The following is a 71,250-nucleotide window of genomic DNA, read 5'->3' on the forward strand; positions in this document are numbered from 1 at the left end:
ATGCAATTTATATTATCTTGCTAACCCTAGTCTTTGAATCGCTGTCATGAATTGTTAGTCTAGGCGCAAGTACTTACATCTTTGTCCCTCACCACAAGGACGCAACGACTATGTAACCTTACGACATGTGGATTAGTTTGACATATAGTAGACGGAACTATGTATGCAATGATGTATTTAAAAGATAAAATCACAATAAAAATTCAAATCATAAATGCAAAACAAAATATAAACAAACAAATATGGGTTATTGAAAATATTTGGGACAAACAAATATGGGTTATTGAAAGTATTTGAACAGCTAGAATGAAGAAAAGCAAGAACATGTTTTCCTGAGAGAAGAGCAGCAAATTAATTTGGTTCCTCAATCTAAATTAATTAAAAGATCGAATTCACTTGATGATGTTTTATTAGGAGGCTTTGTAATTTGGATCTAATAGACATGATCATTTACAGATTGAAGAGGCTGACACACACACACACACATATATATAGTTAAGTTTTATGCCATGAAAGAGAAACGAACAGATGCTGTGACTGGGTAAATCATCTCCTGGTTACTGCCTCTTCCAGAATCATAATTAATGGAGAAACATCATCCTACTTCAACCACAAAAGAGGACTTCGTCAGGGTGACCCTTTGGAGGAAAGGCAAAGCCACCAATGGTGTTAGCGGGTTTAATTTTAGAAGAATTTAAGTTGTGGGTACTATATTGTAATGGAGCGGGTAACAGGGAAGGTATTGGTTAGAAGGAGTACAATAGGTGAGGTACAATGAGAAAAGGAACTTGTGGTGCTGTAAACATTGGTAGCCACTACCAATTATTTCAAAAAAAGAAAAGAAAGAGAAACGAACAGTAATAAACACACAAAACTTGAGTTGACTCAATTATATTTTTCCAATAGAGTTAGGCTGGGGTGCTATGGATAGCATAGTGGCCTCTATGCTACGGCTCAATATTCAAGTTTTCAAAATCCAAACGGTTGATCCGAACCGTTCATCTTATTCTCCATATTAATATCTGCTTGGAGATCAAATTTTACATTTTTCTGAATTTTTTTACTATTTATTAAGTATTTTACAAAATTGTTGATCCAACGGTGGCTGCACAAAACAGTAAAACCGTTGGATTAGCGATTTTCAAAGTGGCTTAATAAATAGTAAAAAAATTCAGAAAATTATAAAATTTGGTTTCCAAGCAGATATTAATATGGATAATAAGATGAACGGTTCGGATCGACCGTTTGGATTTTGAAAACTTGAATATTGAGCCGTAGCACGGGAGGCCACTATGCTATCCATAGCACCCCAGCCTAACTCTTTCCAATATATTTTTGGCCTGGATGGCATATGATGTATATGAGGTTAGTCAGCGTTTTTCTTTTTATTCGGAGACAAATAGCTGCGTATATCTATATCTTAATTAAATAGTGCTGTTTGGTCCAAAGAGGGGAGCAACTTTTGACAAATGTCATTGCTAGCTTCTGGATTTTTGCTTTTTAAAAAGAAAGAAAGAAAAAGGAGATCAGGAAGCCGAGGAATTAATATAGAGTTAGTGTATGCAAATTAACCTTCTTGTTCCCAAATTATTGTGTTCTAGAAACCTTATCTCTTACATTTATGTGAATTTGGATGCCATCTCCTCTCAATTTAAGAGGGGCTGCTAATGGCCGTGCAAAATAAATCCAACATCCTACGGGCTTGTTTGCAAAAAAAAAAAAAAAAAAAAAAAAAATCCAACATTAAAGCAAGGATATTTTCAATTTTAAACAAGACAAAAAAAAATTCAGTATTGAAAAAGAAAAAGTATGGCATATCAAAGTCAAACAGGAGTGAGGCTATATATATATATATGGTAATTCGATGTAAATATAGGGGTCCGTTTAAAAAAACGGTCCAGAGTTAGAAATTCTATCCTCAGATAACCCCAACGAATACAGATTCTATGTATCTAGATTGTAGAGTGTGTGTGTGTATGTTAGATGAATCTGGATAGATTAAATTGATTTTAAACGGTAAATCTAAACCGTTCAAACTGATCTACTTTATTAGTTTTACGTTTACATCAAAATTTATAATTTTTCGAATTTATTGAGTATCAAGTCAAGTGGTATAATGTGTGAGTTTTTAAGTTAATTTTAATACATTAATTTTTCAACATTTTTACCGCTTGATTTGATATTCAATAAAGTAAATCGATTTGAACAGTTTAAATTAGTCGTTTGAAGTCTATTCAATCGATTTTGAAGTTGGTATCATATATATATAATACCGATATTATACTAGCTAGATTCCTCTTAGATGACATAATAAATTACGTCACTACAAGCTGTTCAGTTCACCGTTGGATTCCAATTTAGTATTTGCCTTGTTACATTTTCTTTTGCATTTAGTTGATTAAATGAGACTAAACGCGGTCATTTCTAATTATATAAATATAAATATAAATATAAATATTAGAAGCATTTGATGACGGTAAACCAGATCAGATCAGATCTGACATCTTTCTCATGCCAGCTAGCCATTACCAGTATCCAAGCGGCAACGAAGAAAAAAGGAAAAATGAAAAATGAAAAATGAAAAATGAAAAATAAAAAAGAAAGAAAAGTAAGTCACAAGACAAGACAGGAAAGAAAGAAAGAAAGAAAGAAAGAAAGAAAGAATTCAAAGGGATAAAGTCAAGAGGTCTTCTCTTTCTTCATTGGTTACCATAAAATTCCTTAATTAAGGTGCGCTTATTTTCTATACAAGTCTCTCTCCTTTCTTTCTCCTTGGGTTTGATTGGGGGGTGGGGGCTGTCTATTCCGCGTTGGCTTTCTTCAGTTGCATTGCTTGACTTGAACTCCTCCAGCTCTAGCCTCTAGGCACCTCCCTTTTCTTTTGACTCTATCACAGCCGACATCAGATAAATACTACTTCTTACAACTATTATCTCCATTTCTTCAAACTGGACTTCTCCATTCATTTTTTACTAATGATATTCTGTATTGCAAGTGAGATCAGGAACGGTGGTGGTTATTATTTGATATCAACAATATATATATATTATTTTATTAATTTATGTCATAAAAATATTATATTATGTTCCATAAAATTAGTATTTATTGTTTTAATAATTATCAATTTGGATATACCTATCACCAATAAAGAAAACACAATAATGAGAAAAACTTTTAATTTTCTGAGGCATATGAATTGTTGCACAATGTATTGACAAAATTATGTTTTAGCATTTTATGTAAAGTTCTAGTATGCAATCGCTGTATAACTTTATAATTTCAATATTTAAAGAGATTGACTAGCAAATAGAAAAGAATGACTAGTCCTCTCATATTCTTTCAAAAGTTTCCAATGGTTGAAATAATCAAATATTTCTTTGTCAAGCAACCCGTTAATAAAATATGGAAAATTATATCAGAAAACAAAACCATAACCCTACTAATAAAAAAAAGACACCAAATTGTAGTTTATTATTTAAAAACAAAACATACATTGCACGAAATATTGTTAGATGTACCGTTTTTGCACACATGGTTCACAATGAAAACATTGTGAATGGCTCTATTCTATGCCACCAGAGCTGTGAAACTGGAGATATTATATGATATATGATTGATAATATTAATATGACACTCACAATTCGGCGCGTGCGTATGGCGAACTTTCTTCTTTCCTTCTTTTTTTTTTTTTTTTCTTTTTTTTTTTTAATTTCTATGCCTTAATACGACAATTTGGGGCCCACGTGCCTCCTTACCCTGTGTGTGACTCTGTCCGTCTCTCTAGAAAAGAAAGGACGAGCACTACTAATCTTCTCTCTTCAATAGGGTCGGATCTATTTATTCACTCTATATATACCCCTTCCAAGGAATCGCCTCCTTCATTCACTTCTTGCTTCTCTCCTCTCTCTTCTCTCTTCTCTCTTCTATTGAGTTTGAGCTCTCTTAAGAGAAAAAAAAAAAACAACCAAACAAAGAAAGAAAGCACATATATCTCTCTCCTTGTCTCAATTTTAAATGATGGAGTCGGCATGGATGAACTGCTCTCTTGATCTCAACCTCAATATGGGACCCCCACGCAACTCCACCGATCCACAGGTAATTTATTAATTTCTAATTATGTATCAATCAATTATTACTTGATCTTAATTTGTATCAACATCTTGATTAATATTCTCTCTTAATTTCCTTTAAATAGAAAATTGTTCTCGCAAGACCCATGCAAGTAGTAGAACAGAACTTCTTAATGCGAAAGCAAGAGGTAACTAATACTTTCCAAGTTCCTTTCAATCAAAAGAAAAAAAAAAAAAATCCACTAAATAGAGTTCTGATTAAAAATTCGTACAATCCAGACTGCAAATCTCGAGGCTGAATTCAACAGGATAAACCAAGAGAACCAGTATTTGCGCGAGTCGCTGAATACCATGATTGAGAAATATAAGGCATTACAGAGTCAAATGAGCGAGCTGGTTAACACCTCCTCGTCAGAGGGCGGCTCAGTATCGCCTTCCAGAAAGAGAAAGAGTGCTGAGAGCTTTGACACTGCCGGCCAAAACGAAGTGATACCACCTACTGTGAATCCTGTAAAGGGAACAGCAATTGTTTCCGTGGACCAGATGGAATGCACCTCAGGCGAGAATCCGGAACCCTTTAAGAGGATAAGGGAAGATTGCAAACCGAAAATGTCGAAAAGTTACGTCCGTGCCGATCCATCTGATGTGAGCTTGGTAAGGGTTCGGTCAATAATGGTATTTTTGTGAGGGGACATACACATGTAATATGTTCCTTTCTTTTGAGAATTGATGATTTGATGCTAATTGGATTGTTTTGGTTTAATTTTGAATTCAGGTAGTTAAAGATGGATATCAATGGAGGAAGTATGGCCAGAAAGTGACCAAGGATAATCCTTGCCCAAGAGCCTATTTTAGATGCTCTTTCGCCCCGGTTTGCCCAGTAAAGAAGAAGGTAATAACAAATGATAGTTATTTTATTTTGCTTGAATGTTTTTCTAGTCCCTACACATTGAATTTTGTAAGATAACTATTATTTTCCTGAATCTGTCAAAATCACACAAACTAGAATTGCTGAATTTGTAGTCCCTACCAATTATTGTGCCAGTTCTTTTAATAATTCATCCATGGAAATCATGTTTCTCATCTAATATTTTTTATTTGTTGGCATCTCAGGTCCAAAGAAGTGCTGAAGACCCGTCAATTCTAGTCGCAACATATGAAGGAGAGCACAACCACGACCAGCCAGCTCAGCACGAAGGCGTGTCAAATGGGTCAAATTCAAACAATGGCACCAGCAAGACAATTTCAAAACCTCCAATTTTAAATACCAACAATGTTTCTCTCGAGCTAGTCAAACCCGAGCAAACAAAACAAGAAATTGAGCCACAGGCCGATCATCTACGACGCAGTTTGGTGGAGCAGATGGCGCTGTCACTGACAAAGGACCCAAGTTTTAAGAACGCTCTAGCGGCCGCTATATCGGGGCAGATACTTCAATTGTCGCCACCAAAGTAGAAGAAGAAATTTGATTTTAGGCGGACTTTTATAATTTGGAATTTTTATTAGAAGTCGATCGAGTTGCCTATGCTCCAATATTTAAGTTCATGTGGAGACATGGGCTTGATTTGGTGTATATAGGTTTTAGATAGGATAATAGAGATTGGATTATTGAGAAGAAACAGGAAGCATGCACTTTAATTTTACCAGTAAAAATTTGGTAGGATTTGAGTCATTTACTGAAATGAGGCAGTTGCTGTGCCAGAAAAATCTGAAATCAGATTTGGAATCAAATTTGCTGGGACTGAAAATCCATTGCAGAGGAAGGGCAAAATTAGATGTCAATCTGACAATTGAAACAGAACATAACATTGAATCCTCAAAGCTTCTTAACAAGTGTATAAGTATCTCACCAATCAATATTCATCTTTTGCTTTTGCTAATTGTGAGTACTACTTTTCAAATCAATGTAGTCATTTAGTAACTAATCAGATGTGTCGTTGCTGAAACCAAATATTTTAAATTTTTTGTCAATATATATATCAATTGGGAATATCCCCTGCTTATTTTGAATTGAACATTTCTTCATACATGATATAACTAACCCACCTAAAACGTCTGATTGTCTAATTAGTGTATATATTATTTGACTTGGCTTCTTATCAATTCTACAAGACTATTTCTCTTTCTCGAAATACTGGACAACATTTCTTTTGTATTTTAATTCTCCTTGCAGCCATGCCTACATTGTTCCACAATAATTTGTACTTGTATCTTTTACATGTAACATGCTGTTTACATATTAACAATCTTCCTCGTTAAGTGGGGTGGGGTTTTATCCAAAGCACAAGCTGCTAGAAATATATTAGGCTTAGGTAATTTTTCTCATGCAGATAGGATACTTAATCTGCATTTTGCGGATGATACTCTGCTTTTTTTAGAAGCTAGTTCTTTTATGGTTGAGCAATTAAAATTTCTATTTTGGCAGCCTCTTTAGGCTAAAGATGTAAACTTTCTTCCTTACCTATAACCTATTTGGGAGTACCTTCGCACTGAAAAAAACTTGCACTCTCTGATTGGTCACCCCTAGTGGAAAAATTAACCAAGAGATTATTATCTTGGAAAGGTTCCTTGTTATTTTTAGGTCGTAGAGTTACTCTTTTGAATTATGTTTATCCTCTACCCCTTTGTATTGGTTGTCCATTAATTTATAGGTTACCTGTTACAACTAGGCACAAAATTGATCAAATTAGAAAGAACTTTCTATGGTCTGGTACCTCTTCTGATAGGAAAAAATATCATCTTATTGCTTGGGAAAATGTATGTTTAAGTAAATCCCAAGGTGGTTTAGGTATTTTAGATTTGAATATAATGAATGTGTCCTTATTGGCTAAATGGTGGTTTCAATTTAAAGATCCTACAATACATGGTAAATGGAAATCTATTCTTATTAATAAGTACAATAATTTAGGATTAGCTATAAATAGATGTTCTCATTTTTGGGCAGGTATTGTTCATTTTTCTGATATGGTTAGGTATTAATTGGTCTCTTGGCAATGGTTCCAATATTTTATTTTGGCTTGATAGATGGTGTAATGCAAGTTCTTTGTATTGTATATATCCTAATCTCTTTAGAATTGCTTCCAACTAACATATTATTGTTTCATAGGTTTTTTCTTCACCCTTTTTAAATCTTAGTTTTTCTAGGCATTTAACTGGTATTCTCCCGCAGGAATGGTTGCATATGCAACAATCCTTAGCCTTGACTAACCCTGTAGCTACTGAGTTAGATTTAATTCATTGGAGATGGTCTTCTAATAATATACCTGGTTAGATTAGTGTTAATTCCTTATATACCTGGTTAGACTGTGGTGGTAGACTTATCAGACCATTTGAGCCTCTAATTTTCCTCTTAAAATTAAGGTTTTTTCTTTGGTTAGTCGTGTTGGGTTTCGGAGGTGCCAAAATCCGTTTAGGCTTAAGCTATGAAAAGGCTGTAGAATAATTTTTTTTTACTTCTAACTCAAGCCGTTGATTAAAGGGATATGCCGAAAAGACCACCGAGAGTGTCCCTCTCCAGTCTCTCATTGCAAGGACCCTTTAATCATTTACAGATCTACTCCATTATTGATTTCCAAAAATTAAATCTATTTAACAATTAAATAAATTAATATAACATTTATACCTCGTTTCCAAAGTCAGATTGGAATGCAGACCGAGCGAGAAGAGCGACTCAGGAAATGACTCGTCTCGGAGCACCAGACGTATGATGCCTCTATCGGTTATCCACCAGGACTAAATGGAGAGCGGTTTATTTTTTTTTGCTAGAAATACCATAAACCGCGGGATTGTGCAAAAATACTATTCACCGAGAAAAGATGAAAATGTTAGTTTGTAATAATCTAGAAGTCAATAATACGATAATTTATCATAAAGCTTTGTTCATGAATTAGATGTTTAATTATATATCATTTTGTTGCCTTGAGTATTATTGAATTATGGATTATTTCGAGTTCATAACTGGAATTGTGAAACTCCATAATAAAGATGATATATATTCTTAAGAAGTCACTAACCGAGATAATTAGCAGGAACACTAATTAACCGTTACTAGGTTAGTATGTGGATTAAAAGATAGTTAAGTTTTACAAACCATTGACACGAGATGTCATTTTAATCACATAGATACATGTTCTAGGAACATGGTATTTGACAGACCCCGAATGAAACATTAAATAGAAATGTGTTTGTGTCATTAATGTTTTCATTCATTGTCAAGTTCTACAGTACGAGGTATTCATCGTTCGTACTAAGAGATGTGTATGTGTGAGTGTTATCTAACACTGTCCGTAAAAAACAGTCATAACGGTAGCACTTCCGTATGTGTAGCTTAGCTGAGGAAGTGATGGTTTACCAAAAGTACTATTGTCCCTCGTATTTTGTACGAGCTATAGCATCACTGGGCCCCTTGGTAGAGTTAGATTATTTGCATGCGGTATAATTACAAGAGTAATTATATTTGATAATCTGCTCAAGATCAAAAAAAAATTAAGTTAGCAAGGATGACACACACCTACCTTGAAACTGATCTGATAGCTATAAGACAAATAATTGACACGAGTAAATAGTTTACTGGATCGTGGTATTGTACAGTACAGCATCATCTGTGTAATTGGATGGTCATAGTGCAGATGTCAGATGCCTTATATGATTATAGAAGTTAAAACGGTTTTAATTCTATTTACCAACATAACACAGATCCTATTGGGTCACACCATATAGGAGTTACTCGGAGAATCTTGTTGATTAATTATAAATTGATTATGATTAATAATAAGATGGTTATAATTAATTATACGTGTTATAATTAAATTATAAATGTCATATAAGATGACAAGCAAAAATAAATGTTAATTTATAAACGTACACGTTATGTTGTATAAAAGTTACCGAAATAACAACCGCAAGAAATATAATTGTTCAGAATAATTATATGGATATTATCTGAATTTATGCCGAGGGCATTTTGGTCTTTTCACATGTCATCCTTATCTACATGACACGTCATCGATCTTATCCATTCAATGACATACCTTGTAAATAGGCATAAGTTGAGGGGTATTTTGGTCTTTTGCGAACCTCCTCAAAAGCCTATAAATAAAGGGGTACATGGAGAGAGAAACTTACTAATTCACTCGTATCGTTTCGTGTCGAATCGAATCGGTATTTTCTCTCTTTCTCATTTTCTCTCCCAAATAGTGTTTCGGTTGAGAAAAGAAAGTTATACGTAGTTGACATATAATCTTGCGAGTTGTTGATTAGTAGATTTATGAGATTAGTGAATAGTGTTTTTTTCCGAATTTTGTGGTATTTCAGTTTTGCTTATTTATGAAATTGAGTAACCGAAAATTCGTATTTACAGGTTTTCGTCTTTTTCCCGTGAATAGTGTTTTTGCAGAATTTCGTGGTTTACAGTATTTCTGGCAAAAGAAATAAACCGCTCTCCGGTTAGTCCTGGTGGATAACTGATAGAGGCATCAGACGTCTGGTACTCCGAGACGATTCATTCTCGATGTCGCTCTTCTCGCTCGGTCTGCTTTCCTATTTGAATTTGGAAACGAGGTATAAACATGTTATATTAATCTATTTAATTGGTAAATAGATTTAATGTTTTAGAAAATCAATTATGGAGTAGATCTGTAAATGAATTAAAAGGGCTTTTGATGCCAAAGGAATACGAAAAGTGGACAGCCTTGGAATGTTTCCTGACATACCCCGTTTAATTCTTAGCTTAACTTAAACGTAAAATTTTGTTTTACACACTTTCCGCAATTAAGCTAAATCAATTGGTTTGAACTGTCAAAACCCAACAGAAAACACGTAAATAACAATCGATTCGATTCGACACGAAACAATATGAGTGAATTAGTGGTTTCTCTCTCTACCCCTCCACCCTTATTTATAGGCATTTGTGGCAGTTGCCAAGTTACCAAAATACCCTCATGAATAGTAAAGAGGTTCCAACGTGAAAAGACCAAAATACCCTTGGTGGATAAGAATAATGACATGTCATGTAGATAAGGATGATGACATGTCACGTGGATAAGGTTGACATGTGAAAAGACCAAAATTCCATTGGTTCGAATTCAATTAACATCCATATAATTATTCTGAACAATTATATTTCTTGCGGTTGTTGTTTCGGTAACTTTTATACAACGTACCGAGTACATTTATAAATTAACCTTTTTTAGTTTTGCTTTGTCATTTTTACATGACATTTATAATTTAATTATATCTCGTATAATTAATTATAACCATCTTATTATTAATCATAATCAATTTATAATTAATCAATAAGATTCTCCGAGTAGCTCCTATACGACGTGACCCAATATGATCTATGTTATGTTGGTAAATAGAATTAAAAATGTTCTAACTTCTAGAATCATAGGAGGCACCTATCATAATGGACTATGACTATCCAATTACACAGATGATGCTGTACTTTACAATACCACGATCCAGTAAACTATTTTACTCGTGTTAATTCTTTGTCTCATAGCTATCAGATCAGTTTCAAGGTAGATGTGTGTCATCCTTGCAAACTTAATCTTTTATTGATCTTGAGTAGATTATCAAATATGATTACTCTTGTAATCATACCGCTAGCAGATAATCCTTACTCTATCAAGGGACCCAGTGATACTATAACTCGTATAGAGATACGAGAGACAATAGTACTTTTGGCAAACCATCACTTCCTCAGCATAAGTTATGTATACCGAAGAGCTACCGTTATAACTGCTTTTTACAGACAGCGTTAGATAACAATCACACATACACATCTCTTAGTAGGAAAGATGAATACCTCATACTTTAGAACTTAACACTGAATGAATACCTCATACCTCAATATATTTCAGCAATTTGGTCTTAGATAGCTAACCATAATAGTTTCACTTTTAATTATACTTCTATCCTTGATTTGTGGGATTTAGATAGAGGTATACCTCTTAGAGATACATTATTTTTAGAACTAATTAGAGCTGCCATACTTTGGACCTTATAGTTAATTAGAAATAAAATTTGCTTTAACAATTCTCCTATTCCACATGTAGTTTCTACAGCCTCTTCTATTATTTCTTTGGCTTTTTTTGGTGCAAAAGTAAGAATGATAACTCCTTTTTTTTTTTTTTGAAAACCTGGCAGTAGCTGCCATGTAATTTATTGATATGGAGAGTTACACATACAAAGTTCTGAGATCTATATATTTTACCAAGGAGCTTTCAACAGACCACGATATTGAAATGGTATAAACATTATTAGCAGTATATTAACCATAGCTTCATGTCTTGGATGGCTCTGTTAGCGATCGCATCTGGTCTTGAAATCTCACCTCTGAAGATGAGGTGATTTCTGTTCTTCCAAATATTCCAAGCTGTGCAAATGAATCTCACCATCCATTCTTTGAACCGCATGCCCCCCTGAGACCGTACCAGTTCCCAAGATCTATTCCAAACCCCCTGTACCGACTCAGCATGTCTGAAGATTTGCCTTCCCAAAAGGGATCCCACCTTGAACCAAACATGGACTGTCAACGGGCACAAGAAAATTAGATGCAGCTGTGATTCAACCAGACAATTGGCACAAACCGCACAGTGTCTATCTATTCTCATACCCCGATACGTCAACACATCTCTAGTGAGTAGCTTACCTTGCAACAACAAAAATGCAAATATTCTAACTGTAGGGGGCAGTTTGCATTTCCAAATAGGATAGAATTGCCATCTGATCAGTCCACCTCCATTTAGGATCTCACTAATTGAACTTGCTGTATACGACCCATCTCTGCTCCAATTCCACCTGATTCGATCCTCTTCTTCCAAATTGAAATCTATTTGGATTGAAGGGTCTAAAGCATGATCTATCTGGTTACGGCATGGCCAAGCTTGTTGCAGTGATAATAGAGGTTGATTGATTTCCTGTACATACGTCTCCATTCTTGGCAAGCCTCCCCAAGAATCGAACCAATATGAAATTGTCGACCCATCTCCTATCTCCCATGATGTGCTCCAAATGAATAGGGATTTCAGATTATGCAATTGGCGCCAGAAGAAGGAGCCCCCTTTTAACCAAAATTTTGCAGTTGTATCTCTAACCGACTTTCGATGAATCCGGTTAATCACTGTTGTCCACAATCCAAGCGGGTCAGCATACAATTTCCACCACCACCTTAGTAGTAGGGATATGTTAGTGATGTTGAGATTGGTGATTCCAAGCCCTCCCCATTTCTTAGGCCGACATGCCGATGTCCAGTTAATTAGGGATATTCCTCTCTTACTGTTATCAGCCGCCCCCCATAGAAATGATCTTCTGACCTTGTCAATTCGCTGTATGACCCACTGAGGGATACGAAAGCACATCATGTGATATACCGGTATTGACGAGAGGACCGATTGTACCAGTTGCAATCTTCCCCCCTTGAGATAAGTTTTCCTTTCCATCCACTCAACTTTCTTTCAACCTTCTCAATTAGAGGTAGGAACAAATCCCTAGTCGGTTTGTTGATGGTTAGAGGTAGACCTAGATACAGAATCGGAAAGTCAGATTCCGTGCAACCCATTATTGATCGAATCCAAGTTAGGTCCTGTTGTTGTATATTTAGTGGAATAAAGGTGCTCTTATTAAAATTCACCTTAAGACCCGACACTGCACCAAATATCCAAATGATAAGCTTTAGCGAAATGAGAGAAGTGATGTCTGCTGATGATATAACCGCGGTGTCATCAGCGTATTGGAAAGCAAGAATAGAGTCAGGTATCTTTCGGGATAAGGTGTTGTGTATAATAACAACAGTTTCTCTCCTTTAATGACTTTATCTGACAAAGGGGTTGAATTTAGTGGTGTCGGGTCTGGTCATGGATTGGATTATGATCCTTGGTCCTCTTCTTCTCAGGCTGATGTGCCTCCTCCTCCTCCTCCCCCTCCACCTCATCCCATTGACTCTAAGGATCCTTTGGGGAATGCTATTCGTTCTGAGAAGGAGAAAAAACGCAAGGGTAAACACTTGGCTGCTACCACCTCTACGGAAGAAACCAGAAATAGTCTCCGGGTGAAACTCAATCAATTGGTGGGGGCGAAAGAGGGTCCAGCTGGCAGGTCTGATTTGGGTCAGCCTTCGGTTAAGGCACAAACAGGTATGCAATTTTTGATTGAACAATTTCCTTATTCTTCTTTATCCGATTTGGATTTGGTTAAATTATATGATGTTAGTGGTTTTAAATTAGGGGACACTTTAGAAGATAGTATTAGGATAGTTCAATCTATTCGGTCTCTTTCTAAGAATAACCTTGAGTCTGTGATCCATAATAAATTAGGTACAGGTCAGATTTCTAGTGTAGACATTAGTGACATAGCCCAATGTGGTACTGATTTAAGGGGTTCTGATAGTTTCCATGGTTAAATTCTTAAATTGGAATGCAAGAGGCTTAGGAAGGTTGGTTAAAAGACGATACTTGAGTGATCTGCTTAGAGATAATAAAATTGATATGGTATGTATTCAGGAAACCAAGAAAGACCATTTTCATGATAGGACTTTGAGAGCTTTGAGCACCTCTATAAATAAATGGGAATTTAAGCCATCTGAGGGAGCATCGGGGGGTTTATTTTTTGGATATAATGATAATTTATTCTTTTTGATTGCCTCTCATGTTAGACAATTTTCTATTACTTTGCATGTTAAGAATAAACTCGATAATTTTGAGTGGTGTTTTACTACAGTTTATGGTCCTCTAAATTCTGCATCTCGAAGAGATTTTTTGTTGGAATTGCAAGACATAGGTAATTTAGGTATTGATGCTTGGCTTATTATGGGTGACTTTAATATGGTTAGAAGAAGGTCTGAAAGGACTGGTTCCACTTTTAATCATATAATTAGTAGTAGATTTAATTCTTTTATTAGACATAATCAATTAATGGAGTTGTATTTACCAGATAGAAAATTTACTTGGGCCAGGTCTTTAAATTCAACATCCCAAGCCTTATTAGATAGAGTATTGTGTTCTACTTCTTGGAATTCTCATTTTAATTCAGCTAGCCTTTCTTCTTTACCTAGAGCATATTCCGATCATACTCCTATCATTTTAGATACTCAAGCTATAGTGTTTCCTCCTTCAAAAGTAATTAGATTTGATAAGTCTTGGTTAGACTATGAGGGTTTTTATGAATTACTCTCTTCTTGGTGGTTAGATAGCCCTTTGACAACTGATCTTGGTTTAAGTTGGAAATTAAAAATACAATTTTTAAGGAGAAAATTAAGAGGTTGGAGTTCAAATATTAGAGGTGAAAAACGGCGACTTAAGGCTAGTTTACTTCATAAAATAGATAATTATGAACGTAGAGTAGATGATCATACCATTTCAGATTTTGATCTTGATGATTGGCGTTTCTGTCAATCTGAGTTACATAAAATTTATTTGGAAGAAGAGCAATATTGGCAACAGTGATCTCGGTTAAAATGGTTTCTTGAAGGAGATCTCAATACTAAATTTTTTCATGTCACTGCTTCTTCTAGAAAGAAGAAAAATATTATTAGTTGTTTAGAAATTAATGGTGTTATGATATATGAACAATCTATACTTTTACGACATATTTCAGATTATTATAAAAGCCTTATGGGCTCCTCTTCCACTAGGTTAGTTTCTTTACAAGCGGATTTATGGCCAGTTTCTGATAATTTAACATTGGAACAATGTATCTCTTTAGAAACTCCATTTACATTAGAAGAGATTAAACATGTAGTTTATGAATGTAATCCCTCTACAACACCTGGTCCGGATGGCATATCTTTTCAATTTTATCAATCTTTTTGGGAAGTCATTAAAGAGGATTTACTTAGCATCTTCACTGCTTTCTATAATCATGAGTTAGATGTATCTAAATTTAATCTAGCTACTATTTGTTTAATTCCAAAAAAGGATGCTGCAATTACTATACGGAATTATAGGCCTATTAGTTTAATTAATTGTAGTTATAAGATCATTACTAAATTACTAGCTAATAGATTAGCCTTAGTTATGGATTCTATTATTGATCCATCTCAGACTGCATACATTAAAGGAAGGTTCATCCTTGATAATGTAGTTAGTGCACATGAAGTTTTGCATCAAGTTAAGATTAAAAAACAGATGTGTGTTTTGTTTAAATTAGATTTTGAAAAGGCTTTTGATCATGTTAATTGGGATTTTCTTTTAGAAGTAATGCATGCTAGGGGCTTTGGACAAAGATTTATTACATGGATTCGATTAACTTTAGAAGGCAGTAGAACATGTGTTAATTTAAATGGTACTTTAGGTCAATATTTTTCTTGTAAGAGGGGGGTTCGACAAGGTGACCCACTCTCTCCTTTTCTTTTTATTTTAGTTACGGATGTACTTAATAAAATTTTACAGCGAGCTAGATTAGGAGGATATGTTGATGGATTAGGGGATTTCCGTAATATAGGCAATATTATGAATCTGCATTTTGCAGATGATACTTTATTATTTCTTAAAGCTGATAAGGATATCCTATTTCATATTAAATGACTTCTTCTTGCCTTTGAAAATGTTTCCGGACTCAAAATAAATTATGACAAAAGTGAAATGTTCCCTCACAATTTGTCTGATCTTCAATGTGAGGAATTGGCTACTATTTTAGGATGTAAAGTAGCTTCTTTACCACTTACTTATTTAGGGGTACCCATTAATAATAAAGCATTAACTGATATAGATTGACAAATTTTAATCGATAAAATTGAAAAAAAACTTCAAAGTTGGAAGGGCTCATTACTCTCTTTAGGAGGTAGAGTCACCCTCCTAAACTCCGTGTTATCTGCAATCCCTTTATATTGGATGTCCATGTATAGATTACCTGCTAAAATTAGGAATAGGATAGACAAAATTAGACGCAAATTTCTTTGGCATGGTGGAAATTCCACAAGGAAAAAATATCATTTGGTAGCTTGGCGAGAAGTTTGCAAAAGTAAAGATCAAGGGGGTTTAGGAGTTTTGGATTTAAAGTTAATGAATCAGTCTCTTTTAGCTAAATGGTGGATTAGATTTCTAGATAATTCTATTCATGGTACATGGAAATCAATTCTTTTAAGTAAGTATGGATGTAGAACCAACCCTTCAGTGTGCTCTCCATTCTGGAGATCAATTTTAAAAGACCATGTGATGATTAATTTAGGTTTAAATAAAGAAATAGGTAATGGTAAGTCTACGGCTTTCTGGTTAGATAGATGGTGCAATGAACATGCTCTACAGCATCAGTATCCAAATTTGTTTTCCATTGTTACCAATAGATTTGTGTCTGTGGCTGAGGTTTTTGTTGCTTCTTATTTGCAACTTAGTTTTAGAAGACAATTAACTGGTATATATATGACTGAATGGCTAGTTTTACAAAATAGATTATTTCACTTTACTCTATCTGACCAATTAGGAGATAGGTTCATATGGAGATGGTCCACCGATGATAACTTCACTGTTCATTCCTTTATAAATGGTTAGAATATGGGGACATGCCAAATTCTGAATATAACACTATATGGAAATCTCATATTCCATTAAAAATTAAAATATTTTTGTGGCTTGTGCGAAAAGACAAGATTTTGACTAAGACTAACTTAGTAAATAAAGGTTGGCAAGGAGATACGAAATGTATGTTTTGTGATCAAATAGAGAGTACAGAGCATCTTTTCGTTCAATGCTCTTTCATTAGCTTAATCTGGAACTGGATAGCAGATTATAATAACTTTAGTTATGATTGTCACACTTTGGAGGATTTATGGATGATTGATGCTTCTATTCCTTTAAAAGATAGATTATTAATTGAATTATTACGAGGTGCTGTTTTATGGACTATTTGGTTAGAACGCAATAGATTATGTTTTAATGTTAGTTCCCCTTATTCTATTAAGGTTATTGGTACTAAGATTATAGCTTTGACTCAATTTTGGTGTAAATCTAGAGATGATGATTCATTCTTTAAATTAAATCTTATATTGCCTTTTGATGTTAAGAATCTTCCAGATCTCCTTCTGCTGGAAGAGGAAAGAAGCTCAGACACGACCCAAACTTTGGACCTCCTGATGCAGGATTATGGGGTTGGCAACCCCCCATTTCCAATGTTTGGCGTCGAGGAAGAGGATGAAGACTTATTAGATTTGTAGTACTTGGTTTTATGCATGTTATGATGTTTTTGTGTTTTCCTAGGATTGTTGTCTTCTTGTGTTGTGGACATGTTAAGATGTTTTGGTTTTTTCTATTGTTTTTGCTTATGTTTTGAACAGCTGTACAGACTTGACATATTTGATTTTGGTACCAATTTTAGGTACTAAGTCAAATATGCTATGATTCTTGATTTCAATGAAATCGGTGGTAAAATACCACTATTTTTCAAAAAAAAAAAAGGACCCATTGATCGCCAAGATCATTTGCTGAAATACATCAGCTACCAGGTTGAATAGGAGAGGTGATAGAGGGTCGCCCTGTCGGAGGCCCCGTTTGTGTATGAAGAAATCTGATGCTTCTCCATTTACTACCACCCTTGAGGAAGAAGATTGCAATAACTGTTGCATCCATAGCATCCATTTGCTTGGGAAGCCCCTAGCTTGCAATACTTTGAACAAAAAGCTCCACTCTATTGAATCGAATGCCTTGGCGAAATCGATCTTAAGGAAGATCGCTGAATTTTTTGTACTTGAGATGTGCTGCAATAGTTCTCTCGTCACTACAAAATTATCCGTTATTTGCCTACCTTGGATGAATGCTGTTTGATGACCTGAAATTAGCTCGGGCATCTTTTCTTTAAGCCGATTGGCAAGGATCTTGGATAGCAATTTAGGTATCACGTTGATTACACTAATTGGTCTGAAATCCCCAACCAATATCAGAGAGTCTTTCTTGGGAATGAGTACCACATTGGCTTTATTCACCTCGGCTAGACGAATAGTGTTGTGATAAAATCCTTGTACTATTGTCATAATTTCCCCTTTCAACTCTGGCCAATATGTTTGTAAGAATTCGTTCGGGATTCCATCAGGACCCGACGCTTTATTCTTTGCCAAACTGTTAACCGCCATTTCAACTTCCTGAAGAGTAAATTGGTCATCCAGATTAATTAAATCTGTGATAGGGTTGTAGAGAGTTTGAGGATCGAAATTTAAGGTATCACGTGAGGTGCCCAGCAATTGTTTCATCTGCTGTAGAAAAGCTTCATTTATCTGCATTGGATCAGTGAGCATTCTATCCCATTGTTGGATATAATGCACTTTATTTCTGCTCAGTCTTGATGATGCCTTGGCATGAAAGAACCGGGTGTTCTTATCGCCCTGTTTTAGCCAATTACAGCGAGCCCGTTGCCTCCATCGCTCTTCAATGTTATTTGCCATATTGTATGCATTCTCTTTGATCTTACATCTCATCAAAAATTCGTGCCGTGACAAAGGCCTTCTTTCTTCAATCCTGTCAAAAAAGATGATAACACTCTTTCAAAAAGTGAGTGTTTTTTCCATGTCACCAAAAGTTTCTTTATGCCAAGCTGAGAGAGCTCGATGCAATATTTGGATATTTGCATGAAATTTTTCAACACAGAACTGTGGTAAATCAGAAACATTTTCCCACAAAATTTGTATCATATGACGAGGCATGTCATATTTCAACCAAAAAGTTTCAAATTTAAAGGACTTTTGTTGAGGGGCATTTTTTTTTAACGTCAAAAGCAATGGTGCATGGTCTGACACTAGCATATCAAGGGCTTGAAGGGTTATAATTGGAAAATGGAGTTGCCAATCAGATGTAGTTAACACTCGATCAATCCTTGAAAAGGTTGGAATAGGTCTCTTACTAGACCAAGTAAAAGATCTGTTCTTTAGAGGAATATCAACAAGGGCTGCTTTCTGAATAAAATCATTGAATAAATCCATTAGAGGAACAACCCTTGTACCTCCCGATCTATCTATCATCCACCGTACCAAATTGAAGTCCCCTGCCACTATCCATGGTGAGTGAATTAGATCTAAGAGTTTGACCAATTCATCTATGAATTGTGGTTTCTCGCAATCACGGCTGGGGCCAAACACTACTGTACAACAGAATTCCCGGTTGGATTTCACATCTAACAATAAGACAGTTAAAGTGTGGGGTGTAGACCAGCTATTTATTAGTTTAAATTTTTTTTTCCAAGCGATAAGAATACCCCCAGAAGAGTGATCAGCCAAGTTGGAAACGCAAAAAGGATCAAAATAGGAAGGTAAGAAATACGAAACATAGCTCAAAGAAATTTCATTCAACTTAGTTTCTTGCAACATACAGATATCACATCTAGAGGACCGGATTGTCTCTCTAACAACATTACACTTGTCTATTAGGCCAAGACCTCTACAATTCCAAGATAGAATCTTTGATTTTGTAAATAACATTAAAAACAAGTTGACACAATCAAGTTAAAAACTGAAACAAAAAGGACTGAATCAGACCTGTCCATCGAGCATTTGCTCCTCAAAGTTGTCCAGATCGGCCAAATCATCCGATTGTATATCATCAAGAGCCAATTCATCTTCTGGGTCAAGCTGAAATCGTTCATCCCATGCTTCTTCTTCTTCTAGTTCCTTGTTTTTCTCCTGGTCTCTTTGCGATTTCCTTTCCTCATTGTCAATGTGTAACACCTTAAGAACCTCAGATGTCTGGACTCCGCATCCCTGACTTATTGCTTCCAATTGAAGATGATTAACTTGTACTTCGAAAAAACCAGTTGGGTCTAGGTTGATTGTTGCGGCTGGTATGTGCTTATTACTTTGAGCAGGCTTCTTTACTGAACCAGGTGCTTCTGACCCTTGTTGGAATAGTTTCCTTTTGGCTGGTGTAACCGGCCTATTTCTATTTCCTTCTTCCTGATTCGCTATTGGGCTTTGAATTGGGCCCTTGACCAACTTGATTGGGACTGTTATTAGCCCACTTGCACCTTCACGTGCCTTTGCACTTTTGTATTTTCTTTTGGGCACCTCCCCAGTCTTCTGTGACCTTGCTGTGTGTTGCACTCCATGTGTCTTATCCATTCTTACTATTCGCCGACCCGCCCCATCTTTAGTTCCTCTTTCTACGACACTCTCTCCACGTGGCTTGTTCTTTCCTTTATCTAGAATTCCTCTGAACCGCATATTGCGTGAGAACGCGTGAGACAAAAGGTGATTCGTTTGTGGACCCGCTTCCCTGCCTCGAGCAGGGATCCTTTGAGACCTCTCGCCCGTGGGTTCTCTAAACACAATACCTTTCTGATTCACAAGATGACCCGCCTCAGGAATTTGAGGAGGCATAAAGGACTGACCCTTTTCAAAGGTGGCGGTTTTTTGTTTTTACCCTTATCTGGAAGTTGTCCTCTCCCTGATTGAGTTGCAGTGTCCTGCGGCTGAATTTCAGTGTCCTGTGACTGTGGAATAGATGCCACCTGGCAGCGAGGCTCGCGCGCTTCCAAATGTTGATCTTCGGAGAATAAAGAAGAAAGGTTAGGTGTCACAGATTCTATGTTGCCTTTCCGTGTGACCATTGGAGAATTGGGTTGAACATGAGTCTGAAAATGACCCGCTTCACTAATGGAATTTCCTTGCCACCGCTGATGAATTAGGGTTCCTTGATTTTCTGATGCTTCCACCATGTCTCTGAGAGTCTGTATTGGAACTTGGTCGCACCCCTTTTTTTCGAGAAGGATTTGCCGTATCTCCGGCGGTATGACAGCAAGATCAAGGCTCATGCAAATTTCTTGGAGAGCTCCTCTCGAACAATAGATTATATCTTCAGGGTCTCCATCGGATGCTTGACCAGATTCGTGAGAGTCGTCAGAGGACATCGGATGGCTACTCGGTAGTGGTTGGGGGTATTTTATTGGGTGGTCCGGGAAGTCCGAGGGGGAGTATATCGGGCCCACCTCCCAGTTGAATAACTTGACCCCCGAAATATGCTCAATCCCTCCAATGACAATGCCGACCTTGTCAGGAACTCTTCTTAGGTCGGTGGTGGCTATGGCCACTCGCCAATGCGAGTAGTCCGATCTGTCAACAGATGGTACCGACCCCAAGTAGACACCAATGCTCGAGACAGCCATCTTTACTGCATTCTCCTTCCACATATGTACCGGGAAGTCAATTAGGTCTATGATTATTTTGAACCTAGGTAGCATCACCTCGGCATCCCTGATCTCCGACCAAGGCTGTGCATCATACCCTTTTTCCCAGAAGTCCAATGGTAGTGCTCTGATTAGTGTATCTACTTGCAATCCCTATGGCAGATGCAACATAGTCCGACCATTTGACAATCTTGCAACCCTAAGCTCCTCTTCTCTCACCAAACCAGTATCTACTACCATTTGAACAAGGTCAGTAGGGTTCTTTGGATCTCCTCTGAATATAACGGCTTTTTTTAGGCGATCAATCTCAACAAAGAAATCGTCATCCCTGTCTATGAAGCACAGCAGCTTTTCCGGGCGACCATCCGGTAATGTGAGCGACTGGTTGGGTTGCTTGGTCAGTAGTTCATGAAAAGGAGGCTCAGGCATGTGCTTTGGCAGTATCAAGTTTGCCTGGTTTGGTGGTACCTGGTTGGCCTGCTGATGCAAAGGTGGTTGAGCCTTTGCGGTTGCTTGCAATGGTTGGCGCTGTCTAGGCCGGGTAGGAGATGTCTTTTTAGCCGGGGCTGCCATGTTTGGGGAAAATGGTTTGGCGGCAGGGTTGAGTTGGGTTCTGCATTTGTTGAGGCTGTGTCCATCTAACCAACACTTGCCACATTTGAGTTGATTGCAACATTTGGATGCTGGATGCCCCACCTTGAGGCACCGGAAACACCTTCCTCTCCACTCAGGGTAGTTGGCTGACGGCGGGAAGCGGAGGGAGGTGGGACTGTATGGAGAGGTGTAGTAGCAGGTTACAGGTGAACTGGGTGGAGTATTGGGCCTGGATGAAGGTTTAGATGAAGGGGGTGGGAGGTTGTGACGGTTGCTCCCGACTCAGAGCCTATCTCAGTGTCGCTGGTGTCTCTGCCGACCACCTGCGCGTAGGTCTTTTGGAAATAGTAAGGTATGTAAGGTTTCACCTTTGAGTGGGCTTGCTCTTCTGACCCTGCTGAGTTGACGGTGGTTGATGGGCTCTTGTGCCGGACCTGTTGCCATTCACCTAGGGATGCCATGCCTTGCTTGAAAAATCGCAATATATTAGATTGCTACCTTTCGATAATGGTTTTTTGAATCAGACAAATTAACTATATTCTCCTTTTTTGAATCTAACCAAACTGTCTACTTCTGAATTTTGAAAATCAACTATATGTTATAACTGAGTTGTTGTCTAATTCTGAAAAAAAATATTTGATTCACCTCTAAACAATTCACAGTCTGAATTAATTAATTTATAGTAATCTGCAAATCGTGAGTCGTGTCTACCTCTCATAAAAATTATATATATGGCTACGTAAGCCCTTGCGTTTGGATAAAACCAAATTCCCATAAAGTGATCATTGAATAGCCGATTTTTTTATTTTTACCCAAAAATATCATTATTTTAATTAAAATACCCAGCTTTTCGCTGGAATTTTAAAAATACCCAGCCCGTGGAAAATTTCCACGGGCCGAATTTCCCCTCCCCCCGTGGATAAATTCCACGGGCCGATATCCCCATTCCCCCCGTGGATAAATTCCACGGGTGGGACCTTTTTTTTTTTTTTTTTTTTTTTGCGCTTTTTCATTATAAATAGAGAGAGAGAGAGGCAGAGAGCTTATTCTGAAAGAGAGAAAGGGAGAAAGAGAGGAAGGAGGAAGAGAATTGTTCGACTGCTAAATCAGGTTTTTTTACGCATTATTATTTACTATTCATTTACTATAGATTTATGTATGTACTGTTCACATACGTATTTACTGTTCATATACGTATTTACTGTTCATTTACTATTCCTTTACTGTGCACATACGTATATACTGTTCATGTATTGTATTTACTGTTCATGTACGTATTTACTGTTCATTTACTGTGCACATACGTTTTGTACTGTTCATATACGTATTTACTGTTCATTTACTATTCATTACTGTGCATATACGTATTTACTGTTCATTTGAAATCAGTAAACTTACAAAATATTTCCTTCTCCGAATGTAGTTTATTGGCCATGCCTATTGGAATTTCAATACATTTTGGGGGGAAATTCATTTTTGACCAGAATGGGGCACGTTACTCCAAACCTCCAGTAAATACGTATTGGGTTGATGAAAATTTCTCATTTGAGCAGTTGCAATCGCTTATTTATGAAGTGAGCGGCTACAATAGGAATCGTTGGGAATTACAGATTCAGGCCCGAATGGTCCATGCAGGAAGGTATGTCAGAATCGCATTGGGTGATGACGGGGCATTGAGAGGCCTGATCGCGCAGATTGTGCGGTCCGGTGACCCATTATTGGAAGTTTTTGCATGCAGAATTCGCGGAGAGTCAGTGGCTGGGAGTTCAGGCCAGAATTCGGTTGCAGAAAATGATCAACCCAATTATGAACCACACACTCCTTTTATCTCAATGCCAGTAGCAGAACCGGAAGCAGAAATATACCGTAATTCACCTCAATCTCCACCTTTTGTCCCACCACGAGTACAATCTCCACCTTTTATCTCACCTATATCCATGCATGGAGGTCCTTCATCCTTACCTGGGCCTGAACCAAGTCCTGACCCCAGACCGGCACCAGTACATGAAGATCCAAACGAGTCAGAATTTGAATTTATGAACGAGGTACCGGAGGAAAATCTGCAAACTGGCGATGAATGGGAGGAAGGAGACTGGGACATTAATGATGAAGGAGATGAAGAAGATGAAGAAGAATACACACAGCCCACTGTGAGACAAAATAGAGAGAATATGCCGTTAAGTGGCCGTTCTGAGACTCACCCGTTTGTAAACTTCAATGACACATCTGCTTTTCGAGAAGCAGACGTTTCTTGCTACGGTCGTCGGATTGAATACAGGAGTGAGCTCGCAAAAGGCCAATACTTTCCTAACAAAAAACAACTGACCAAAAAGATCAGAGAGTACCATGTTGACAAGAACAAGGAGACATATACGAAGAGAAGTGACACATCCCGGCTGGAAATTAGATGCAGCACTTCGGGTTGTCATTTCAAACTGAAGGCAAAGGCAACAAATGCAGGAGATACATGGATGATAACCGAGCAAGACACGCCTCACACTTGCACGTCTGAGTACACCAGGACCGACCATGCACAACTGACGGCATCAATAATCGCAGATATCATCGAGAGCGGCATTAAGGAAGACCCCACTATGAGCATCCGGAGTGTGGCACATTGTGTGAGGGTTAGGTTTGGCAGTATAACCCCGAAGTACAACAAACTCTGGAGAGGTCGTGAGATTGGAGTTGCCCGTCAATTTGGGAGTTGGGAAGAGTCGTACAACTTTATGAAACTATTGCTTATCGGGATATGTGATAAGAATCCTGGCTCGAGGCACGATTTTTGGACCAAGCCGAGCTTCGATAGAAATACAGGACTGGTCAAGCAAGGTGTTGTGGAATTCGTGGCCGTGGCATGGGCTTACGGACCATGCATCACCGCATTTAATTACTTGAGACCGGTCATCAGTATAGATGCAGCCTTCCTTTCTGGGCGGTATGAGGGCAGACTTTTGATGGCTTGCGGCTATGATGCCGAGAACCAATTGATGCCTCTTGCATTTTCAATTGTGCACAAGGAGAATGAAGATAATTGGGGTTTTTTCTTACAATGGCTTAGAATGAATGTGATTGGTGTTAATAGATTCGTATGTGTCATATCAGACCAACACAAGGGTATCAAAGCTGCATTGAAACCTGAATACGGATGGGACCGAGATAATTTTGTGCACAGATATTGTATCCAGCATGTTGCTGACAATCTGGTTCAGGCTTGTGGGAAGGACAAATGGTACGGAACTAGGTTCAAACAAGGAGCCAAGAAGAAGAAGCCAAGAAGGCTGAAAGAGATGTTCGAAGATTTCGCCATGGTATGTCTAATATTGTCTAATTATGTTGTTCATTTTCTTTTCTTTTAGATGCATTTTGTCTAATTTTACTTTGTTCTAATGCAGCAAAATCCTAGGTGTAATGCTTTTTTGAGGAGAGTGGGCAAAGTACGTCCTAATGATGTCATGGAGCAATCAAATTTTGATAAAATCTTCCAGACATGTGATGGAGGATATCGATTTGGTATCATGACAACAAACGGCTCCGAGTCCCTGAACGCTGTCTTCAAGGATAGCCGAATGTTGCCCGTGGCTGCACTCGTGGAGGAGACATTCTACAAGTGCAATAGCTGGTTTGTTCAGCGGCGACAGGCAGCGACGGAGCAAAACAATGCAGGAAAGCCTTTTTCCGAACGGGTACATGTCAAGCTCGCCAAACGGTGGGAGAAAGCTATAGAAATGGATGTCATCGCATACTCGCACGGCGAAGGTAAGTACGAAGTCACGGGTCCAAATGAATATGTTCCAGTAGTCCAAACACAGGATGGAACTATGTCTATTATTCATAGAAGGTTCCAGTATATCGTGACATTCGGGCCAGAGAGAAAAGTGGAATGTACATGCAGATGTATCCAATTAACTGGAATTCCGTGCGCTCATGCGTTAGCGGTTTGTCGCCGTAATAGCTGGTTACCCGAATCGGGCGACACATTCGGCTCAGGTACCCCCACCGGTAGTCGTGACCATGACCAATGCTGCAATAGAAGTACCGGCCCGTACATATTCTTACTTTTCGGCTGTAATTTGAAGAATATTAGCCGTCAGGAACAAGTTATATAATTAAAATAAGACCATAGGTGCATGACAATAGCATACTAACCTTGCAACTCTGGCACAAGTTGTAGTAAAGATGCGCGAGGACTGCCCCACCCCAGTTGTACTTTTTTGACCCTTCAAGGTCTCGCAACAGCTCTAGATAGCACATCGGAATGCTATCACCATTTGAATCAGCGAACATGACAGAACCAAACAAGTCCATCACGAAGCCTCGTGTGTATCTGTAATGTCAAAATTACAAAACAACTTATTTTTTGTCATAAAATATAGTGCAAAATAAATATATCTACAGTATTTTGTATGAATACCTCTCAATCTTGAGCTGCGTCGAACCACAATGCAGACCTCCCTGAAACAGAGTTCGGAGCTTTGTCATCTTCAAAGCGTATCTGGACTTTCCACCATTATCCCGTATACTTGACTGCGCTCCCAACAACTCTGCGAGCCGGGCATTAATCGTCCTCTCCTCAACTTCTGTGGGGTCAGATATGCCACCAACGGGCACACCCTGGATGGGCAAACCCCATAGGGCACTGACGTCCTGGAGAGTCACTGTCATCTCTCCGAAAGGTAAGTGAAACGTGTGCGTCTCGGGACGCCATCGCTCCACTAGTCCTGCAATAAGGGACGCATTGATGGCCTTAGTCTCTGACTCCATGATATCGACCAAATGGTGCAACCCCAAATTTCGTAGATACGGGTCCATCAGCGAGTAGTACTGCATACCATAGTACCGACTCCTGGCATCTAAAATGTCCTCACTCTGCGTTGAAAAAAAGTAAACAACATAAGAACTTCAAAATACGAGAACTTGGCACAATTTAAATTTAAAAGTAAAAATAATCACATACCTCTCGGGATGCCATGCAGACTCGGTGCTCCGTGTGACTCATCCATAATAATGGACTGAAATGCTCTGTGCTGTCCGCGGGAATGGGCTCATCAACAGGGTCCCCTGGTGGTGGTCTCCTAGGCCGTCCCCTGGCCATCCTATGTTTAAAAACAAAATAAACGTGCTACAATTAGTTTAAATGAGGCTAATATGAAAAAAATATACTAAAAAAACATACTATCAATTCATCATCTAAATATATAGGCTATATATAACAAATTTGTGCCACTTGCTATCACTATACTGATACTAAAAAAATGATACTCGTCCGTGAAGTCTTTCGGTTCAATTTGGATAACTTGGTATGCCGACATTTTTATTTTAACCCCATTAAAAAATTATTTTAATACTAATAACCAAAGTTTAGTAATAATTTCAAAATTACTCCACCCGTGGAATTTTAATTCCAATTTTCGTGGTTTTATAATTTAGCAATTTGTTTATATTTTTTATTTTTTGTATTGAACTATTGGAAATATTGTATATATTTATTTGAAAATAGATAAAATACAATATGATTTGATTTATTAGAAAGATTGTAACAAATTATATTGTATTACATCTATTTTCAAATAAATATATCCAACATTTTCAATATTTCAATACAAAAAATAATAAATATAAATAAATTTCAAAATTATAAAACCAAGAAAATTGGAATTAAAATTCCACGGGTGGGGTATTTTTAAAATTATTACTAAACTTTGGTTATTAGTATTAAAATAATTTTTCAATGGAGTTAAAATAAAAATGTCGGAAAATTTCCTGTGTACCCATCTAAATATTTGAAATAACCAATTTATCCATCAAAATACTATAATATCCAATATCCCCATACAAATTTTAAATTCTTTCTCCTATCCCCATTTATTTATTTTCCTTTCTATTTAATTATTTTAAAATTTAAAATAACCATTTTACCCCTCTAATTGTAAATGGATATGTTCATGCACAAATTAAATTCTGGTACTGATTTAATCTCACCGGTACAAGGTTGGTATTAACAACCGAAATTGATTCGTCAAATCAATAATTTATAGTAAATTTCCAAATTTAGACAAGTAACGTAGTCAACACAGGTCCAGCCGGGAAAATCAACAACCCGCGCTAGACAAATTATAAATCCCCAAATCAACCCATAAAACCCGATAACAATGGAATCCAAGATGCGGTCAACGCGATACACCTAATCAAATGAATCAATGAATTTCTAAGGTGCTCACTTACCCGATTAGCAACGAAATCCAAGAGCCGGCTTTGATAGAACGACCGGTACCGAGTCTCTACACCTCGCCGCTCGGAGTAGTGCAGGGAGTGGCGCAGGGAGGCTTCACTGCTTCTGTGTTGGCTTCACCCAGACAGAACGAGAACAGAGAGAGAGAGACCACGGAGAGAATGAGAACAGAGAGAGAGAGAGATCACGGAGAGACAGAAAGGATTTGAATTAAAGGGGTCGGCCCGTGGATATTTTCCACGGGGGGGAACTTCAATCCAGACCGTGGATAAATTCCACGGGGGGGAGGTTTAAATCGGGCCGTGGAAATTTTCCACGGACTGGGTATTTTTAAAAATCCACCGCAAAAGTGGATATAAATATTAAAAATAATATGATTTTGGGTAAAATAAAAAAATCGGATTGAATAGTATGAGTGTATGACAGGAAATTAATTCGCTTATACTTTATTTAGGATAATGAATTTATTTCTAACAAGACTTTTGGGTAAATTATGCATGTGGGTACGTGCAATCAATTAATGCAAATTGACAGCTTCCTTAAAATAGACTATTACTATTTAAAATGTTACTTCCTTCCCCTTTTCCTTGATTTTGAATTCAAAAATTTGAGTTTTGCTATCTTATCAAGTTGGTTTTTGCAGGCTGCAATTTTAGATCGTATATATGCATGAAACTGTCAACTTATGACTATTTGATTTTTCATGAATTACTAGTCAGAGACTAAATATTTACTAGTCAGAAACCGAAATAAAAAAGAAAAGAAAATGTGTGTTGTCATATATTGATTTTTCATTGATACGTACAGATCAAAATGGACAATTAATAACACAACGACGTTCTTTCGTTGCAGCAGTTCAAAATTTGAAAAGAGAAAATTTTTCCGAAGATAACTATTGAAAGTAATGGAACAATGTCTTTGACCAAAATGGCTATAAATTGAAATTTTCTTTGAATGGCACTATCATGACAGTAACATTGTCGAAAGCCGACATGGATTTCTCCTCTTCTATGAAATATCATTTAATGATTCAAAATTTTCAGGTTGAAGCCAATTAATAGTCAAGTGTGTCATCTAATTCAACGAATCAATGCCTAGCATTAAACTTAGAGACTCAAATCTTGACTTGAACTAGCTAGGGTTAATTAGTATCTGCTCCGCATGTATTAATATAGGAGCATGACTGGTATCTTGACCGCTAGCATAGGTCATTAATTGGATGCTACATATATATATAACTTAATATGTCAATCATTCTTACCTGGCCGGCGGTTAAGACAATATATATTTAATTTCCTCTTCTTTTTTTTTCTTTTTTTTTCTTTCTTTTTTAAAGCAAATTTGTTTCTTTACGTTTAAATAAGGTAATGCTATTTTGTTAAATAAGAAGTTCAATTTAATTGTTTGAATGATAGCTACATTTTGGTGGAAATTTAAATGCTAATTCCTTCACAGTGTTCTCTTCATTTTAAAATCAATACTATGATTATTAATCTAATTATGTCTAATTATCCAACATAAGTACCTTGAAATTGTTTTATGACGCAATTTTTTTTTTATTATATTAGATTTGTTCTATATACATAAATTTTGTATCTTGCAAATATTGTCCAATTTAGAAAATTAAAAAATTTAGATGTATTATTAATTTCTCAGATAGTATGTTTTAAATTTGGATTAATTTGATAGACTTCTACCATTCCATCAAATAATTTAAAATTTTAATGGTGGAGTTCTAATAGTTTTCTAATGAATGGCCAATTAATTTTTAAAGTAACAAAAATTTGCTACCCAATGAAAAATTGAAAACACATCTGTGAGTTTATTTTTTTTTTATTTTGAATAATAATTTTCAAGACTTAAAATGGATGCACCATTAAAGTTAAATGCACATTACAATTACCCAATGTTTTATTAATAAAGAAGATAAAAGAGTCCCACTTTACATTCAGTGACCAAAGTACTTCCAATATACATTCATCTTTTATAGTATGTTTTTTTGAGAGCAAGTATATGGTGCTTTGTAAAGTGCAGATTTGCTTATGTTATGAATTTATATTTTTATATATAAAGTTAAAATTATTAAATTTGATTCGCTCAACATGATTTCGATATGAAAATGTACTTAGATACTGTATTTTACTTTATTTTAGAATTATTTTTACTATTTTTTTAGATATATATGTTGAAAACCACTACTTTTGGATGGTCCAAAATTTTTAAATTAGATGATTTTCTACTTATTTTATAAAATAGTAACAAAATTTAAAATATAAATTTGATCTCCAAGTATATTGTCATTTGAAAATCATATTGAACAGTTTGAGCTTTAAAAACAAAGTTATAATTTTATGGATCCATAGTTTGAATCAAATGAGGCTTTGTAAAGTATCGTAACCTTACTCTTATTTTATGTCTTTCATGAAATTGTTTAACTTAAAAATTTCAAAATTTTGATTCGTTTTTTATTCATCGCAGGGTGCGTTTGGATGCAACTTCTAGAATAACAAGAATAGCATTAATCCAAGGGTAGTGCTATTCCATTGTTTGGATGGGTTAGCAAGAACAATGCTAACTCGAGAAATAGCTTCCCTCTATTTTTTCTCCTCTAGTTCGTTCTTTTCACTCTTCTAGATCTCACCTCTCACATAGTTTCTCCTCTCTCTCTCGGCTCTACTTTCTTGAGTGAAGAGAAGAATGAGAGAGAGAGGAGGGACCGGAGCCGAGTGGAGCCGATTGGAGCCGAAAATACAGTATCGTCGAAGCTCGAAATTTTAAATCTCTACGTCCTCTCGATCGGAGCGCGGGTGAGTAGATTCGGATGTCGGAGCGCGATGGTGATCGAAAGAGCGGATCCAATCGTAGAGAGCGATAGGGTTTAATTTTGTGAATTTTGTGAGAATGAAAGATTAGATTTTGTATTAATTGGAGAGTCATTTGACTTAGAGTGATCCAAATATAGAATAGTGAAGCACTAACTTAAAAGTAATGCTAATGATGCTATTTTTAGCATAAATGTTAGCACCATAATTGAATGTACATAGAGATTTAAATCTATGATTTCATAAAAGGTAGTAATACTAATACTAATTGTCGGCGTGAAAGGATGAACTAACATGATTTGTCTTAATTTGTTGATAAACTTAACTTAACTTTTGAATGTGACGAATGATTTATAATTAATTACATAGCTGGTAATCTGATAGGGTTTAATATATATATAGTTAAAAGCACAAACCGAGTCCTTGGCTTAATTAATCGGAATAGCTCACCGCAGCCAAATTAAGACCGAATCAATGACCATGCACAGGAGGAAGAAGAAGAAGAAGAAGAAGATTCTAAGTTAATTTTACGAGTCGATCGGGTTGAGTTATAGTTAGACTTAATTAGACCGGACTGGATGGAATATTGCGATCGACCCAATAATTAATGTGTGGATATCTATGAAATGTTGAAAACCACATATATGTGATCAGAATTTTGAGACGGATACTATTACACTATATATACCGTATCAGATATCATGTATTATAAGCCATATATCATAATACGTACTGAGCTCCAATTTGATGGGACCCGACTCCATACTCCATATATAGACACTTCACTTGTCAAATCAGAAGAAAATAAGCACAAGATGCTAAGGCCGCCCAGGGACCCACACAGAAAGTTCAGAAATTTAAATTTAAAACCAGTCTACGCACGTGTGTCCTCCGGTCTTCTAAGTTCTAACCCGTCAACGGTCAAAATTTAGGTTCGCCGTTAATTGAATAGTAGAAATGTAGAAATTAGAATGGTGATTTTGTCGTTTTCTTTCTGGATGGTAATATTGGATTTTTTTTTTGTTTTCTTCTTTTCACCTTCCTTTTATTATTCTTTTCAGAGAGTGTGCTATATATTTTTGTTTTGTTCTTTACCGTTGATTAATGTGAGACCTACAAATTAAAATAAATAGATCAAGAAGCTTGGACTTGGGACTTACCACTTACGACCGCGAGTCCGCGACCCCGTCTTATATATATATATATATATATACAAAAGAAATTAAGAATGACACCGAGTCTACATTAGTTTATTTTTGTTTTTGAAAAATGTTTTAGTAAGTAGTTTTTTATGATTTTTAAATAAATTTATTTTCATTTAAAGCTATTGATCCAAGGCATAATTATAATCTAATTAATTAAGAGGTTGTAATATACACATTTTGCTCATACTATATATAGAGTCTGGAATTTTTACCATTAAAACTATATATGTGAACATAAATTTTTCATTTGTTTTTAATTTATTATTCTTTGTGAAGGAAGTCATTATCACAAGTCATTATGTATGATTAGTCGTATAATAAGAATGGAGTATGATTAGTCTTCGGTAGCCAGAAGCCTACGAAGGCTACGAAGGCTACTTTTCCTTGCACGTGGAACTCTCAACTCTCAACGCTCCCATTCCTGTTAAAAACTTTGAAGATTTGTGTGGAAGGAAAAAAGAGAGAGCTACAGCCTACAGCTACTCATTTTTAGACTACTGCCTACTGGTAAATAGTAAGTAGCTAGGTCTTACTGCTGTGGGTCTAACTCTAAGGCCAAATATAGGTTTACTGCTGTGCTCTAATTTTTAGACCATCTTCTTTATGTATTCATTGGCAACTGCCAAGTCATGATTTTTAATGACCTTATATCTCTATTTCTGAGTCAAATTTCTCTCAAACTTTTTTATAAAATGTTTTATAAAATTTTATCAAGCCTTATAAGTTTTGAGCTAATTAATGATCATTCTCCGGTTTTCAATCATGTAGTTTACATTTGAATTCTTAATTTGAATTCTTAATTAATAATGTAGATATGTATATCTCTTTTTAGTTTTTACAGAATGATTTCTTTCAAAAAAAATATGTATATCTTTTTGAGGCTTTTAAAAAAAAGATTTAATATGAAATCAATTATATGCAATGTGTTGTTTGAAAAAAAAAAAAATGGTTATGTTTTCTTGAGATGTGGTAACTTGTTTACATGTCAAATTATTTCTATTGGTTCAACTTAATTCAATATTTAATTAGTAAGAAATCAATGTAACACATGTTCAATTCTGACTTACAGGAGAAAGAATAATCTGATAACAAAATTCTATCAGATCTAGCACGCGTCAATTTGAAAACTATAAAAATCCTCAAAATTCAACAACCGCAACGACATCTTATCAAACACTTTATCGTTATCTCTCTATATTTTATTTTCCTTCTTGCATTAGCCCAAAAGAAATTGAAACATAATTACCGCAAATCTGAAAAAAAAAAATAGTTATTTTAGTTTTAAATGAAGCTAGAGGCTAGACTTACAGAAATATTTTGTTAATAATTTTAGAATAATGATATTTTCAAAAGTAAGGCAATGTATAACATGCAGTTTATCGTAAAAATTGTAAAAAAGTAATTTTATTTTGGAAGGAGAAATATATTCGCAAGTGTTTAAATTTAAATTTTAAAATATAAGAATGGCTTTCAGTGTGAAAAGGAAGCATAATCATCACTCCACAAACAAAAAGGAATATACCGACAATTTATTTATTTCATAATTGTGATAAACAAATGCCAAAGTTTGTCATAATTTATACAAGCTTTCTTTAACTTTTAATTATATTATATATCAAATTTAATGTAGTTTTGAAAATTTATTCGGTCAATGTCTCACTAATCAAGAGCTAATTGTTATATTCCAATCATTCAAAAATAACCAATCAGTCAAAATCATATCACATTTAAAATACGTCCTATATAAAATATTATGAGCATATCTAAAATTTACTTTATTTTTGTTTTGATAAATACTTTATTAGTTGTTATAAGTTTTAAATAAATTTAAATTTAATTCCATTTTAATTAAGCTATTTCAAGGCATAATATAACCTAAGAGCTTGTACAAGTAGAAAATCACTATTTTTCAATGTTCTAGAACTTCTAGATGAAGTGTTTTTTTTTTAGCAATAATAAATATATATATATATATATATATGAGATGGGCTACGGTGAGTTGCGAAGTAAAGCGACTATTTTACTTCACGCTCATATTTTGTGATTTTAAAGTTCAAAACATCGATCCAAACCTTTCATCTTATTCTCCATATTGAAATGTGCTTGGAGACCAAATTTCACATTTTTTGGAATTTTTTTACTATTTATTAAGCAATTTTGAAAGTCGCTGATATGATGGTCCAGAAAATTTTACTGTTTTTTATTGTTCACAGCAAAACAACAATTTTCAAAAATACTTAATAAATAGTAAAAAATTTTCAAAAAATGTAAAATTTGATCTCCAAGCACATTTCAATATGGATTAAACATCTAACGGTTCGGATCGGTCACTTAAACGGATCAAATCAATTGTTTAAATTTTAATATTAAAAATATTGATTGTGCGATATGCATATGCACCTTTATCTATGTTTATGTGATGATTTCTTAAATCGTACTTGAATTTTCATTTTATTATTATTATTATTATTTATGCAGTCATGATGACAAGTCATTATTTTTTTTGAGTAAGAAATAGGAGTCAAGCTCCTATTTTATTAACCGCAATAGTATACTATAAGGTGTAATATGATTAGTCTTCTTCGATGACCTTCGTCTCTGTACTATTCTTTTTCTCTAGAAGACTGTTTTTTTTTTCTTGCACGTGGAAGCCTCCAATTCACGTGTCACCTGACTTGGTGTATAAAACGAAAGAACTAGACATAACAAAAGAAAATTAAGAAAACAAATTGTACCTTGCAAGACTTTTTTTTTTTTTTTTTTTCTTTAAGTTTGAAGATTTGTAAGTCAGGATCTAAACAGGATTTTAATTTTAATATAGAAAAATAAAATGGTTTCTTCTAGAAATAAATTCCTTCTCACAAATTTTGAAAAAATAAACTCCCACCTCATCAAATCAACATTTGAATTTCACCATGAACACATTATTAAAAAGGGGAATCGAACTAAGATGAGGCTATTCCGAAATTTTTATTAATAACATTAAAAAAAATAGTGAATTAAAGAAATTAACATCTGTTTTTGGGAAATTCAGAAACAACATTTCCGTTGAATGAAATCCATGCCAATTTGGCCAAATAATCATGCGAAATTAGATTTAACTTTTGCAATTTTATTCAATTCATTCGTAACTTTATAATTAATTCCGCTGAATTATCCAACATAATTGAAGCAATGCAAAAGTGAATCTATCATCTCTTATAGTGTTGTAGTGTTCTAGAGAGAGTTTGTTTCGTGTATCTTACTAGTATAGTCTACGATGATACTATAGAATCTTGACTACAGAGGCAGAGCTAACAATGGAGAGGACAGGACTTATCCACTAGACAAATAAAATATGCTGAATTCAACTCTCAAGTCAATTAATTTAATTTATGGTCGTTTCTTTTTTATTTCTTTCTTCAACTCGCAGTTCGTTGTTTTGTTTTGTAGACTTGGTTGCAAAGTTGTTCTGTTCTTAAGGTCCAAAATTAGTAAAGAGTAGTTTTGTTTTGTGCAGTGGATGCGGATGCGGATCAACAGTTGGGTCCAGTTCATTCAATTTCAAGCCCATAATGATGTTTGTTCATCTAAAAGGATGTGGATCAACAGTTGGGTCCAGTTCATTCAATTTCAAGCCCATAATGATGTTTGTTCATCTAAAAGGATGTGGATCAACAGTTGGGTCCAGTTCATTCAATTTCAAGCCCATAATGATGTTTGTTCATCTAAAAGGATGTGGATCAACAGTTGGGTCCAGTTCATTCAATTTCAAGCCCATAATGATGTTTGTTCATCTAAAAGGATGTGGATCAACAGTTGGGTCCAGTTCATTCAATTTCAAGCCCATAATGATGTTTGTTCATCTAAAAGGATGTGGATCAACAGTTGGGTCCAGTTCATTCAATTTCAAGCCCATAATGATGTTCATCTAAAATAGACAACAACACAAAAATATGCGTGGTCGGCAGGATTCGAACCTGCGCGGGCAAAGCCCACATGATTTCTAGTCATGCCCGATAACCACTCCGGCACGACCACCTTTTCTTATTATTTCTACTAACTATATTTAATCTTCTTTAATTCTACTCTTTATCGTTTTCTTTATTTGTCATATTGTGCTAAAGTTTGCTGTTATATTTAGAGCTGATCATTAACTGAGTTGAGGATAACTCGGATTTAACTAGTAAATTTATGAGCTGAGTTAAATCCGAGTTGTTAATCTATAATCAAGTCAGAAGATTCAACTCAAATCATATTTAACTCGTCAGATAATTCATAATTTATAAAATTAAAAATTACCAAAACAAAATCTAAAAAAAGAAATAACATATAGTGTACCGTTAAAAACAACACATAATTAAAAATTATCAAAATAGAAAGGGTATGTTTGATTGCAATGAGAATAGGTTATTATTGAAAACAAGCTATTCGGTGTTTGGTTGAGTTAGAATAGCTAGAATAGGAAATCAAACTTGTTTGTCTTATTAAAACAAGCTATTCTCATAAAAAATTTGAAAAAAACTATTATAGTAAGACAAACACCAATTTTGCTATTCTACCTATTCTAATATTGCAACCAAACATATTCAAAATAGTACATAATAACTCATGAGTCTAACCGTAAATAATGAGACTGAAAAATACTATGGTCCGAGTCCAACCGAGTTGGAGGTAATTCAGATTCAACGTGCAAATCAACTGAGTTAGCAAACTCGAGTTGTTGGCCAGTTGAACCCAAATTGTTTCTGAATAAGTTATAAGCAGAGATGGATTGAAATCTTAGCTACCCCTATGATTTTAAATTTTTTATTTTTTATTTATTTTTTATCTCTATTCTTATATTATGCACGTAGTTGTCATGATCCGCCAACGACTGAGATTTAAAGATGAATTTTAGAATCAAATATCAACTCTCAAATTACATAATTTGTCTTTTTTTGATTAAATACATCTATTTTATGTGTAGAAGTCTAAATTTAGTTTAAAATATATTCGCAATACAGACTGCTACATGATTTATCACATTAAATTTGAATAAATCCCTAGCGATCATTTCCTTATTTCTCTTTACAACTATCTTCAGTTATTGCAATTAATTATTTTCTTATTTCTCTAAGCGATCCATTTCATGACACATAATTACTTGCTTTCTTGTTTCCTGAATGAATACCTTCTCTACCTCTCCTTATATACAAATATACTAGGGTTTCCATTGTGTAACCTTCCTAGTATATTTCTTCTTATTAAAATAGCCAACCCTAACCGCTGCTACAGTGCGCAATGCAGTAACTGCTACAGTACCAGTCTCAACTCATATTAATTTTGGGTTTTTAATAAACTAATGTTATAACGATGTTTTGCACATTATTATATTTATGTGTCATGTATATTATACTATATAATATGCACCATATTATACCAAATAATATATATGCACACTTCTCATAAATTTATCTTCGTTCTAAGCAGACATGATAATTATTTATCACATGTATATTATTTCATGTCATATGAAACAATATACATCATATAAATAAAATATCCTTCTTGTTTCTCATTCAGTTGGTGTGACCTATATGGAGGATCTGTGTTATGTTGGCAATAGCATAAAACAATTTATTACCATAAACTATAAGCGGTATTCTAGCTATACATTATAGTTACCCAAATAACATAGATGTAAAGAATCCCTTTTACAATACATGATCCTTTAAAGTAACGTTACAAATAGCATTATTTGTGTTCATTCCTTGTCACATGATATTATGAATAATATACAAAGTCGGACTGTGTCGTCTTTGTATTATATTTGTTTCTTGGTCTCTTAAGTAAATTATAAATATATAACCGCACTTCAATTATATTGCATACATTATAATTCTACTTTACCAAGGGGCCCATAAAATATCATCACTCATTATAAATGAGGAACAATGATACTATTGACATATAACTTTCTCCCGCACAAGTTATATACAAGGAACTAATATTTTTATCACTACTTATAATAAACAACTTTTAATACTAATTACATTATATACTTCTCATGTGAAAAATAAATACATCTCATCTCTTAGAATTTCGAGACACAATGAAATATTAATGACACTAACATAACCCATATAATATTTTCATTCGTTAGGTCTGTTCAATATATGAAACATTTTATATGCTCATGTTATTAAACGATAAGTATTTATCAATATTTATAGAACTACAATGTACTTTAATCAACATGACAAACTTATCATGGTATATTAGTGTTCCATGCTAATAACCAAGTTTGTGAACATTTTAGAGATTTATGTTTGTCATCATATAGAGTTCTATGGTTCAAGACTAAGAGCATCTTCTTGAACACTTATATAGATAAACATAAATTTCATAGAACAAAATACATGTAGCATTCAATTCACAAACATAATATGTAAAAATGATCAACATAAGATAACTTTTAGAACACATATCTAATATTTAGAACCATAGACCATGAACTAAATATGCACAAATAAGAGCAAGTAGCTTGACTCGTATAATAAATTATTAAATTATTTACTAATTGGTAAACAATTGTATAATTTATTTGATCCCATGAATTAAAACAACAAAATATCATTCCTAAGCTGTGATGTCCATTTAAGCAAATAATATTAGCAATTTTATTGAAAATACAATAAATTATTTCCTTAAGTGTAATTTTAACTTATTTTGTTTAATAAAGAGAGTTCTAAATAAGGACTAAACATGTATAGCAAGAAACATTTCTCTCAACACTGAAAATTATAAATTAGACTTCCAAAATAGAATGGTACTAAAAAATATATTGTGTTAATAAAAAATAATGGTACTAAAAAAATGTTGTGTTAATAAAAAATGTTTTGGCTATTCAAGTTGATAATTTTGGAAGGTAAATAAGTTGCTTAGGCACCACTCTTTTATGGGTAATCATACTGACACAATAAATTTTTATATTAACAACATCTTAAATAAATTAAATGTATAAACAATATTAACCTTCATTTTGTTGAACTAAGGGGCACCTCTAATTTCTCAAAAACTGAAATTAAATTGCAATTGAAAGTAAAAATATGAGTTTAGAGAAATTTGACACGCGGGATGTTAACGGAGTTCGGAAAAACAAAGGCCTACGTCTCCGAGGCTTCGCAACCTTGTGTGGTGCGCCTTTCTATTACCCAATACGAAAGGATTACAACTTGTGAACCGTTGAGCCCTTACACACCAAGCGGAAAGTCAAATGACCAACTCAAAGAGATGAGAACAAGGTCTCGATTGTCTAGATAATCAAGAGAAACACTCAATAGATCACTCTAACCTAATCTATATCAAGATTAGTGAAGTAGATTTGAGGTTGCTTGAGGAATTTTAAAGTTTTAAGCTCTCACAACAATGGAGTAGGCTAAGCTCTCAGAAAATCGCTTTTGAAATGATTAGGGTCGGCTCAGATAAGTGGGGAAGAAACCCCTCTGATCTATTTATAGTGTCAGCTCAAAAACAAGCTGTTTGACATAAAACGTTACAACGTTTTAGTTCAAAGTGTTGGGTTTTGACTGTTCAAACCCATTGATTAATTATGTTGGGGTTTTGACTGTTCAAACCCATTGATTAATCATGTTGGGGTTTTGACTGTTCAAACCCATTTATATGCTTAAGGTGCGGAAAGAGTAAAACAAAACTTTTACATCTACCTTAAGCTAAGGATTAAATAAATCAAGAAAATTCGTTTAATCCTATTTACAGATCTACTACATAATTGATTTTCTAAAACATTAAATCTACTTATCAATTAAATAGATTAATATAACATGTTTATACCTTATTTCCAAATCATAGTTGGAATGCAGACCGAGCGAGTAGAGCCTCACCAGGGAAGGAATCGACTTGGAGTATCACACGTGTGATACCTCTATTGGTTATCCACCAGGACTAACTAGAGAGCGGTTTATTTCTTTTGCCAGAAATACTATAAACCGTGGTATTCTGCAAAAACACTATTCATCAAAAAATTCATTTCAATCAGATTTGCTAATTAAACCAAATCTGAAATACTGCGAAAATTCAGTAAAACACTATTCACCAATCGAAAAACCGTAAATAGAGAAAGAGAGAAATCCAATTAACGAAGTAATCAGATTAACACGTGAATTAGTGATTTTTCTCTTTCACCTATGCCCTCTATTTATAGGCAAATGAGGAGGTTCGCCAAAAGACCAAAATACCCCCGTACTTGACAAAATTACATTTTTGCCATTTTGGATGTGGCATTCAAATTTGATTTTGCAACTTCATATTGGTTAGATTAGTTTAATGGATTCTAAACCCATTAACCCAAAGGAATACTAAATAGTAACTATCCAATATCAAATATGTATAATTGTCATGTACAATTATATTCATTTACGGTTTTCGTTTGGTAATTTTTATACAACATGTCAAACACGTTTATAAACAAACCTGTGTTTCTGTTTGTCATTCTAAATGACGTACAATTAATTATAATTAATTATACCAAGTATAACTAATTATAACCATTAGTTTTTGCTTTGTCATTTTTAACATGACAAATATAATTTAATTATAACACGTATAATTAATTATAACCATATTAATATTGATCATAACCAATTTATAATCAATCACAATAAGATTCTCCGATTAACTCCTATATGGTGTGACCCAATAGGATCTGTGTTATGTTGGTAAATAGAATTAAAACTGTTTTAACTTCTATAATCATAGGAGGCATCTGGCAGTATACACTATGACCATCCAATTACACAGATGATGATGTACTGTACAATATCACGATCCAGTAAACAATTTACTTGTGTCTGTTCTTCTGTCTCATAGCTATCAGATCAGTTTCAAGGTAGATGTGTGTGATCCTTGCTAACTGTATCTTTTCTTGATCTTGAGTAGATTATCAAATATAATTACTCTTGTAATTATACCGCATGCAGATAATCTAACTCTACCAAGGGGCCTAGTGATGCTATAGCTCGTATAGAGATACGAGGGACAAATAGTATTCTTGGCAGACTATCACTTCCTCAGCTAAGCTATACATATGGAAATGCTACCGTTATGATTGCTTTTTACGGACAGCGTTAGATAACACTCACACATACATATTTCTTAGTGGGAACGATAAATACCTCATACTGTAGAACTTGACACTGAATGAAAACATAAATGACACGAACACAATTCTATTTAATGTTTCATTCGGGGTTTGTCAAATACCATGTTCCTAGAACATGTATCCATGTGATTAAAATGACATCTCGTGTCAGGTGGTTTGTAAAACTTAACCATCTTTTAATCCACATGCTAACCTTATCGCGGTAATTAGTGTTCCTGCTAATTACCTTGGTCAGTGACTTTTAAGAGTATATATTATCTATATTATGGAGTTTCACAATTTCAGTCATGAACTCGAAATGATCCATAATTTCAATAATACTCAAGGCAACAAAATGTATATAAATAAACATTCAATTCATGAACAAAGCTTTATGATAATTTATCGTATTATTGACTTCTAGATTATTACAAACTAACACAAAGTGCGATTTAGGGTTTTAATTTTCTAACAGCTCAGCAAAAACGTTATAACGTTTGTAAAACGTTATGTAACGTTTGGTTCTGTAAAATTTGATAAAAACATGAATTGTTTGAAGCTCAGATTTAATTAAAACGTTACAACGTTTTAAATTTGAATTTAGCATTCATACAGACAATCCTAAAACGTTATAACGTTTTACAAAAACGTTACAACGTTTAAGTTGTTCTGTACATCTGTGCTTTAGCTGTTTTGACAATCCTAAAACGTTATAACGTTTTGTAAAAACGTTACAACGTTTTAAGTTGTTTCTGAGTTTAATCAAGCTTTTACTTCAGTGTTTTTGACAGAATTAAAACGTTACCAACGTTTTACTTCTGTAAAAACAGCCTCAGACTTACTTTACCAAACTTCTGATTTTACAATTCGCATTCTTGATAAAAGTCTTTGTGATTTCTTCAGTCCAAGCATATTACATTGTAATTCCAACTCTTCTTAGACTTATATAATCTTAAAAAAGAAGAAATCATAAAATTCAATAATTGTATGTTTTTGCAAATTAGTCAAATAGACGAAAATGATTATTGTACGAACAACACGTTTTATGTCTTTTCAACGATTATTTTTCATAATGTAATGAATATTGTGATAATTTATTAATGATTTTATTTCCATAATTACCAGATACTCTTTTCTGATTTATTTATATATGATTTTTTTTTCTGAATTTCATAATGCTAATTAGTATTGCTCATCACAAAAACCGATTAGGAAATAAAATTGATTTTTGGTACCAGTAAGCCTCACGGGGATCGGTAAGGCTGTAACGTCCACCAAAAGTATAAAAAATATTAATTTATTTTTATGTTCTTTTGTGGCGGCAAAGCCAAAGCACTAAAACCACTCTATATTATATACTACTTTTGGGAAAGGTCACTATCAAGTATTGTCCTTTCTAACAAAAATAAAGATAAAAGAAAATTATAATTTTGTCAGTATTTTGAGCAATAATGAGTTTTGGCTGTCCCCACCATTATCCATAACAAATCAACCACTCAATTTGCTCCACCATTGTCTTTTTTTTTTTTTAAGTTTTTTTTTTTTTTTTTTGAGGAAAAACCCTTGGGTGTTTTAAAGCTTTTGTTGCACTCCGGCAAACCACCGATTTTTTAAAAAATACCAAAAAAAAATTATTTTATTAAAAATAATCAGTTTTTGAGTAGAATTTTAAAAATATCCAGGCTGCAGATTTTTTCTGCGCTCCGGAATTTTTATTCCGGGCCGCGGAAAAAATTTGCGCCCCGATTTTTTTTTTTTGGAATTTTTTATTCCCAGCGCAGATTTTTTCTGCGGCCCGGATTTTTTTTATTTTTTAGAGTTTGGAGAAAAAAAATATCCATGGTTTGATTTTTTTTTATAAAAACTCATTTTTTTAATAATATATGTGTATGTATATATAATATAATATATGTATAATATATGTATATGTATATGTATATGTATATGTATATGTATATGTATATGTATATGTATATGTATATGTATATGTAGAGTTAGGCTGGGGTGCTATGGATAGCATAGAGGCCTCTATGCTACGGCTCAATATTCGAGTTTTCAAAATCCAAACGGTCGATCCGAACCGTTCATCTTATTCTCCATATTAATATCTGCTTGGAGACCAAATTTTACATTTTTATGAATTTTTTTACTATTTATTAAGTATTTTACAAAATTGTTGATCCAACGGTGGCTGCATAAAACAGTAAAACCGTTGGATTAGCGATTTTCAAAGTGGCTTAATAAATAGTAAAAAAATCCAGAAAATTATAAAATTTGGTCTCCAAGCAGATATTAATATGGAGAATAAGATGAACGGTTCGGATCGACCGTTTGGATTTTGAAAACTCGAATATTGAGCCGTAGCATAGAGGCCTCTATGCTATCCATAGCACCCCAGCCTAACTCTGTATATGTATCTGTATATGTATCTGTATATGTATCTGTATATGTATATGTATATGTATATGTATATGTATATGTATATGTATATGTATATGTATATGTATATGTATATGTATATGTATATGTATATGTATATGTATATGTATATGTATATGTATATGTATATGTATATGTATATGTATATGTATATGTATATGTATATGTATATGTATATGTATATGTATATGTATATGTATATGTATATGTATATGTATATGTATATGTATATGTATATGTATATGTATATGTATATGTATATGTATATGTATATGTATATGTATATGTATATGTATATGTATATGTATATGTATATGTATATGTATATGTATATGTATATGTGTATGTATATGTATATGTATATGTATATGTATATGTGTATGTGTATGTATATGTATATGTGTATGTATATGTATATGTATATGTGTATATGTATATGTGTATATGTATATATATGTATATGTATATATATGTATATGTATATATATGTATATGTATGTATATGTATATGTATGTATATGTATATGTATATATATGTATATGTATATATATGTATATGTATATATATGTATATGTATATATATGTATATGTATATATATGTATATGTATATATATGTATATGTATATATATGTATATGTATATATATGTATATGTATATATATGTATATGTATATATATGTATATGTATATATATGTATATGTATATATATGTATATGTATATATATGTATATGTATATATATATGTATATATATGTATATGTATATATTAATATATGTGTATAATATATGTATAACTCATTTTTTTTAATATATGTATAATGAGGTAGGATAATATACAATCGATTGTTCCTGAGGTCCCGTACAACCAAGTCATTTTCCGATGTATACGTATATTATATATACATACACATATATTATTAAAAAAATGAGTTTATATAAAAAAAATCAAACCATGAATATTTTCTTTCTCCAAACTCTAAAAAAAAAAAAAAAAAACCCGAGCCGCAGAAAAAATCTGCGCTCGGAATAAAAAATTCTAAAAAAAAATAATAATAATTCGGGGCGCAAATTTTTTCCTCGGCCCGGAATAAAAATTCCGGAGCGCAGAAAAAATCTGCGGCCTGGGTATTTTTAAAATTTCACTCAAAACATGGTTATTTTTAATAAAATAAAATTTTTTTTGGGTATTTTTAAAAAAATCGGGGCAAACCAGATATGCCAGAACGAAGCTAAGAATAACACTATTTATCTATTTTTATTTTTTTACTATTTTATAATTTTTCAAGCAAGCTTTTAAAGTCTCGCATATAAGAAAAATATTATAATTATAGTATTTATAAATGGCAAACTTTTAGAAGATAGTAGTACTAATACAATGTTACACTTGTATACACACACCCATACATTATTGAAGAAATATTTGCATTAAATTAGAGAAAACTATGGCTATTAGATAGAGACAGGGTGGCATCGTTATTATTCTATTGGATTTAAAATAATAAAAGTCTTTATCCTTGTCATGAAAATTTTCACAAGTCTCTGCATCCAACGATTTGTTATTGTTAAAAATATCACTTTCTTACACATTTAAAGAAAAAATAAAGAAGCAAATTTATCTCATCCCCGGTTCTTTCAATGTTCTACTCTATACAGTAGCGGACTCACATATATCCGAGGGTAGGGGGCAGTTGTCTATTTTGAGAATTATTTTTGAATAATAATCATTAAATAAATTAAAGTTTTTGTTTTTTTTTTCAAAATAGATACAACTTTTAATAAATTAAATGTACTAGAAAGATCATAATATTTTCTGGATTATCTAGATGTAACTTTTGAACCAGAATCAATAACTCATAATCTAAGCATTTTTTTTTTCCAATAACACATAAAGAAGTATATTAATTTTTCTTACAACCGTGAAAAATTCAACCTGAAAAATATTGATCCGGATTATTTGTTGCAGTCTTTTTAATAAATCAAATTATATTGTATTCCATCTATTTTCAAAGAAATATATTCAACATTTCTAATATTTTAATACAAAAATAAAAATTTCTGTTTTAAAAAAAAAACACAAAACCAGTGCACCATTAACCAGACATATACCATACCAAAAATTTTGCTCATTTCCGGTTAACCAATAACCGGACCCATTTCACTAATCTGGGAATTGGGTAACCGGAAAAAAAAAATCCGGTTACTGGGTAACTGGATTGGGTAGTTTTTGAAATTCAACGCCGAAGTGGTTATTTTTTGTAATTTGATTTATTTTTTAGATATAAATAAAAAAATCGGCGTGTGTGTATATAGGTAAAAAAATAAATTATTTCTCTCATAAACCAATAAATTAGATGATTGAACCTTTTTTCATATACATATTACGTAATTTTCATTTTCTAACAGACTGTAAATTGAGAACTTTATAAATGTAAAGTAAGTTTTAATAGAAAGAAAAACAATAAAATAGGTAAATGCGAGAATTTCTAAAATATCAAATGATAAATATGGTATTATGAACTTTAGAAGAAAAATATATAATTTTAAAATTTTTAAGAGATACACAAAGAAATTTTCTATTTAGAAAAGTGATTTTTGAGTTAATTTGTAAAAAGTACAGGTAATATGACCACATAACATGACGTGACGTGACTGGTTCGCGTGACATGATGTGTAATTTTTGCTCGAATACAGCCACGTCACACAACACGCAAGTCACCTCACGTAACGTGATGTGAGTGATCACGATGTGACAAATTTCCTTCTCTACCTGCCACTAGAGAAAAATATACGTGACGTGACTAAAATTATGGCGGACAATCACATTACGTGTGACCACGCCTTAACCCCATGTGACGTGACGTAAATTAGTCACATCAATTTTTTTATATTTTAATTTAAATTGTTGAAAATTCAAAAAATATTATAAAATATGAAAAATTCTAAAATAAATAAATAATGCTACAATTTTTTTTGTTGAGAAACGACAGTTGGAGATCTAATATTATTTTAAAAGTTCAAATTACAAATATTAATTGAACTAAATTAGAGAAAATAAAAAATCAGTATTACATAACCTACACTAAAAGAAAAATCCGGATACTCTATGTGTACTAAAAAAAAACCGGATACTCTATGTTTTATACCGTGACGTAACGTGATGTGTAATTTTCGTTCGAATATTGTCACGTCACGCAAATAGTCACATCACACGACACATAACTCACGTCACGTGACCGACACACGTTACACAACATGACGTAACATAATATGATGTTCTGTGACTGATCACAGTGTGACTAATTTTCTTTACTACATTTAACATAATATATATGATGTTCTGTGACGTGACTGGTGACAGTGCGACTAATTTTCTTTACTACCTGTTACACGAACAAAATGTGTCCAATATCTAAGAAATTTTGTAGTTCGACCTTTCTTTTTAAATTAAAAAATATATTTTCAAATTAATCTACAGAATAGAAAGGAAATAGTTTTTATTGATATACAAACATACAGTACTGCTTAAATAATATGAATTTTTTTTTTTAACAAATAAGCATTGCTTGGGTTTCACAAATTATCACGTAGCGACAAAAAGTAGGCTAGCAATAGTTTTATTTTTTTAGATATTGTAAAATAAAATTATTTCTTATTCTGTGAAGGATATACTTCTTCTATTTACCTTACCTTTTGTTTTAAATCCACTAGACTACATTGCTTAATTCTCAAGTTGTGAAACTTGAAAGTCCTATATATATATATATATATATATATATATATATATATATAGAGTTAGGCTGGGGTGCTATGGATAGCATAGAGGCCTCTATGCTACGGCTCAATATTCGAGTTTTCAAAATCCAAACGGTCGATCCGAACCGTTCATCTTATTCTCCATATTAATATTTGCTTGGAGACCAAATTTTACATTTTTCTGAATTTTTTTACTATTTATTAAGTATTTTACAAAATTGTTGATCCAACGGTGGCTGCACAAAACAGTAAAACCGTTGGATTAGCGATTTTCAAAGTGGCTTAATAAATAGTAAAAAAATTCAGAAAATTATAAAATTTGGTCTCCAAGCAGATATTAATATGGAGAATAAGATGAACGGTTCGGATCGACCGTTTGGATTTTTAAAACTTGAATATTGAGCCGTAGCACGGGAGGCCACTATGCTATCCATAGCACCCCAGCCTAACTCTATATATATATATATATATATATATATATTTTGTTCTTTGCAATTGATTGGGCGTTGTAAATGATTCTTCCATGTTTTATGCTTTACTGGTATCCAAAATAGTATACTTATTTTTTATTCTTAAAATTAAATAATCAAGATAAATGTTGGATTAAAGATTTATTTATATTTGAAAGTCATGCGAGCCTTCTTACTTGAAATGTTTCATACTAATATATTATGAATAAGTGTGTTATGCATTGGGATTACTTGAATTTTGCAATTCTCATACCAAAAATAGTGTCCGCGGATATTTATTAATGAATTAACACTAAAAAAGAAGTATGTAAATGTAATGTATTTCACATTTTGCATTTTGTTCAATAAAATACGTCTAACTGATTTATTCTTTTCTTTTCTTAACATTGCTACATATATTTTTAATTTTTTAATTAACTAAAGTGTCTACAAATTAAAATGATTAGTTCATCCAGTTAAATAGTAACCACTTGGCCTTGTGTAATCTATCATTTGAACATAGTTTGACTCGTTGACCAGGTCGCTGCTACTAGGTCCATGGAACTATTCTCCCATTAATGCGTAGACTAGTGAAGTGTATCCATATCCTCTGTTGTAAGATTCTATCAATAGTCCGAGGACTAAATGATAGACCAAGTTGAAACCGTCTTTTACCTTAACAGCCAGCTCAACTCAAACTCAAATGATGGAGCTTCCACTTTATTTTAAAAAACAAAGAAAAGGGAAAACCTCCGCCCCTTGCAACACACACTCTCTAACCAGGGCAGGGCAGCAATGGCTTTCGGAGAGAGAACCATGGAAGGGGAACGAGAGAACATATACGATGAACCGAAGAGATTATCAGATTTCCTAAGAGAAAGCGACGAGGAGTTACTAGTGGAAATCAATTCCAAAACTGAATTTCAGAAGATATCGGCCAAATCGGGTTCGGGTTTGAATGTGAGTAGATTCTTGTGGTTTGGTCGGAGAGGACAGTCCAAGAAACAAGAAGAAGAATATAAAGATATAATGAAAAAAGATTTCTCTCCGGTGCTCTGCAATCCGTCAGGTAATTTTATCATCTTATATTTAAAATTGAGAAATTTAGATATATGCACTCAATTGATGTGTATTAGGATAACAGTATAGTTCAGAGACATAATTCAAATCAGACCAAGCAATAATAAGGATTAAGGAAAGCTTTATGGAATTCAAGTGGTATCTGGGGATTTGGTATATTATCAAAGTTTTATGTGGTTCATAATTTGGTGGGATGCTGGCTTTTTTCTTTTTTTTTTCTTTCAAGGAGGTTAGTGAATTTTAGTTAACAGAAGAAAGAATTAAAAAATCAAAAGACAAACTACCATCTGGTAGTTCTGTCATAGAGGACACCTAACAATTCTTACTGGTATGTTAATATTGAATTGAATGAGATTTATGTTTGATTATTTTCCAATAATTGAATAAAGAGGGTATCAAAATAAATAGAATTTTGTAAATTCTAACCAAGTATTACTACTTGAATAAAGTAAATAATTTAAGTTTGAGGCAAGCCTAATTATTTTAGTCAACCGAGCAATCAAGTCGTGTCTGTCCAAAGGAAATAACGGCGCTATCTCATGCAGAATTAACTGCTTATCCATCAATTTAACTATTTACAAATTGAACAGCAACAAAGTCTGGCAACACATCACTTACTCTTGGAATGGGAATTGGCTTATATGTTCTCCTATCGAAATCCACTTCAGAATACAGTAAAATGGCTGAGTTGCACAAACAGATGAAAACATTGCTTGAAGAAATTAAAAAAGAACTTGAAAACAAGAGCAGAGTTTGTAGCTGCTGTTCTACTGCATCAGATTTGTCTTGTTATTTGCACAAAATCTGTGACGAAGAGAATAAGTGTGGGAAGGGAGACACTCAATGTGTTAAAATGAATCAAATGGAATCCGAGCTTGAAATTGAGCTTGAACGAATGAGGTTTAATTTTAGTGAAGATAGCTCATCACTCACGCAAGAAGAACAGGGAATTCAGGTAACTTTTTCTCAGTTTTTGGCTGATTTTTTTTTTTTTTTAAATTATTGAAATTTGCAAAAGCTAACTTTCAACGTATTTCTATCTCATTATCATTTTAGAGACTCGTAATTAAACTGGTTTACACTAATATGTTGTCCTATTTGGGAAAACCCATATTTGTGATTTCTGCCTATTCTGGTATATATGAATATTTGGTATCAGTTGTAGTTTCTAATTGCACAAAAGACATGGTGAGCATTGTAAAATAATCTCTGTTCATTTTGCTAATTTTATCTGCTGACAAAGTATCTTTTTTTATACATGGAAGATACCTGTTGAATGGACCGACTTTTGTGAAAATTCAAGTTCAAAATTTGAACAATTTGACGAGACATGGCAAGATGACTGCAACCAAAATTATGGAGTTTCACCACATGAACTAGAAAGAAAATTGCATGAGCTCTTAAATCATAGACAGCAAGAGAGGATAGAAGAACTGGAGTCCCAATTGCACTCTTTGGAAAGGAAGTTACTGGAGAGGGAGAGTGAGATAAACCGATGGAAGGCCATTGCCACTACCTCTTCAAAAACTGAATAAAGTACGAAACAGTGTGTATTGTGTATTTACTCTCTCTTTTTTTGTGCATTCTCCACATGTAAGAAGCAGCAAAAGTTTTTGCATTCAAAAAGTTTGCTATCTGTCAAGGGTTTGATGGGTTATTTGAAAGGAGTGACTAGGAGAATTTCCAACTCACCTTTTCAACCGTATATGGTGCGGTAATTATTACCATGCTGAGGCTTTGAGATGGATTTATGGACTGCAGCTGTTAATGTGATTGTAATTGGAGTGATTACAATCCATTGTTTAAATTATTTTGTTGCTTTTATCTCTTTCCATTTTCTGATCAGCAGAATTAATCACAAACCTGCTGCGTTTTTATGATCATTTGCTAAAAAGAATTAGCTATTTGGCTAGGAAAAGGATTAGTGATACAAACTTGTCAAAATTGAAAACTGTTTATAGATGAAGAACAATTAGTTTGTAAACTGTAACAGATTTGATATACAGAGTTCTGATATATTTTTAATAAGTTTGTAAACTTTTTTTTTTTTTTGTAGAATGTAAAAGAATCAGTTGGGGCAAGTAAAAGTTCAAGGGCCAAATTCTTAATGTTATCTTATTTTAATAACCTTTATACAATTTAATTATTTACCATTATACGTAGTACAGATTTCATTTCTTATTTTACAAACTTATTTTCGGCTAATTATAGAAAGTTCAAAGAGAAAGATTCCGATGTTATATTCAGTACTTCAAAATAAAAAAATAAAAATGTAAATCCAAGGCAATTATGTTATCGAAATGCATTACTAGTTACTAGTTAAGAAGCGTGTTTTTTAATCCTTTTGGAAAGCAACTAAAAATTATACAGAAGTGCACTGTGGAAAATAATTTCTTCGTGTTCATTTATTTTGGTTTCCATTATTAAAATTGGATCAAATATATTACAGGGGAAATCATTTCTTTGGTTATCAAAATTATACTTGAATTGAATTAAAAATTCGAATTTATTGAACTCATGGATGCAATGCAACCATATCCAAAAAATCCAGTCAGAACTGTGGTAAATATGTCTGTGAACCTGTGTCCCTTATATATTAAAAAACTGTAAATCCATCTAAATATTTATCAATTGATTGAGAAAATCACAACAACATTATAACCTCAATTTCACACAAGTGTTGCTTTGTTGTATATATATGTGCATGTGTGAGGTAAAGTCCCGTTTTTTTTTTTTTCCTCACGATTTCGTTCCTTGGATCTGCTTTAATAACCGTGCAGATTGGTAAGATGATGAACAAATTTTTAGGCTGGAAGGCTCGCGTCCAGTCCCCACATCCAATTAATTAACAATAAACAATTTTTGGTATATGGTTTATTACTGGATCGGTGGAGCAATTTTTGGCATATGATGCATTAACCTTCATTGCTTCTGTTAACTAGAAGGGTTCCTATTGAGTGTGTTTCATAAGTATGGTACTAGGTCTGAATAACTCTCATACCACTATCTAGTATGTACACCTCATGCAAAGGAAGCCCCATGTCAATATGTCATTGCAATTAAGTCTTAAGTTAACGTTAATGTTAAATTGTCACCTATACTCAATCGATTACTAACAATAAATAACCTATTTATTTGCAGATAAATGGATGATTTTACGAAGTTGGAACGAATGATTTGGAAATAGATGAAGTGGTGGTTTGTCGGTAGATGAAACTTGAAAGTTTTGATGAACTGTTACTATTGCTGATTTTTAATCTGATTTTTCAATCGGTTTAACTGTTGTTGTTAATGATTTCTCTAAATCTGAGATGAATGCAATGCTTGATCTAAAATGTCTTTTTACTATTACAGTAGTTTCCGTTTTACCTTTTCTTCTTAACAGGTTGGAGAATGTCATGTAATGCCAGTTCTTGTAATGAATGTAAAGGTGTCGCCTTTTCCTCGTACTTTTATTGTTGTGTTCATTTTCGGTTCTAAATCTGTGATGAATGTAATGTCATTTCTTGTGGTTGTGTTTTATGTTGCAAGCCTTTACAAACCTTGAATTGGCATATAAATAAGAAGGTTCATATTTGTTTTTGCATGGAATTTGACAATAGACATGGCATGTATCGTGAAAGATGATACAGTGTTAACATCTTTCAACAATTTCCAGATTTGAAACTTTGTAATTCAACGATATTATTTTCAAGCACACAATGCACATGAAAAACGTCAACTCCAACCCAAAAAATTTGGCACAACACATGAAATATATACAATCCTCCAACAATATAATTACATTTTCAAGAACATTATTTTCTTCCCTGCTGCATCCATGTATTGCTGCATCTATGTATCATATAAAATAATAAAAAAATTACTACATTCATCACTAAATTCTTTTCCTCTTGTACGAACTACATATCTTCTGTACCAACACAAAAAATATTTTACACCTAATTTACAACATAGCGCTCCAAAACTTTCCCGATTACAAAATTCATAAGAAGATACATTCAGAGACATTAATTTCTGGAGTTATTCGTAGCATCCCTACATTCCTAAATCGGCATTTCTATACCATCTTGTCATGCTATTTGTGTTCCTTTTGTTATCTTCCATCACTTGCATTCTTGAACTAGTCTATGCCACTATTTTGTGTCTCTGCAGTTACAAATCTTGTTCATAGATCACGTATCTTAGAAAAAAAATAACATCAAACCTATGTCTGTGCATCAAAATTTTCAAATCAATGGATAAACAAGTACAAACAGGTACCGATTCTTGAATCAAGGGATAAACAAGGTAGCAGGTCTTAAATTAACAAAGCGGCCAGTACAACCCACAATTGGGAAATCAGGTAAAAGTCTCATACTAACCTTTCAATTAAATTCAACCCGAAAATTGATGCACAACTATAGTTGCAACTTGCAACCTCACAAACCTACACTGAATTGCGTAGGTTGTCTCAAATTTTCTCAATTTCAATTCTGATTACCCTTATTCTGCAATAAGACACAAATTTAGCCAAAACAAATCAAAACAGCAAAAAGTAGAGCTCAATTTTGATCAAACCAGATTTATATGAAATTTTGATTAATTTTGACAGGTAATAATCTGCAGTGATCAGGTAATTTACAAATTAAGCCAAATTCAGTCTGACAATTTTATTTTTTCAAATAATGCTGAATGTCTGATGAGATTCAATGCCATTGGAATCCACATATGTTGCAGTGTATACTTTGTATAATTCCTCATGTATCACAGTATAGACATTATTTAATATACAAAAACTCAGGGGTGCTTTTTTCAAAGAAAGACAAATAATGTACATCTTTTGGAAAGAAACCCAACTACACTGGAAGCAAGAATGCCAAGTTCTTACTGGATTTCTCCCCCAATTGAAAAGAAAAAGAACATGACCTATTGTTACAACTTACAAGGAACAAGAAAGAAAGAAGCTACACACGTCAGCCCTCAGAAAGTTATACATCTACAACAATACCATCACCTTTCTTATTTTAAAAAAAGAGTGAAAACAAAAAACATGACATCCCACATACAATACACCAGCATCATAGAACTAATCATTTGCCACCATCTGCCTGTCAGCATCTGCATTGCTGTCTATTTTTCTGATTTCAATTTTTTTCTGATGTGACAACACATCCAGTAGGATTGAGTCATCTTCCTTGAAATCACCTCGTAACACACCAACTGCCACTTCATTCTCAACCATTTGTTGAATCACCCTCTTAACGGGTCGAGCACCAAAGTTGGGATCAAACCCGAGAGATCCCAATAACTTGACTGCTTCACTAGTGTAGTGGAGATGGATTTTCTTCTGCCTCAACCTATCTCTCACCCGATTCAGCTGCAAAATAAATTAAACAAATGTGGTTGCTTTGTTAAGAGTTTTTTTTAAGACAAGTATCAAGATTGGACCAAGGAGCAGTAACAATTATAACTGTATTTTCTTCATTTCTTGAAAAAATGCATCCCTGCAGCTGTGATCCTTAAAATTGAAGAATTGCTGAGATTTTAACTAAAATGTTTAGAATACTTGAAACTCGACAACCAGCTGTTCACAGTAAACAGTAATCCCAACCATGATATAGAAAATATAATTAAAACTGAGTCTCTAGTCAATTAATTAACAATCAAAATCCCAATTCGGTCACCTCACAGCTTTATCTCCTGAAGGGACCAAAATTTAGCCAAACTTTACTAGCTTATGTTAAGTCAACCCATGCATCATTTTGGATAAATAATTAAAAATGGTCCTAAATGGTATAAAACAGTTAAATAAAGCAGAGAAATGAAATTTCATGCTCCTGGTCCGAATTTGTATTAACCAACCTCAACTGTACCACACCAAATCTAAGAGAGAATAACCAAGAAAAGAGATTAATTTTGACATGTTCCACAATTTGTAGGGAAAATGTGATATTTCTTGCTTTGTAGGTACATACTACTTATTTTTATTTTTGCAGGGCATATAAGAAAATTTAAAACAAAATTTACCTGTAACTCCACAATCTTGGTGATCTCTTTCACATCCAATGGCTGGAAAACAATATACTCATCGATCCTATTCATAAACTCCGGCCTAAAAGTCTGCCTTGCAATATCAACCACCTGCTTCTTCATAATTTCATAAACCGCCTCCTTTGTATCTTCGGTATTCCTCAGTGTATCCAGAATTAAACCCGACCCGATATTAGAAGTCATGATGATAACACAGTTGGTAAAACTGACTGTACGGCCTAACGAGTCAGTTATCCTACCATCATCTAACAATTGCAATAGAATATTAAACACATCATGGTGTGCCTTCTCTAGCTCATCAAATAAGACAACGGAGTAAGGACGCCTTCTGACAGCCTCTGTTAACTGTCCCCCTTCTTCGTACCCGACATAGCCCGGTGGGGCCCCCACTAAGCGAGAAACGGCATGCTTCTCCATGTACTCGCTCATGTCCATCCTTATGAGGGCATTTTCGGTATCAAAAAGGAATGATGCAAGGGCCTTAGCAAGCTCAGTTTTGCCAACACCAGTGGGCCCCATAAACATGAAACTTGCAATCGGACGGTTGGGATCAGAGAGGCCAGCTCTAGATCTTCTGATTGCGTTGGCAACTGATATGACGGCCAAATCTTGACCAATCACTCGCTTGTGGAGCACATCCTCCAGCAAAAGCAGCTTTTCACGTTCTGATTGTTGGAGATTTGAAACGGGGATGCCGGTCCACTTGCTGACGATCTCAGCTATGTCAAGGTCGGTTACTTCTTCTCGGAGCATTGATTTTCCCGATTTCTGAAACTCATCGAGCTTTTTCTCAGCTTCTTCAAGTTGCCTTTGGAGGGATAGTAGAGTGCCATATTTGAGCTCGGCAGCTCGGTTTAGATCATACTCTCGCTCTGCTGCTTCAATTTCTAGATTGACTCGGTCAATCTATCAAAATTAAAATGTTTCCTAGGCATTAGAATAATTATTATCTAAATTCCTTAGACTAGAATATATGACTTTTAAAATATGGGTTAATATGCTACATCCACAAAAAGAAATGGTGGTATTCAACCAAGTATTTATTGTTTAATTGAATTGCTCTTGATAAGAGAAATACATAAATGATCCCCTACATATTGTTCATTTCTTCATCCATATAATTTAGAAGTCCAAGTCAGTTCCCTATATATTCTAAATTCTAAATTCTAAATTCTGGCACCTGTCACCAACACTCACTGAAAAAAAAAGGGGTGCGCTCTGCCCACACAGAAATTGTAAAAAGCAGATCATAGTCACTCAACCAATGTAAAAATGTAAAGTAACAGCCTTAAACCCATGCCCATATGAAGCAACTAAAATATGTATTAGAAGAGGTAGTTTTAGATGCATACAGTGCTTTTATCTTAATAAGCAATCAACAAGAAATGCAGTGACTAGCATCACATAAAATAAGTATTGCCCAAGAACCTTGTCTCATATGCATCATGACATCAATTTAGTAGCAAATAATTACCTTACCTTTGAGGATTGACAACAAACAAAATACTACATTAGAGTTCTAATAAGAAATATTAGCATCAACAAAGAAGACAATAAAATTAAAGCAAACTATTAGAAAAAAGAGACTTGGAAACTAAAAAGAAAATTGAATTTTATAAGGAAATTTAAAAATAAAAAAGAGTTGCATACGTCCCAGTCTCCCAGATATACTCTGTACTGCAAAAGGAGAAGGTACTAACCTCTTCCTTGATGGATCGGATTCGGGTCATGAGCGACTTCTGAAGCTCCCAAAACTCTGCCAGGTCCTTTTGTTTTTCTTTCAGAGATGCCAGCTCAGATTCTATTTTTCCAAGCCGTTCTTTTGAGGCCTTGTCGGTCTCATTTTTCAATGAGAGCTTCTCCATTTCTACCTTGAGAATTGATCTGTCAACCTCATCAAGCTCGATCGGTTTCGAAGTTATCTCCATCTTCAGCTTGGCAGCAGATTCATCCACAAGATCAATAGCTACAAGACAATAGATGAACTTTGCAATGTCAAAATGTTTCTTAAATTATCACTTTGGTTGCATGGCACAGGTACAGGCTCCTTATGACATTCAATAAGACCCAATCCACCTCCAGTATCTGTTGATTTGTGCAAAAGTATCATCCAGTGGTAGTGGAGAATTGAGCCTCAATTACACCTAAATCATGAAATTCAATATCAACTAATCCTCACTTGTCCTCGGTTACCCAATCCAACCTCAGAAAAATAAGAAGTGGTAAACAATAATCATAACAACATAAACCAAAACATAAACAGGCATTAAAAAGTAGTAAAACAATAGCTCACAAAGACAATACCGGTACACAAGCTGATCAAATTACCGACAAACAGAAAGTATAAAATAAGAAGATAGCAAATAGAAGGAACAAAAAGAAAAAAAAAATCACCTTTTCCATTAACCTAACAACATACCTTTGTCGGGCAAGAACCGGTCAGTTATGTACCGAGCTGACAGCACTGCAGCAGCAACAAGAGCACCGTCTAATATCTTAACCCCATGGTGCAATTCGTACCTTTCACGCAAGCCTCGCAAAATCAAAATGGTATCTTCAACGGCTGGTTGGCTGCAGTACACCTGCTGGAACCGCCGCTCCAATGCTGCATCCTTCTCGATGTACTTGCGGTACTCATTAAGAGTGGTTGCACCTATGCACCTCAGTTCACCTCGGCCCAGCATGGGCTTCAGCAAGTTGCTCGCATCCATTGCACCTCCAGCCGCACCTAATTACACATTGGGTTAGTTAATTTGGCTGGGTGAAAACAGTTTACAAAAACTGAGAATAACATATTAAGTGAAAGTCTCGAATTCTGAAGAAACATCTAACAGCCTTTGAGTGCAGTATTTGCCCGAACAGCATGGCACCACTTTCCCTCAACAAGCCCTCAATTGCTCATTTCAGCTCGAAATGTGCAATCAAATCCCTATATCCAACTTATCCTCAACTCATTGGATGGATCATGACCAAGAACGGAAAAAAAAGGATATGGTGAAAAATGGAAAAACATTTTTCCAGTTCAGTACTGGATGGGATCCTGGTACTGTACTGACAACATACATGGTAACTCACACAATGAACGAACCTGCACCGACAACTGTATGTATTTCATCAATGAACAAAACGAACTGCCCATTGGAAGAAGTAACTTCTTTTAGGACTGCTTTCAGCCTTTCCTCAAAATCACCACGAAACTTGGCTCCCGCAAGTAGAGCACCCATATCCAGTGATATTAGCTGCGCACATTATTAATTTAAATCATTTTATCAACAATGAATTTGTTATGCTTGTGAAAAGAGATGATTACAGACACACTAAAAGGAGAAATAGAGAGGATGTAAAATGATAAAGTACAACCAAACAAGAAAGAAATGATGAAACATACCTTCCTGTTTTGCAAAGGTTCAGGAACATCACCTCGGACAATTCTTTGAGCTAGCCTGAAATTTCATATCACAAGCATATTAACAAAACAAATACCTCTACTGATACAAAAGAAACATCAAGTAAAACCAACCCAGGAACGCACTTTTAACTCTAATGTTTTCCTTCCTTTTTATTCTTATTAATTTTGTTTTGGTGTTTGCAGGACAGAACTGGGATGTGTAGGGTTGGTTGGGGGGTGGGTTATAAAGGTTGCTGCTGGATTTAGATGCTTGTGCATTAATGCATTAATTAGAAAAGGTGCATGATGGTAATAGTTGTAAAAAAAAATAGCAATACCCTTCCACAATTGCTGTTTTTCCAACACCAGGCTCGCCAATAATAACAGGATTATTTTTGGTTCTTCTACCAAGTATTTGAATGCAACGCCTTATCTCATCATCCCGGCCTATGACAGGGTCTAATTTGCCTCGCCTTGCTTGCTCTGTCAGGTCAATACCATACTTCTCCAGTGCCTGATACTTTCCCTCAGGATCTATCAACAGTACAATTTAGTGAAATGTAAATGGATAGCATCACAAGCCCTCCTAAGAAGATGCCAGTATACTAGACTGCAATGAGCTCACGTTTTTCTTTCTTTTATTCAAACCAGGTCTGTAGAGTGATAAAAATATGTAACTAATCGAAAAATACAAACAAAAAGGAAAGGCCTTATTATAACTTGCAGGTTGATATTTTTGATTAGATTAGTGTTGTTTGCACATGCGACGCAGAGGTTAAAAGTGAGCGGCGGCAATCAAATCACAGCCTCACAGATTTTCTGTGGATTAGGTATAGGGACTTTCCGTAACATCTTAGAATGATGTTATATATCATCATCGGATAACACAGTTTATGAATATAAAGATCAACCACTGAACAGCTAAATGTATGTACAGTCCTGTGACAACTTACAAACAAAAATAATGTTAAAATTTGAGGCCATACTCTGATCAGTGACTCGTTGATTTCCTCTTACGGCTTTGACAGCTTCCTTCAATTTGTTCTCTTCTAATTGTAGGTCCTTCAACAATTGTTGGCCAAATCTTTTGTCAGAAGTAAAAGCTAGCAGAAAGTGTTCAACTGACACAAAATCATCATTGAACTCCTTTTTGTACTTCTTTGCACTGTCAAAAATTGACACTAGACTCTGGCCCACTACAGGTCCACTCGTGTCCCCAGACACCTGCAAATTTAAAGTAAAATATGAATAAAATGAAATCATAACAGTACCCTAATGAGAACTGACTGATGTATCCTCTTTGGCATGTTTCCTAATTGATTCGGCTGTTCTTTCGTCCTCTTTTTTTCAGGGAAAGTTTTCTCTTGTTCCTAATTAGTTTCTCATTATTTGTTAAGTTCCCATTCACACTTTTTTCATTTTTGTGGCCAAACAAACAAAAGAATAAGGTAAAAGGCAAAACCTTTGGCTTCTTTTTCTAAATTCATTTTTTTTGTTCTTTTTATTTGGATTACTATGGTAAGCCTTTTGAGGGGTCATTTGATTTATTATTTTAAGAATCAGTAAAATTTTCACATCCTTTCATCTCAAGGGTTGTTTGGTTCCTTCTTTTCAAACACTTATTTTTATCTTTCTATTCAGGACAAGTAACTTGGGAAATTTTTTACCATGCGTCCTCTACAGCAACTAACAGTAAATGCAAGCAACAAAACATGAAACCACAGTACAATGAATACCTTAGGTTGCCTGGAGATGAAGTCATCTGTGGCTTGTAAAACCGATGTGTTGTCAACTCCAGCCTTGGTAAAAATTCTTCGCGCCAAGCCATCTTTATATTCTAAAAGAGCTTTCATTAAATAAAGTGTGTTTCCTCTCAAAGAAACTCGTACTCCGAAATGAATTTTCTCAGCGGAGGAAAAGGAGGTGGTGCTTTCAAGGAGAGGATGAACAGTGGCGGAGGACAGAGCTCGGAATGTGTGATGCTGAGCCGCTCCGCTTCGGCGCGCCGCTTCTATGTAAGCGTACGCTGACCTTGCGAGCCGCTTCGCAGTGGCCGAAGAAGCCATATGGAGAGAGAGAGAGAGAGAGAGAGAGAGAGAGAGAGGTGTCTTTGAAGTGGAACAGAGGTTTATCAGCGTGTCTTGCGCAGAAAGCACGGAGATCTAAAATATGAACTTTAGATGGGGTATAGGAGTAAATATTTTCGTTTGAGTTAATGGCTTAATGCAGACGATGCGGACTCTACATAACAGGCCACAAGGCCCAGAACGCTTGATTGCAATTTGCAAATGTTAAGAAAAGTTAATTTTTTAGTTTTCTTATTCTCAACTTTTATTGATCTTATTGTGCTAAATGTTTGACTTAATTAAAAAGCAAAGTTGTGCAAGTAACCAAATTTTGTTTGATGATGATTATAATACACACAATGCTAAACCATCGGGTTTTTTAAGTAAAGGTTAGAAAATTAAATTAGCTGAATTATTTAATATCTATAAGAGATTTTTTATTTAAATTTTAAATCTATAAATGTAAAAGTAACATTTACTCAACTCTCTAAATTTGCCAACAGAAGTACAAAATTAAGTTGGAATCGGGATGGTCCGATGGGTATTGGATCAAGTTTGGTATGATGTTTGATCGGAATCGTTCAATTTGCATCAAGATTTGTGTTGACGTCTTCAAGATTTAAAAACGTATGAACAAATTTTGATGCGGATCGAACAGTTTTGATTGAATACCAGACCGAATTTAGTTCAATACCCATGAGTGGAGATCTAAATATGTGTCGTGCCGTGACTAGTTACGCCGTAACTTGAGTCACATACCATGCTGTAATGTGAATTACGTGCCGTGATCAAATTCAAAAAGATGGTCACGACACATTAGTCACACCGTGACCACACATGACGTCTCCAAAGATAAGCAGTTAAGGTCCACACTTTTAATCACGTCTAACTTTTTTTTTTCATAATTTAGGATAATTTATTTAAGATTCACAATTCCATCAAAGATCTAACTATCCTAATTATGTCTAATTCGGTCTGGTATTCATGTAAATCAAATTTAATTTTTAATAGATTATCACGTCACAACACATGCAAATCACTTCATGCACAATTATTTCACTAGGTTGGAATGAGCAGGGAAATAAAAATTAGTTCTACAACGAATGGGACACGTACAGCATTGTGCTACTCTTTTTATCTCATATATAGAATATAATGTAAAAGGGTGTTCTTAAGCTCACCAATTTTAAATTGATGAGCTGAACGCTGTAAGCTATCGAACTATTTTCAAATGATATTTCACTTCTGATATGTTTATATGTCAAATTAATAAATATTTAAATTAATTTAGTATGATGTTTGGTGAAAACGAAATTATTTATAAGTTATTTTTAATGCATTTATTATTCCTCGTTTTTTCATCACTTAATTTTACACTAAATTAATTCACAAATCATAAATTTGATATATGTAAACACATTACTCGTGAAATAGATTGGTTCTAATAATTTGAATTTATTGTTTGAAGTAATTTGATAGGTTTTAAAGTTAAATTCATCAAATAAGTCGGTTAGCTTAAGATGCCATATTTATGCACCGGATTCATTCGTTCTTATCTAATTTACGTTAAAAAATGAGGTTCCACTAGACAAGAATTAATCATTTAGTTATTTCTATATCATTAATTGTAAACTTAAATGGTACCTTTAAATGGTCCATGGTTTCGTACAAAGAATTGCACGAGAAATATTTATGCGAGTGTTCTTCTTTGCATTTAATTGAAAACATTGTACCTTATATATATACCTAGCGTCCTAGCTACTCGAATTTTTTTTATAAACTATAATTAGAAAAAAAGATTTTTATGAAACCAACGTGATTATTTTTTTATTTTTTTTTACAAAAACTATAAGAACTGAAATGTTATTTCGGACTCAATTTTTTTTTTTTTAGGAACCGAAATGACAATTTGATTCCACATATTTTTACAATTTTTCAACATTTTTTTATCGAAATCTGTGAAAATGGCTGAGACCGAAATAGCAATTCGGTCCCAAAAACAAAACAAAAAAAGGGAACGAAATTGCATCTCGGTTCTTATGATTTTTTTGTAAAAAAAAAAAGCAATCAAGTTGGGGGTGTAAACGGAGCGGATAATGCTAATACCATATCCGTATCTGTCTTTCAATGAGCAGATACGGATACGAATAGTAAACGGATATCAAAATTTAAAACCATATCCGCCTTAAACGGATACGAAACGAATACAGATTCACGAAACGGATATCAAAATCTACGGATACAGATTCTAATACGGATACGAAACGAATAATTGTCGAATAATTGAGTTATGCACTGTAAGATACAAAAGAGTGACTTGTTGTTGTCTTTAAACAGTGGCTAAAACGAATTTAACAGAGACTAAAACCATGTTACATTCACGTGCTAAAATCTTGAATGGAAAATAATAGAGAGTGAAGAAATGGAGGTAAAAAGGAAAGGAAATTGCATTATTGTAGCACCATCACCGGCGAATAAAGAGATTAAATTGAAAATCACATCGTATTATAATTTATACCACAGCCAAGACTGAAATGAATATAGGATAATATATAACTTCTATCCGGAGCAGTAAAGTCAAAACTGGTTAGGAGTAATTTCGGATCTGGATAATTGCGGATACAGATACGGATATTCACCTTCATGAAATTATCTGTATCCGTATCCGCCAATTTTTCACCATATGCAAAAATTATGCGTATATGTATCCGTTTAATCTGAATTCAGATAATCTCCGGATACGGAGCGAATACGGAGCGGATTATCCGTATCTGTTTACACCTCTAAATCAAGTTGGTTTGATAAAATTTATTTTTTTATTTGTGGTTTTTTTTAAAAAAAAAATTAGCCTACTCAGTAACCCGCATATAAACATTTTGAGCTTAAATTAAATAAAGTCAATATAATATATACATTCAAAGAAACAAATTATTTAAGCACGTACACCATGAAATTAGCATTAATGCCTAAAAGAATATGATATCTATATTTGTTCACAGGGGTAGATCGAAATAGGCCCAGGAGTAGGCAAGTGCCTACTCCTGAATTATTTATTTTTGGAGGCCCACTAATACTACATGTTGGTGCCTACCCCTGAATAATATTAGTGCCCACCCCTGACCTAGAAAAAAAGAATACACAACCCAGATCTGCGTTAGAGAAAGAAAATAGAATCCGCGCCAAGTCTAATTTGTCCCTCCATGACTGTGAGCCACGATAGTGGACCATATCTCTCACTTCGCGCATGAATTCTGGTGAACCACATATACACTAGTGTCGCTGGGTTGTGAACCGCGCAAACTCCAAACTCATTTGGAGCTACTATAGTTTTATTCCAAATTTGTATCTTAATCAAATTAAATAAAAGCAGGGGTTTGACCGTTTGAGACTCCAATTGGGCCTGAAACATTCGCTATTTTCTTAGATGCAAGAAACAAATCAAACTGAAAAGGAAACTTGTAAATTAAAATAATGAGCATTTTTTTGTCTTTCTTGTTTACCTAGTAAATCTTGTGCATGTATAATTTTATGAGATTTTGCTCATTTCTTTGAATAGAAAACCTTAATAAAAATATTTGTCTTCCGGAATGATACCAAATTGTGTTAAGGCTGGTAAAAAAAAATTGCGCCTCATTCGAAAGTGATTCATTTTTTTTTTTTTATAATTAGTGTTGTGGTAAAAGACCAATTTGTCTCCCAATTAATTTCTGTTAGTTAAAGCTTCAGCATTTAAGATACAAAGTCTCTATAATATCTCATGGTTTTAAAATAAAATATATGAAAATTGTTTTGAACAATGAATTTTACAAATAAATTTTAGCATAAATAATCACACCAGGTTACGTTTTTTATACTAAATATAAATAATTGTGTGTAATTTTTCCATGCCAGTTTCGAATAAATTGCTATTTTTTCATGTACAAATTCAAATATCAAAATTCCAAAAAGCGTGTGCATATTGTGCCTACCCCTGATTGAAATCCTGGATCCGCCCCTGTTTGTTCATGAAATCACGTTTTCCCTATAGAGAAAGCTAAGTGACCAAAATACATGCTATATATTCTAAATTTCTAAGTTTCTAACATTTAAACTGTTGAGTGCTATTTGTCGCTAAATAGGCCTATTGGGGGAGCACAAGCCGAAACTTTGATTATGAAAAAGTAAATGCATTTTACAGAAATAATTTCAGAGTAGAAGGATCCCTAGTCCTCACTGGCGGGTCATCTATATATGTATAAACCCCAGCCCGCCTAGCCATGGCTCTTTCCACGAGCCATCTACATAGCAAGTTACTGCATCTATTTCTAAATTTGTTGAACATTTCTATACTCGATCGGTATCTGACCCCCATACATTTTCTCATTACGGCACCTCCAAATTGCCCATATTGGGGAATTGCTTTACCAGAATATAATATGCATAAAGGCTAATCTCCATTAAGGTAAGTAATGGAGGTGAATGAAGGCACCAATTTGCTATTTTTTTTTATATAATATAATATATGGAAATACATTTTTAACTCCTTTTTTTTTTAGAAAAAATCGTGATCAAACCATCAAATTGGTATCCACGAGAAAATTTTCATTTAGGTTTCAAACGTGTAACATTTTACACATATAATATCATTATTTTTTGTCACAAAATCAAAAATAAGTTATTGTATATATGTATTTTAACTTCCAGTTTAGAGTTTAAAATTCAATAAATACATAGCATTTGAGTGCGCCTCAAAGTTATTTTTGACTTAAGTTAATTGAAGCTAATAATTTCGCGAATGAAATTGTAGTTTCAAATATTTCGGCCATTTTTATTAAAACTCTAAAAAAACAAAAAAGATTTTTACAAAAGTGTTCCCAAATTCAGATTTTTTTCAAAACTGCCCCAACCGCCCGTCCTATGAGCGGTCCACACTTCTAGCAGACCGCCCCTCTTTTTTTTTTAGATCTTAATATTTTTATTTAAATAATTGTTTTTTTTAGGGTGTATGCCAAAAAATAAGATATTTGATATATTTATGAGGAATGTCATAACTCTTTATAACTTTGATTTGATTTATCAGTTGGATATTACAAGTCTAAAGATAACATTAATTAAGGACTTGGCTTTGATTCTTAATAATTTATTTTATTCAAATATACACAAGAAAATATGGTTAGATTGCATCAATGATGTCAACTTCTTTTGTTTTTTTTAGAGAATAATTGAAGAGCGAGAGAGAAAATAATTGGATTATTTGATTATTGTCAACATATACCATTTGCTTGAATAAGAAAACACACACAATAAATAGTAAATACATTTTAAAATAATTATATGGATAATTCTTGAATAATCTCTCAAGCTTTTGACTAAACAAAATACCGATCGTTGTATGCCTACCGTGGATAGAAAACTTAAACTGAATTTTTGAGGTACTAAACGACTTTTTTTGCAATTCTGATGCTTCGGATGCTCGAGAATTTCTCTCGGGCGAAATTCGGATCCGTCTCGTCCCCCCTTTTCCGAAAAGTGGTCATACACGCAAATCCGACTTTTCCTAGCCAAAGTTATGGTTGTTTAAAGTTTTTTCAAAAGGTGAACTTTGGAAATTCATAACTAATTGTAAATAAATCCAAATAAATTGAAATTTGTGTCAATTCTGTGTATTTTTTAATGCTCTACATGCTGGTGTAATCACTTTTGTAGTTTGGTCCCTATATCAGTTCAGACTTGCTGATTTATCAGAAAAAGTCAAATTTGATGTTTTTAGTGCATTGCACTATACCAGTGACCTTTGCTTAGTGCTTGGCTGCTGAGTTTGAACTTGTTACCATACCAGATGTCAATATAGGGTGCTTTATGTATGGACAGAGATCTAATTTGAGGTTTGAACATATTTTAGTAGCTCTAAACTAATGTTTTAGTACCAGAAATAAAGAGAAGAAGATCAAATCTCTAAGACATCATTTAATCAAAAATTTTGAAATATCAACAAGCTGTCAGAGCTTGGAAATTTTTGAATCAAGGCCAAGTCCTTAATTAGTGTTATATTTAAACTTGTGATATCCAATTGACAAATCAAATCAAAGTTATAAAAAGTTACGACATGACTCATAAATATATCAAATGTCTTATTTTTTGGCATACACCCTAAACAAAAAAACTAAAATTATTTAAATAAAAATATTAAGATATTATTTAAAAAAAAATAGAGGACCGCCACTCTCCCGGGCGGTTTGCTAGGAGTATGGACCGCCCATAGAACGGGCGGTTGGGGGCAGTTTTGAAAAAAATCTAAATCTGGAGATACTTTTTAAAAAAAAAATTATGGTTTTAATAAAAATGGCCTCAAATATTTGGTAAAATGCATTTGTTAGTTGCATCTAGCGAATTATAACCGGGTAGAATAGGTTTTGACAAGTACTAAAAAACTCTGTATTCATTTTATTTTTATAAATTTTTTTTTTCCTATGATTATATTGTATTAGGCTGTATTGCTCTCCATTTCCCTCACTGGTAATTAACTTTCAACGTATTTCTATCTCATTATCATTTTAGAGACTTGTAATTAAACTGGTTTACACTAATATGTCGTCCTATTTGGGAAAACACATATTTGTGATTTCTGCCTATTATGGTATATATGAATATTTGGTATCAGTTACAGTTTCTAATTGCACAAAAGACATGGTGAGCATTGTAAAATAATCTCTGTTCATTTTCAGGGCCGGTCCTGAAAATTTTGGGGCCCGAGACAGGAAAAAAATTTGCATCTTTTATGTACATTTTTTTTTTAATATGTCAATAGATCATACAAAATAGGGGGACATAAAACCAATACCTCTCAAAGTTTTTTTATTTTCAGATATATTTGTTGTTTATTGATTTATCTCATCTTCATTTTTTTCATTTTAGTTTTCAGATACATTTCTTATTTCTTCGTGCATTTCACTTTTAACTTGGTTTTTCAAATACTCATTTTGTGTTTCAATTTTCTTCCAAAGCTTTTGAATATAACTTTTTTGAGGGTTTTTTTTTTCTTCCTCTCTTTTTTTGTTTATTTTTTTTGCTACCTAATGCATATTTTAAGAAAACATTGTTTTAAATTAAAAATAAAACAAAGTAATAGAAGGATAAAACCTGAAGCAGATGACCAGATGCATTGCTGAGCTGCCGGTAGTCAAATCCAGAGGCTGCGATCGACACCTTGTCTCACCTAGTCCAGATGCTGTGTTAATGTGTCACTGTGTTGGCCTCACTCTAACCAGATGCCACCACCGCCTCTGCCTCGCACTCACTGTCACAAAACAAGATTATGACTCATTAGAAGATCTAAGTTTTTTAATTTCTTTCTTCCTCAATCTATCGTTTGTCGATTTACATAGAAGAAACCGTTTTTTTAATTTATTTCTTAGAAACGACAGACTAGATTTCTAATTTCTCTCAATCCCTGGATTCCTCGTTTTCTATTTTTTTTAATTTCCCTCAATCTCTCCTAATTTCTTTCTTAGAAACGGCAAACTAGGTTTTTGAATATTGTTTCTTCCTTCTCGTTTGTCGTTTTACAGAGAAAAATGGCTTTTTTTTGTTTGGACCCTGTTGAATGTGAACCGCTGGGCCCTGTTGAATGTTATTTAATTCTCAATTCCCTCAATCGCTGGATGTGGAATCTTTGTATCAGGTTTAATGAAGGACCAATCTTCATGGACCAGCGACATGAACAACAATTGTTTGGGCCCTGTTGGTTTTTAACATATATAATTTTGGTTGTTGGGGCCCAGGGCCATCGCCCTGGCAGCCCTGGGTCAGGGCCGGGCCTGTTCATTTTGCTAATTTTATCTGCTGACAAAGTATCTTTTTTTATACATGGAAGATACCAGTTGAGTGGACCGACTTTTGTGAAAATTCAAGTTCAAAATTTGAACAATTTGACGAGATATGGCAAGATGACTGCAACCAAAATTATGGAGTTTCACCACATGAACTAGAAAGAAAATTGCATGAGCTCTTAAATCATAGACAGCCATTGCCACTACCTCTTCAAAAACTGAATAAAGTACGAAACAGTGTGTATATTGTGTATTTACTTTTTTTTTTTTTTGTGCATTCTCCACATGTAAGAAACAGCAAAAGTTTTTGCATTCAGAAGTTTGCTATCTGTCAAAGGTTTGATGGGTTGTTTGGAAGGAGTGACTAGGAGAATTTCCAAATTACCTTTTCAACCGTATATGGTGTGGTAATAGTAATTAATATTACCATGCTGAGGCTTTGAGATGGATTTATGGACTGTAACTGTTAATGTGATTGTAATTGGAGTGATTACAATCCATTGTTTAAATTATTTTGTTGCCTTTATCTCTTTCCATTTTCTGATCAGCAGAATTAATCACAAACCTGCCGTGTTTTTATGATCATTTGCTAAAAAGAAGTAGCTATTTGGCTAGGAAAAGGATTGGTGATACAAACTTGTCAAAATTGAAAACTGATTATAGATGAAGAACAATTAGTTTGTAAACTGTAACAGATTTGAGATACAAGAGTTCTGCAGATATATTTTTAATAAGTTGGTCAACTTATTTTTTTTGTAGAATGTAAAAGAATCAGTTGGGAAGGGCCAAATTCTTAATGTTATCTTATTTGAATAACCTTTATACAATTTAATTATTTACCATTATACGTAGTACAAATTTCATATTGTACAAACTTATTTTCGGCTAATTATAGAAAGTTAAAAGAGAAAGATTCCGCTATTATATTCAGTACTTCAAAACAAAATAAATAAATAAATGTAAATCCAAGGCAATTATGTTATCGAAACGCATTACTAATTACTAGTTAAGAAGCGTGTTTTTATCCTTTTGGAAAGCAACTAAAAATTATACAGAAGTGCACTGGGGAAAATAAATTAATTCTTCGTGTTTATTTATTTTGGTTTCCATTATTAAAACTGGATCAAATATATTACAGGGGAAAATCATTCATTTGGTTATCAAAATTATACTTGCGTTGAATTAAAAATTAGAATTTATTGAACTCATGGATGCAATGCAACCATCTAAATATTATACGAGAACTGTGGTAAATATGTCTGTGAACCGTGTCCCTTATATATTAAAAAACTGTATATCCATCTAAGTATATATCAATTGATTGAGAAAATCACAACAACATTATAACCTCAATTTCACACAAGTGTTGCTTTGTTGTATATATATGTGCATGTGTGGGGTAAAGTCCCTTTTTTTTTCCCTCATGATTTCGTTCCTTGGATCTGCTTTAATAACCGTGCAGATTGGTAAGATGATGAACAAATTTTTAGGCTGGAAGGCCCTGAAGGCGTCCAGTCCCCACATCCCCACGTCCAATTGATTAACAATAAACAATTTTTGGTATGGTTTATTGCTGAATCGGTGGAGCAATTTTTGGCATATGATTCATTAACCTTCATTGCTTCTGTTAACTTTTTTTTGATAAAAGTGGTATGAAAACCACTTGTTTTATTAGAAACTAATATTGTTCATACAAAATATGCATCATAGCTAAATATATAGCAAACCAGCTAGATGGATATAGTTTCACTAGTTGTTAAGCAACTAGGTAGCTAGAGAATTATCATACAAAACAAAGTAGTTGTCTAATATAGTTTTCAAGCAGAGCTAAGTAGAAATATAACAGTAACAGTTTAGTAGTGATATTAGAGAGGTCTTGAAAGGAGACTAGTGGTCTACAGATGAACTGGCATGGGATGAGCTGGTGATGGAAATGGGGGCATTAGTTTGCATGTAAGCTGCGTCTATGGCATCAAGTTCGGCCTTCTCCCTCAGGTAATCCGAGAGGTTGGATCCCTCTAACCCAAGACAGGGATCTTCCTCGGAATCCCAGCTGCTAGTGTCCCCCATGGATGTATCAGTCTCCAAGAGGGTTATAATTTGACCTACCTGATACAAATGAGTTACATCCATTGGTAGAACTAAGCTTAATTTGAAAAATGATTCATCTGAGTTGGACTTTCACCAGTAGGTTGTTAATGCAATTATTTGGGATCCTAAGCTAGCTAAACTAGGTATTGGAGAATTATTAAAACATGCTTTATTTCTAGCAAACCAGACTGTCCAAATTGTAGCTGCTCTAATTAGTTCTATTAATAAACTATCATTAAGGGGTATATGGGCATCTAATATCCATAGGTCAGAAACAGTTTCGCAATTAAAGACAAAGTTATTATGTTCTGTTATTCATGCCCAAATTGAAGAAATTACTGGGCATGTGACAAAAAGGTAATCAATGGTCTCATCTGAGTTGCAGAAATGGCAGGTTTGGTTTCTTGTCCATTCTCTTTTGGTCAGGTTGTCTTTAGTAAGTACTTTACTTTCTTTAACTAACCAGATAAATATTTTTATTTTTAAGGAGATTTTGGTTTTCCACAGGGTTGTATAGGTGTTGTTCTTAATACCTTCATAATCTAACCATTAGTACATTGAATGTACTGTGAATATACCAGATGTAGTCCATCTCCAGTGTACAGTATCAAGATTGGAGATGGATGTGCAAATATTGTGTGAGGAGTATTGCTTCTGTTAACTAGAAGGGTTCCTATTGAGTGTGTTTCATAAGTATGGTACTAGGTCTGAATAACTCTCATACCACTATCTAGTATGTACACCTCATGCAAAGGAAGCCCCATGTCAATATGTCATTGCAATTAAGTCTTAAGTTAACGTTAATGTTAAATTGTCACCTATACTCAATCGATTACTAACAATAAATAACCTATTTATTTGCAGATAAATGGATGATTTTACGAAGTTGGAACGAATGATTTGGAAATAGATGAAGTGGTGGTTTGTCGGTAGATGAAACTTGAAAGTTTTGATGAACTGTTACTATTGCTGATTTTTAATCTGATTTTTCAATCG

General features: G+C 34.0%; 4 protein-coding genes and 1 non-coding gene across 5 annotated transcripts; 3 read left to right on the plus strand and 2 right to left on the minus strand.

Annotated features, from left to right (window-relative positions):
* The first annotated feature begins 3,659 nt into the window (after positions 1–3,659).
* LOC144557886 (WRKY transcription factor WRKY71-like) lies at positions 3,660–5,950 on the plus strand. The gene is made up of 5 exons (XM_078306517.1): positions 3,660–4,095; positions 4,196–4,258; positions 4,350–4,724; positions 4,846–4,962; positions 5,184–5,950. The coding sequence occupies exons 1-5, from the start codon at positions 4,015–4,017 to the stop codon at positions 5,523–5,525; spliced, it is 978 nt and encodes a 325-aa protein (XP_078162643.1). The 5' UTR covers positions 3,660–4,014; the 3' UTR covers positions 5,526–5,950.
* Positions 5,951–23,596: 17,646 nt separating this feature from the next.
* LOC144558561 (uncharacterized) lies at positions 23,597–24,899 on the plus strand. The gene is made up of 3 exons (XM_078307405.1): positions 23,597–23,834; positions 24,009–24,803; positions 24,850–24,899. The coding sequence occupies exons 1-3, from the start codon at positions 23,597–23,599 to the stop codon at positions 24,897–24,899; spliced, it is 1,083 nt and encodes a 360-aa protein (XP_078163531.1).
* An 11,062-nt stretch (positions 24,900–35,961) lies between these two features.
* On the minus strand, positions 35,962–36,043 carry TRNAS-AGA (transfer RNA serine (anticodon AGA)). The gene has a single exon. It is a non-coding gene; the product is annotated as a tRNA-Ser (tRNA).
* Positions 36,044–48,514: 12,471 nt separating this feature from the next.
* On the plus strand, positions 48,515–50,681 carry LOC144558698 (uncharacterized). Its single transcript, XM_078307544.1, has 3 exons — positions 48,515–48,857; positions 49,459–49,823; positions 50,134–50,681. Exons 1-3 carry the CDS (start codon positions 48,584–48,586, stop codon positions 50,401–50,403), a joined length of 909 nt encoding a protein of 302 aa, XP_078163670.1. The 5' UTR covers positions 48,515–48,583; the 3' UTR covers positions 50,404–50,681.
* A 2,902-nt stretch (positions 50,682–53,583) lies between these two features.
* On the minus strand, positions 53,584–60,145 carry LOC144557942 (chaperone protein ClpB3, mitochondrial; the record flags this gene model as incomplete). The annotated part of the gene is made up of 9 exons (XM_078306614.1): positions 53,584–54,227; positions 54,878–55,807; positions 56,602–56,867; positions 57,321–57,629; positions 57,990–58,140; positions 58,290–58,344; positions 58,628–58,823; positions 59,276–59,513; positions 60,026–60,145. Coding segments are annotated over 9 exons (2,556 nt in total), but the record flags the coding sequence as incomplete, so codon positions are not given.
* Between the last annotated feature and the right edge of the window lie 11,105 nt (positions 60,146–71,250).

The sequence above is a fragment of the Carex rostrata genome, chromosome 8 (assembly GCF_964058835.1).
Source record: "Carex rostrata chromosome 8, lpCarRost1.2, whole genome shotgun sequence".
NCBI classification, from domain to species: domain Eukaryota; kingdom Viridiplantae; phylum Streptophyta; class Magnoliopsida; order Poales; family Cyperaceae; genus Carex; species Carex rostrata.

Excerpts from the sequence above, each read along its gene's own strand:
- LOC144558561 (XM_078307405.1), top strand. The coding sequence starts at position 23,597 with ATGCCAGTAGCAGAACCGGAAGCAGAAATATACCGTAATTCACCTCAA. Across the intron at positions 23,835-24,008 it reads GGAGGAAAATCTGCAAACTG|ACGTTTCTTGCTACGGTCGT; the intron begins GCGATGAATGGG and ends TTCGAGAAGCAG. Across the intron at positions 24,804-24,849 it reads GGAGAATGAAGATAATTGGG|ATTCGTATGTGTCATATCAG; the intron begins GTTTTTTCTTAC and ends TGGTGTTAATAG.
- LOC144557886 (XM_078306517.1), top strand. The coding sequence starts at position 4,015 with ATGATGGAGTCGGCATGGATGAACTGCTCTCTTGATCTCAACCTCAAT. Across the intron at positions 4,096-4,195 it reads GCAACTCCACCGATCCACAG|AAAATTGTTCTCGCAAGACC; the intron begins GTAATTTATTAA and ends TCCTTTAAATAG. Across the intron at positions 4,259-4,349 it reads TCTTAATGCGAAAGCAAGAG|ACTGCAAATCTCGAGGCTGA; the intron begins GTAACTAATACT and ends CGTACAATCCAG.
- LOC144558698 (XM_078307544.1), top strand. The coding sequence starts at position 48,584 with ATGGCTTTCGGAGAGAGAACCATGGAAGGGGAACGAGAGAACATATAC. Across the intron at positions 48,858-49,458 it reads GGTGCTCTGCAATCCGTCAG|CAACAAAGTCTGGCAACACA; the intron begins GTAATTTTATCA and ends CAAATTGAACAG. Across the intron at positions 49,824-50,133 it reads AAGAAGAACAGGGAATTCAG|ATACCTGTTGAATGGACCGA; the intron begins GTAACTTTTTCT and ends TATACATGGAAG.